General features: G+C 48.6%; 2 long non-coding RNA genes across 2 annotated transcripts; one reads left to right on the top strand and one right to left on the bottom strand.

Annotated features, from left to right (window-relative positions):
• Positions 1-30,316: 30,316 nt before the first annotated feature.
• On the bottom strand, positions 30,317-38,448 carry LOC141067780 (uncharacterized). The gene is made up of 2 exons (XR_012226482.1): positions 38,350-38,448; positions 30,317-31,045 (listed from the first exon to the last, which is right to left on the bottom strand). It is a non-coding gene; the product is annotated as an uncharacterized lncRNA (long non-coding RNA).
• On the top strand, positions 32,438-38,157 carry LOC141067744 (uncharacterized). The gene is made up of 2 exons (XR_012226471.1): positions 32,438-36,379; positions 36,988-38,157. It is a non-coding gene; the product is annotated as an uncharacterized lncRNA (long non-coding RNA).
• Positions 38,449-72,089: the final 33,641 nt, after the last annotated feature.

Raw genomic sequence — 72,089 nt, forward strand, 5'->3', positions numbered from 1 at the left:
CGCACTGTGTATCCACACACCGCACTGTGTCTCCACACACCGCACTGTGTCTCCACACACCGCACTGTGTATCCACACACCACACTGTGTATCCACACACCGCACACACCACACTGTGTATCCACACACCACACTGTGTCTCCACACACCGCACACACCACACTGTGTATCCACACACCACACTGTGTCTCCACACACCGCACACACCACACTGTGTATCCACACACCACACTGTGTATCCACACACCGCACACACCACACTGTGTATCCACACACCGCACACACCACACTGTGTATCCACACACACACACACACACCACACTGTGTATCCACACACCACACTGTGTATCCACACACCGCACACACCACACTGTGTATCCACACACACACACACACCACACTGTGTATCCACACACCGCACTGTGTATCCACACACCACACTGTGTATCCACACACCGCACACACCACACTGTGTATCCACACACACCACACTGTGTATCCACACACACACACACACACCGCACTGTGTATCCACACACCGCACTGTGTCTCCACACACCGCACTGTGTCTCCACACACCACACTGTGTCTCCACACACCGCACTGTGTATCCACACACCGCACTGTGTATCCACACACCGCACACACCACACTGTGTATCCACACACCGCACAGTGTATCCACACACCGCACACACCGCACTGTGTATCCACACACCGCACACACCACACTGTGTATCCACACACACACACACACACCACACTGTGTATCCACACACCGCACTGTGTATCCACACACACACACACCACACTGTGTATCCACACACCGCACAGTGTATCCACACACCGCACACACCACACTGTGTATCCACACACCGCACTGTGTATCCACACACCACACTGTGTATCCACACACACACACACCACACTGTGTATCCACACACCGCACTGTGTATCCACACACCACACTGTGTATCCACACACCACACTGTGTCTCCACACACCGCACAGTGTATCCACACACCGCACACACCACACTGTGTATCCACACACCGCACAGTGTATCCACACACCACACTGTGTCTCCACACACCGCACAGTGTATCCACACACCGCACACACCGCACTGTGTATCCACACACCGCACACACCACACTGTGTATCCACACACACACACACACACCACACTGTGTATCCACACACCGCACTGTGTATCCACACACACACACCACACTGTGTATCCACACACACACACACCACACTGTGTATCCACACACCGCACAGTGTATCCACACACCGCACACACCACACTGTGTATCCACACACCGCACTGTGTATCCACACACCACACTGTGTATCCACACACACACACACCACACTGTGTATCCACACACCGCACTGTGTATCCACACACCACACTGTGTATCCACACACCACACTGTGTCTCCACACACCGCACAGTGTATCCACACACCGCACACACCACACTGTGTATCCACACACCGCACAGTGTATCCACACACCACACTGTGTCTCCACACACCGCACAGTGTATCCACACACCGCACACACCGCACTGTGTATCCACACACCGCACACACCACACTGTGTATCCACACACACACACACACACCACACTGTGTATCCACACACCGCACTGTGTATCCACACACACACACACCACACTGTGTATCCACACACACACACACCACACTGTGTATCCACACACCGCACTGTGTATCCACACACCACACTGTGTATCCACACACCGCACAGTGTATCCACACACCGCACACACCACACTGTGTATCCACACACCACACTGTGTATCCACACACCGCACTGTGTATCCACACACCGCACACACCACACTGTGTATCCACACACCGCACTGTGTATCCACACACCGCACACACCACACTGTGTATCCACACACACCACACACACCACACTGTGTATCCACACACACACACACACACCACACTGTGTATCCACACACCGCACAGTGTATCCACACACCACACACACCACACTGTGTATCCACACACCGCACTGTGTATCCACACACCGCACTGTGTATCCACACACCGCACACACCACACTGTGTATCCACACACCGCACTGTGTATCCACACACCGCACTGTGTATCCACACACCGCACACACCACACTGTGTATCCACACACACCACACACACCACACTGTGTATCCACACACCGCACTGTGTATCCACACACCGCACACACCACACTGTGTATCCACACACACCACACACCACACTGTGTATCCACACACCGCACTGTGTATCCACACACCGCACACACCACACTGTGTATCCACACACCACACTGTGTATCCACACACCGCACTGTGTATCCACACACCGCACACACCGCACTGTGTATCCACACACCGCACTGTGTATCCACACACCGCACACACCACACTGTGTATCCACACACACCACACACACCACACTGTGTATCCACACACACACACACACCACACTGTGTATCCACACACCGCACAGTGTATCCACACACCACACACACCACACTGTGTATCCACACACCGCACTGTGTATCCACACACCGCACTGTGTATCCACACACCGCACACACCACACTGTGTATCCACACACCGCACTGTGTATCCACACACCGCACACACCACACACACCACACTGTGTATCCACACACCGCACTGTGTATCCACACACCGCACACACCACACTGTGTATCCACACACACCACACACACCACACTGTGTATCCACACACCGCACTGTGTATCCACACACCGCACACACCACACTGTGTATCCACACACCGCACAGTGTATCCACACACCACACACACCACACTGTGTATCCACACACCGCACTGTGTATCCACACACCGCACACACCACACTGTGTATCCACACACACACACACACACCACACTGTGTATCCACACACCGCACAGTGTATCCACACACCGCACACACCACACTGTGTCTCCACACACCACACTGTGTATCCACACACCGCACACACCACACTGTGTATCCACACACCGCACACACCACACTGTGTATCCACACACCGCACTGTGTATCCACACACCGCACTGTGTATCCACACACCGCACACACCACACTGTGTCTCCACACACCACACTGTGTCTCCACACACCGCACACACCACACTGTGTATCCACACACCGCACACACCACACTGTGTATCCACACACCGCACTGTGTATCCACACACCACACTGTGTATCCACACACCACACTGTGTCTCCACACACCGCACAGTGTATCCACACACCGCACACACCACACTGTGTATCCACACACCACACTGTGTATCCACACACCACACTGTGTATCCACACACCGCACACACCACACTGTGTCTCCACACACCGCACTGTGTCTCCACACACCGCACACACCACACTGTGTCTCCACACACCACACTGTGTATCCACACACCGCACACACCACACTGTGTATCCACACACCGCACACACCACACTGTGTATCCACACACCACACTGTGTATCCACACACCACACTGTGTCTCCACACACCGCACAGTGTATCCACACACCGCACACACCACACTGTGTATCCACACACCACACTGTGTATCCACACACCACACTGTGTATCCACACACCGCACACACCACACTGTGTCTCCACACACCGCACTGTGTATCCACACACCGCACACACCACACTGTGTCTCCACACACCGCACTGTGTATCCACACACCGCACACACCACACTGTGTCTCCACACACCGCACTGTGTATCCACACACCGCACACACCACACTGTGTATCCACACACACACACACCACACTGTGTATCCACACACCGCACTGTGTATCCACACACCACACTGTGTATCCACACACCGCACAGTGTATCCACACACCACACACACCACACTGTGTATCCACACACCACACTGTGTATCCACACACCGCACACACCACACTGTGTCTCCACACACCACACTGTGTATCCACACACACACACACACCACACTGTGTCTCCACACACCACACTGTGTCTCCACACACCACACTGTGTATCCACACACACCACACACACCACACTGTGTATCCACACACCACACTGTGTATCCACACACACCACACACACCACACTGTGTCTCCACACACCGCACACACCACACTGTGTATCCACACACCACACTGTGTATCCACACACACACACACACCACACTGTGTCTCCACACACCGCACTGTGTCTCCACACACCACACTGTGTATCCACACACACCACACACACCACACTGTGTATCCACACACCACACTGTGTATCCACACACACCACACACACCACACTGTGTCTCCACACACCGCACACACCACACTGTGTATCCACACACCACACTGTGTATCCACACACACCACACACACCACACTGTGTCTCCACACACCGCACACACCACACTGTGTATCCACACACCGCACACACCACACTGTGTATCCACACACCACACTGTGTATCCACACACACACACACACCACACTGTATATCCACACACCACACTGTGTCTCCACACACCGCACACACCACACTGTGTCTCCACACACCACACTGTGTATCCACACACACCACACTGTGTCTCCACACACCGCACACACCACACTGTGTATCCACACACCGCACACACCACACTGTGTATCCACACACCACACTGTGTATCCACACACACACACACACCACACTGTGTATCCACACACCGCACACACCACACTGTGTCTCCACACACCGCACACACCACACTGTGTATCCACACACCACACTGTGTCTCCACACACCGCACACACCACACTGTGTCTCCACACACCGCACACACCACACTGTGTCTCCACACACCACACACACCACACTGTGTATCCACACACCACATTGTGTATCCACACACCGCACACACCACACTGTGTCTCCACACACCACACTGTGTATCCACACACACACACACACACCACACTGTGTATCCACACACCACACTGTGTATCCACACACCACACTGTGTATCCACACACCGCACACACCACACTGTGTTTCCACACACCACACACACCACACTGTGTATCCACACACCACACTGTGTATCCACACACCGCACACACCACACTGTGTCTCCACACACCACACTGTGTCTCCACACACCGCACACACCACACTGTGTATCCACACACCGCACACACCACACTGTGTCTCCACACACCACACTGTGTATCCACACACACCACACACACCACACTGTGTCTCCACACACCGCACACACCACACTGTGTATCCACACACCGCACACACCACACTGTGTATCCACACACCACACTGTGTATCCACACACCGCACACACCACACTGTGTATCCACACACCGCACACACCACACTGTGTCTCCACACACCGCACACACCACACTGTGTATCCACACACCACACTGTGTATCCACACACCGCACACACCACACTGTGTCTCCACACACCACACTGTGTATCCACACACACACACACACACCACACTGTGTCTCCACACACCGCACACACCACACTGTGTCTCCACACACCGCACACACCACACTGTGTATCCACACACCGCACACACCACACTGTGTATCCACACACCACACTGTGTATCCACACACACACACACACACCACACTGTGTATCCACACACCGCACACACCACACTGTGTATCCACACACCGCCCACACCACACTGTGTATCCACACACACACACACACCACACTGTGTATCCACACACCGCACACACCACACTGTGTCTCCACACACCACACTGTGTCTCCACACACCGCACACACCACACTGTGTATCCACACACCGCACACACCACACTGTGTCTCCACACACCACACTGTGTATCCACACACACCACACACACCACACTGTGTCTCCACACACCGCACACACCACACTGTGTATCCACACACCGCACACACCACACTGTGTATCCACACACCACACTGTGTATCCACACACACACACACCACACTGTGTATCCACACACCGCACACACCACACTGTGTCTCCACACACCGCACACACCACACTGTGTATCCACACACCACACTGTGTATCCACACACCGCACACACCACACTGTGTATCCACACACCACACTGTGTATCCACACACACACACACACCACACTGTGTATCCACACACCACACACACCACACTGTGTCTCCACACACCGCACACACCACACTGTGTATCCACACACCGCACACACCACACTGTGTATCCACACACCACACTGTGTATCCACACACACCACACTGTGTATCCACACACCGCACACACCACACTGTGTCTCCACACACCGCACACACCACACTGTGTATCCACACACACACACACACCACACTGTGTATCCACACACCGCACACACCACACTGTGTCTCCACACACACCACACTGTGTATCCACACACCGCACACACCACACTGTGTATCCACACACCACACTGTGTATCCACACACACACACACACCACACTGTGTATCCACACACCGCACACACCACACTGTGTATCCACACACCACACTGTGTATCCACACACACACACACACCACACTGTGTATCTACACACCACACACACCACACTGTGTATCCACACACCACACTGTGTATCCACACACCGCACACACCACACTGTGTCTCCACACACACACACACACCACACTGTGTATCCACACACACACACACACCACACTGTGTATCCACACACACACACACACCACACTGTGTATCCACACACCGCACACACCACACTGTGTATCCACACACCGCACACACCACACTGTGTATCTACACACCACACTGTGTATCCACACACACCACACTGTGTATCTACACACACCGCACACACCACACTGTGTATCCACACACCACACACACACCACTGTGTATCTACACACCACACTGTGTATCTACACACCACACTGTGTATCCACACACCGCACACACCACACTGTGTATCTACACACCGCACACACCACACTGTGTATCCACACACCACACTGTGTATCTACACACCACACTGTGTATCCACACACCGCACACACCACACTGTGTATCTACACACCGCACACACCACACTGTGTATCTACACACCACACACACCACACTGTGTATCTACACACCACACACACACCACTGTGTATCCACACACCGCACACACCACACTGTGTATCTACACACCACACTGTGTATCCACACACCGCACACACCACACTGTGTATCTACACACCGCACACACCACACTGTGTATCTACACACCGCACACACCACACTGTGTATCTACACACCGCACACACCACACTGTGTATCCACACACCACACACTGTGTATCTACCCACCACACACACCACACTGTGTATTTACACACCACACACCACACTGTGTATCTACACACCACACACACACCACACTGTGTATCTGCACACCGCACACACCACACTGTGTATCCACACACCACACACACCACACTGTGTATCTACACACCGCACACACCACACTGTGTATCCACACACCACACTGTGTATCCACACACCACACACTGTATCTACCCACCACACACACACCACACTGTGTATCCACACACACCACACTGTGTATCTACACACCGCACACACCACACTGTGTATCTACACACCACACACACCACACTGTGTATCTACACACCGCACACACCACACTGTGTATCTACACACCACACTGTGTATCTACACACCGCACACACCACACTGTGTATCCACACACCACACACACCACACTGTGTATCTACCCACCACACACACACACACCACACTGTGTATCTACACACCACACACACCACACTGTGTATCCACACACACCACACTGTGTATCTAAACACCGCACACACCACACTGTGTATCTACACACCGCACACACCACACTGTGTATCTACACACCGCACACACCACACTGTGTATCCACACACCGCACACACCACACTGTGTATCCACACACCGCACACACCACACTGTGTATCCACACACCACACACACCACACTGTGTATCCACACACCACACACTGTGTATCTACCCACCACACACACACACACACATCACACTGTGTATCCACACACCACACACTGTGTATCTACACACCGCACACACCACACTGTGTATCTACACACCGCACACACCACACTGTGTATCTACACACCACACTGTGTATCCACACACCACACTGTGTATCCACACACCACACACACCACACTGTGTATCCACACACCACACGGTGTATCCACACACCACACACTGTGTATCTACCCACCACACACACACACACCACACTGTGTATCCACACACCACACACACCACACTGTGTATCCACACACCACACACTGTGTATCTACCCACCACACACACACCACACTGTGTATCCACACACACACACACACACACCACACTGTGTATCCACACACCGCACACACCAGTGTATCCACACATCGCACACACCACACTGTGTATCCACACACCACACTGTGTATCCACACACCGCACACACCACACTGTGTATCTACACACCGCACACACACCACACTGTGTATCTACACACCACACTGTGTATCTACACACCGCACACACACCACACTGTGTATCCACACACACCGCACACACCACACTGTGTATCCACACACCACACACACCACACTGTGTATCTACACACCGCACACACCACTGTGTATCTACACACCGCACACACCACTGTGTATCCACACACCACACTGTGTATCTACACACCGCACACACCACACTGTGTATCTACACACCGCACACACCACACTGTGTATCCACACACCACACACACCACACTGTGTATCTACCCACCACACACACACACACCACACTGTGTATCCACACACCACACACCACACACTGTGTATCTACACACCGCACACACACCACACTGTGTATCCACACACACCGCACACACCACACTGTGTATCCACACACCACACACACCACACTGTGTATCTACACACCGCACACACCACTGTGTATCTACACACCGCACACACCACTGTGTATCCACACACCACACTGTGTATCTACACACCGCACACACCACACTGTGTATCTACACACCGCACACACCACACTGTGTATCCACACACCACACACACCACACTGTGTATCTACCCACCACACACACACACACCACACTGTGTATCCACACACCACACACCACACACTGTGTATCTACACACCGCACACACCACACTGTGTATCCACACACCACACTGTGTATCTACCCACCACACACACACACACACACCACACTGTGTATCCACACACCACACACCACACACTGTGTATCTACCCACCACACACACACACACCACACTGTGTATCCACATACCACACACACCACACTGTGTATCCACACACCACACACTGTGTATCTACCCACCACACACCACACTGTGTATCCACACACACCACACTGTGTATCTTCCCACCACACACACCCCACACTGTGTATCCACACACACCACACTGTGTATCCACACACACCACACTGTGTATCTACACACCGCACACACCACACTGTGTATCCACACACACCGCACACACCACACTGTGTATCCACACACCACACAAACCACACTGTGTATCCACACACCACACACACCACACTGTGTATCTACACACCGCACACACCACACTGTGTATCCACACACACCGCACACACCACACTGTGTATCCACACACACCGCACACCCCACACTGTGTATCCACACACCACGCACACACCACTGTGTATCTACACACCGCACACACCACACTGTGTATCCACACACCACACACACACCACTGTGTATCTACACACCACACTGTGTATCTACACACCACACTGTGTATCCACACACCGCACACACCACACTGTGTATCTACACACCGCACACACCACACTGTGTATCCACACACCACACACACCACACTGTGTATCTACACACCACACTGTGTATCCACACACCGCACACACCACACTGTGTATCTACACACCGCACACACCACACTGTGTATCTACACACCACACACACACCACTGTGTATCCACACACCGCACACACCACACTGTATCTACACACCACACTGTGTATCTACACACCACACTGTGTATCTACACACCGCACACACCACACTGTGTATCTACACACCGCACACACCACACTGTGTATCTACACACCGCCCACACCACACTGTGTATCTACACACCGCACACACCACACTGTGTATCTACACACCGCACACACCACACTGTGTATCCACACACCGCACACTGTGTATCTACCCACCACACACACCACACTGTGTATTTACACACCACACACACCACACTGTGTATCTACACACCGCACACACCACACTGTGTATCTACACACCACACACACCACACTGTGTATCTACACACCACACACACACCACACTGTGTATCTACACACCGCACACACCACACTGTGTATCCACACACCACACACTGTATCTACCCACCACACACACACCACACTGTGTATCCACACACACCACACTGTGTATCTACACACCACACTGTGTATCTACACACCGCACACACCACACTGTGTATCTACACACCACACTGTGTATCTACACACCGCACACACCACACTGTGTATCCACACACCACACACACCACACTGTGTATCTACCCACCACACACACACACACACCACACTGTGTATCCACACACCACACACACCACACTGTGTATCCACACACACCACACTGTATCTACACACCGCACACACCACACTGTGTATCTACACACCGCACACACCACACTGTGTATCTACACACCGCACACACCACACTGTGTATCCACACACCGCACACACCACACTGTGTATCCACACACCACACTGTGTATCCACACACCACACACTGTGTATCCACACACCACACACTGTGTATCCACACACACCACACTGTGTATCCACACACCACACACTGTGTATCCACACACCACACACACCACACTGTGTATCCACACACCACACACACCACACTGTGTATCCACACACCACACGGTGTATCCACACACCACACACTGTGTATCTACCCACCACACACACACACACCACACTGTGTATCCACACACCACACACACCACACTGTGTATCCACACACCACACTCTGTGTATCTACCCACCACACACACACACCACACTGTGTATCCACACACACACACACACACCACACTGTGTATCCACACACACCACACTGTGTATCTACACACACCACACTGTGTATCCACACACACCACACTGTGTATCCACACACCACTGTATCCACACACCAAACTGTGTATCCACACACCACACACACCACACTGTGTATCTACCCACCACACACCACACTGTGTATCCACACACACCACACTGTGTATCCACACACACCACACTGTGTATCTACCCACCACACACACCCCACACTGTGTATCTACACACCACACTGTGTATCCACACACACCACACTGTGTATCCACACACACCACACTGTGTATCCACACACCACACTGTGTATCCACACACACCAAACTGTGTATCCACACACCAAACTGTGTATCCACACACCACACACACCACACTGTGTATCTACCCACCACACACCACACTGTGTATCCACACACCACACTGTGCATCCACACACACCAAACTGTGTATCTACCCACCACACACACCCCACACTGTGTATCCACACACACCACACTGTGTATCCACACACACCACACTGTGTATCCACACACACCAAACTGTGTATCCACACACACCACACTGTGTATCTACCCACCACACACCACACTGTGTATCCACACACCACACTGTGCATCCACACACACCACACTGTGCATCTACCCACCACACACACCACACTGTGTATCTACACACACCACACTGTGTATCCACACACACCACACTGTGTATCCACACACACCACACTGTGTTTCTACCCACCACACACACACCACACTGTGTATCTACCCACCACACACCACCCTGTGTATCTACCCAACACACACACACACCACACTGTGTATCTACACACACCACAATGTGTATCTACACACCACACTGTGTATCCACACACACCACACTGTGTATCTACCCACCACACACACACCACACTGTGTATCCACACACACCACACTGTGTATCTACCCACCACACACGCACACTACACTGTGTATCTACACACACCACACTGTGTATCTACACACCACACTGTGTATCTACCACACCGCACACCCCACACTGTGTATCTACCCACCACACACACACACCACACTGTGTATCTACACACCACAGTATCTATCTACACACCACACTGTATCCACACACCACAGACACCACACTTTGTATCTACCCACCACACACCATACTGTGTATCCACACACCACACTGTGTATCCACACACCACACTGTGTATCCACCCACCACACAAACCACACTGTGTATCTACACACCACACTGTGTATCTACCCACCACACACACACCACACTGTGTATCCACACACCACACACATCACACTGTGTATCTACCCACCACACACCACACTGTGTATCCACACACCACACTGTGCATCCACACACACCACACTGTGTATCTACCCACCACACACACCCCACACTGTGTATCTACATACCACACTGTGTATCTACCCACCACACACACACCACACTGTGTATCTACCACACCACGCACCCCACACTGTGTATCCACACACCACACTGTGTATCTACCCACCACACACACCACACTGTGTATCTACACACACTGTGTATCTATCGACACACCACACTGTATCCACACACCACAGACACCACACTGTGTATCTACCCACCACACACCATACTGTGTATCTACATACCATACTGTGTATCTACACACACTGTGTATCCACACACCACACTGTGTATCCACACACACCACACTGTGTATCTACCACACCGCACACACCACACTGTGTATCTACCCACCACACACACACCACACTGTGTATCTACACACCACACACACCACACTGTGTATCTACACACACCACACTGTGTATCCACACACACCACACTGTGTATCCACACACACCACACTGTGTTTCTACCCACCACACACACACCACACTGTGTATCTACCCACCACACACCACCCTGTGTATCTACCCAACACACACACACACCACACTGTGTATCTACACACACCACAATGTGTATCTACACACCACACTGTGTATCCACACACACCACACTGTGTATCTACCCACCACACACACACCACACTGTGTATCCACACACACCACACTGTGTATCTACCCACCACACACGCACACTACACTGTGTATCTACACACACCACACTGTGTATCTACACACCACACTGTGTATCTACCACACCGCACACCCCACACTGTGTATCTACCCACCACACACACACACCACACTGTGTATCTACACACCACAGTATCTATCTACACACCACACTGTATCCACACACCACAGACACCACACTTTGTATCTACCCACCACACACCATACTGTGTATCCACACACCACACTGTGTATCCACACACCACACTGTGTATCCACCCACCACACAAACCACACTGTGTATCTACACACCACACTGTGTATCTACCCACCACACACACACCACACTGTGTATCCACACACCACACACATCACACTGTGTATCTACCCACCACACACCACACTGTGTATCCACACACCACACTGTGCATCCACACACACCACACTGTGTATCTACCCACCACACACACCCCACACTGTGTATCTACATACCACACTGTGTATCTACCCACCACACACACACCACACTGTGTATCTACCACACCACGCACCCCACACTGTGTATCCACACACCACACTGTGTATCTACCCACCACACACACCACACTGTGTATCTACACACACTGTGTATCTATCGACACACCACACTGTATCCACACACCACAGACACCACACTGTGTATCTACCCACCACACACCATACTGTGTATCTACATACCATACTGTGTATCTACACACACTGTGTATCCACACACCACACTGTGTATCCACACACACCACACTGTGTATCTACCACACCGCACACACCACACTGTGTATCTACCCACCACACACACACCACACTGTGTATCTACACACCACACTGTGTATCTATCTACACACCACACTGTATCCACACACCACAGACACCACACTTTGTATCTACCCACCACACACCATACTGTGTATCTACACACCGCACACACCACACTGTGTATCCACACACCACACACTGTGTATCTACCCACCACACACACCACACTGTGTATTTACACACCACACACCACACTGTGTATCTACACACCACACACACACCACACTGTGTATCTGCACACCGCACACACCACACTGTGTATCCACACACCACACACACCACACTGTGTATCTACACACCGCACACACCACACTGTGTATCCACACACCACACTGTGTATCCACACACCACACACTGTATCTACCCACCACACACACACCACACTGTGTATCCACACACACCACACTGTGTATCTACACACCGCACACACCACACTGTGTATCTACACACCACACACACCACACTGTGTATCTACACACCGCACACACCACACTGTGTATCTACACACCACACTGTGTATCTACACACCGCACACACCACACTGTGTATCCACACACCACACACACCACACTGTGTATCCACACACACCACACTGTGTATCTAAACACCGCACACACCACACTGTGTATCTACACACCGCACACACCACACTGTGTATCTACACACCGCACACACCACACTGTGTATCCACACACCGCACACACCACACTGTGTATCCACACACCACACACACCACACTGTGTATCCACACACCACACACTGTGTATCTACCCACCACACACACACACACACATCACACTGTGTATCCACACACCACACACTGTGTATCTACACACCGCACACACCACACTGTGTATCTACACACCGCACACACCACACTGTGTATCTACACACCACACTGTGTATCCACACACCACACTGTGTATCCACACACCACACACACCACACTGTGTATCCACACACCACACGGTGTATCCACACACCACACACTGTGTATCTACCCACCACACACACACACACCACACTGTGTATCCACACACCACACACACCACACTGTGTATCCACACACCACACACTGTGTATCTACCCACCACACACACACACCACACTGTGTATCCACACACACACACACACACACACCACACTGTGTATCCACACACCGCACACACCAGTGTATCCACACATCGCACACACCACACTGTGTATCCACACACCACACTGTGTATCCACACACCGCACACACCACACTGTGTATCTACACACCGCACACACACCACACTGTGTATCCACACACACCACACACACCACACTGTGTATCTACACACCGCACACACCACTGTGTATCTACACACCGCACACACCACTGTGTATCCACACACCACACTGTGTATCTACACACCGCACACACCACACTGTGTATCTACACACCGCACACACCACACTGTGTATCCACACACCACACACACCACACTGTGTATCTACCCACCACACACACACACACCACACTGTGTATCCACACACCACACACCACACACTGTGTATCTACACACCGCACACACACCACACTGTGTATCCACACACACCGCACACACCACACTGTGTATCCACACACCACACACACCACACTGTGTATCTACACACCGCACACACCACTGTGTATCTACACACCGCACACACCACTGTGTATCCACACACCACACTGTGTATCTACACACCGCACACACCACACTGTGTATCTACACACCGCACACACCACACTGTGTATCCACACACCACACACACCACACTGTGTATCTACCCACCACACACACACACACCACACTGTGTATCCACACACCACACACCACACACTGTGTATCTACACACCGCACACACCACACTGTGTATCCACACACCACACTGTGTATCTACCCACCACACACACACACACACACCACACTGTGTATCCACACACCACACACCACACACTGTGTATCTACCCACCACACACACACACACCACACTGTGTATCCACATACCACACACACCACACTGTGTATCCACACACCACACACTGTGTATCTACCCACCACACACCACACTGTGTATCCACACACACCACACTGTGTATCTTCCCACCACACACACCCCACACTGTGTATCCACACACACCACACTGTGTATCCACACACACCACACTGTGTATCTACACACCGCACACACCACACTGTGTATCCACACACACCGCACACACCACACTGTGTATCCACACACCACACAAACCACACTGTGTATCCACACACCACACACACCACACTGTGTATCTACACACCGCACACACCACACTGTGTATCCACACACACCGCACACACCACACTGTGTATCCACACACACCGCACACCCCACACTGTGTATCCACACACCACGCACACACCACTGTGTATCTACACACCGCACACACCACACTGTGTATCCACACACCACACACACACCACTGTGTATCTACACACCACACTGTGTATCTACACACCACACTGTGTATCCACACACCGCACACACCACACTGTGTATCTACACACCGCACACACCACACTGTGTATCCACACACCACACACACCACACTGTGTATCTACACACCACACTGTGTATCCACACACCGCACACACCACACTGTGTATCTACACACCGCACACACCACACTGTGTATCTACACACCACACACACACCACTGTGTATCCACACACCGCACACACCACACTGTATCTACACACCACACTGTGTATCTACACACCACACTGTGTATCTACACACCGCACACACCACACTGTGTATCTACACACCGCACACACCACACTGTGTATCTACACACCGCCCACACCACACTGTGTATCTACACACCGCACACACCACACTGTGTATCTACACACCGCACACACCACACTGTGTATCCACACACCGCACACTGTGTATCTACCCACCACACACACCACACTGTGTATTTACACACCACACACACCACACTGTGTATCTACACACCGCACACACCACACTGTGTATCTACACACCACACACACCACACTGTGTATCTACACACCACACACACACCACACTGTGTATCTACACACCGCACACACCACACTGTGTATCCACACACCACACACTGTATCTACCCACCACACACACACCACACTGTGTATCCACACACACCACACTGTGTATCTACACACCACACTGTGTATCTACACACCGCACACACCACACTGTGTATCTACACACCACACTGTGTATCTACACACCGCACACACCACACTGTGTATCCACACACCACACACACCACACTGTGTATCTACCCACCACACACACACACACACCACACTGTGTATCCACACACCACACTGTGTATCCACACACACCACACTGTATCTACACACCGCACACACCACACTGTGTATCTACACACCGCACACACCACACTGTGTATCTACACACCGCACACACCACACTGTGTATCCACACACCGCACACACCACACTGTGTATCCACACACCACACTGTGTATCCACACACCACACACTGTGTATCCACACACACCACACTGTGTATCCACACACCACACACTGTGTATCCACACACCACACACACCACACTGTGTATCCACACACCACACACACCACACTGTGTATCCACACACCACACGGTGTATCCACACACCACACACTGTGTATCTACCCACCACACACACACACCACACTGTGTATCCACACACCACACACACCACACTGTGTATCCACACACCACACTCTGTGTATCTACCCACCACACACACACACCACACTGTGTATCCACACACACACACACACACCACACTGTGTATCCACACACACCACACTGTGTATCTACACACACCACACTGTGTATCCACACACACCACACTGTGTATCCACACACCACTGTATCCACACACCAAACTGTGTATCCACACACCACACACACCACACTGTGTATCTACCCACCACACACCACACTGTGTATCCACACACACCACACTGTGTATCCACACACACCACACTGTGTATCTACCCACCACACACACCACACACTGTGTATCTACACACCACACTGTGTATCCACACACACCACACTGTGTATCCACACACCACACTGTGTATCCACACACACCAAACTGTGTATCCACACACCAAACTGTGTATCCACACACCACACACACCACACTGTGTATCTACCCACCACACACCACACTGTGTATCCACACACCACACTGTGCATCCACACACACCAAACTGTGTATCTACCCACCACACACACCCCACACTGTGTATCCACACACACCACACTGTGTATCCACACACACCACACTGTGTATCCACACACACCAAACTGTGTATCCACACACACCACACTGTGTATCTACCCACCACACACCACACTGTGTATCCACACACCACACTGTGCATCCACACACACCACACTGTGCATCTACCCACCACACACACCACACTGTGTATCTACACACACCACACTGTGTATCCACACACACCACACTGTGTATCCACACACACCACACTGTGTTTCTACCCACCACACACACACCACACTGTGTATCTACCCACCACACACCACCCTGTGTATCTACCCAACACACACACACACCACACTGTGTATCTACACACACCACAATGTGTATCTACACACCACACTGTGTATCCACACACACCACACTGTGTATCTACCCACCACACACACACCACACTGTGTATCCACACACACCACACTGTGTATCTACCCACCACACACGCACACTACACTGTGTATCTACACACACCACACTGTGTATCTACACACCACACTGTGTATCTACCACACCGCACACCCCACACTGTGTATCTACCCACCACACACACACACCACACTGTGTATCTACACACCACAGTATCTATCTACACACCACACTGTATCCACACACCACAGACACCACACTTTGTATCTACCCACCACACACCATACTGTGTATCCACACACCACACTGTGTATCCACACACCACACTGTGTATCCACCCACCACAGAAACCACACTGTGTATCTACACACCACACTGTGTATCTACCCACCACACACACACCACACTGTGTATCCACACACCACACACATCACACTGTGTATCTACCCACCACACACCACACTGTGTATCCACACACCACACTGTGCATCCACACACACCACACTGTGTATCTACCCACCACACACACCCCACACTGTGTATCTACATACCACACTGTGTATCTACCCACCACACACACACCACACTGTGTATCTACCACACCACGCACCCCACACTGTGTATCCACACACCACACTGTGTATCTACCCACCACACACACCACACTGTGTATCTACACACACTGTGTATCTATCGACACACCACACTGTATCCACACACCACAGACACCACACTGTGTATCTACCCACCACACACCATACTGTGTATCTACATACCATACTGTGTATCTACACACACTGTGTATCCACACACCACACTGTGTATCCACACACACCACACTGTGTATCTACCACACCGCACACACCACACTGTGTATCTACCCACCACACACACACCACACTGTGTATCTACACACCACACACACCACACTGTGTATCCACACACACCACACTGTGTATCCACACACACCACACTGTGTATCCACACACACCACACTGTGTTTCTACCCACCACACACACACCACACTGTGTATCTACCCACCACACACCACCCTGTGTATCTACCCAACACACACACACACCACACTGTGTATCTACACACACCACAATGTGTATCTACACACCACACTGTGTATCCACACACACCACACTGTGTATCTACCCACCACACACACACCACACTGTGTATCCACACACACCACACTGTGTATCTACCCACCACACACGCACACTACACTGTGTATCTACACACACCACACTGTGTATCTACACACCACACTGTGTATCTACCACACCGCACACCCCACACTGTGTATCTACCCACCACACACACACACCACACTGTGTATCTACACACCACAGTATCTATCTACACACCACACTGTATCCACACACCACAGACACCACACTTTGTATCTACCCACCACACACCATACTGTGTATCCACACACCACACTGTGTATCCACACACCACACTGTGTATCCACCCACCACACAAACCACACTGTGTATCTACACACCACACTGTGTATCTACCCACCACACACACACCACACTGTGTATCCACACACCACACACATCACACTGTGTATCTACCCACCACACACCACACTGTGTATCCACACACCACACTGTGCATCCACACACACCACACTGTGTATCTACCCACCACACACACCCCACACTGTGTATCTACATACCACACTGTGTATCTACCCACCACACACACACCACACTGTGTATCTACCACACCACGCACCCCACACTGTGTATCCACACACCACACTGTGTATCTACCCACCACACACACCACACTGTGTATCTACACACACTGTGTATCTATCGACACACCACACTGTATCCACACACCACAGACACCACACTGTGTATCTACCCACCACACACCATACTGTGTATCTACATACCATACTGTGTATCTACACACACTGTGTATCCACACACCACACTGTGTATCCACACACACCACACTGTGTATCTACCACACCGCACACACCACACTGTGTATCTACCCACCACACACACACCACACTGTGTATCTACACACCACACTGTGTATCTATCTACACACCACACTGTATCCACACACCACAGACACCACACTTTGTATCTACCCACCACACACCACCCTGTGTATCTACCCAACACACACACACACCACACTGTGTATCTACACACACCACAATGTGTATCTACACACCACACTGTGTATCCACACACACCACACTGTGTATCTACCCACCACACACACACCACACTGTGTATCCACACACACCACACTGTGTATCTACCCACCACACACGCACACTACACTGTGTATCTACACACACCACACTGTGTATCTACACACCACACTGTGTATCTACCACACCGCACACCCCACACTGTGTATCTACCCACCACACACACACACCACACTGTGTATCTACACACCACAGTATCTATCTACACACCACACTGTATCCACACACCACAGACACCACACTTTGTATCTACCCACCACACACCATACTGTGTATCCACACACCACACTGTGTATCCACACACCACACTGTGTATCCACCCACCACACAAACCACACTGTGTATCTACACACCACACTGTGTATCTACCCACCACACACACACCACACTGTGTATCCACACACCACACACATCACACTGTGTATCTACCCACCACACACCACACTGTGTATCCACACACCACACTGTGCATCCACACACACCACACTGTGTATCTACCCACCACACACACCCCACACTGTGTATCTACATACCACACTGTGTATCTACCCACCACACACACACCACACTGTGTATCTACCACACCACGCACCCCACACTGTGTATCCACACACCACACTGTGTATCTACCCACCACACACACCACACTGTGTATCTACACACACTGTGTATCTATCGACACACCACACTGTATCCACACACCACAGACACCACACTGTGTATCTACCCACCACACACCATACTGTGTATCTACATACCATACTGTGTATCTACACACACTGTGTATCCACACACCACACTGTGTATCCACACACACCACACTGTGTATCTACCACACCGCACACACCACACTGTGTATCTACCCACCACACACACACCACACTGTGTATCTACACACCACACTGTGTATCTATCTACACACCACACTGTATCCACACACCACAGACACCACACTTTGTATCTACCCACCACACACCATACTGTGTATCTACACACCGCACACACCACACTGTGTATCCACACACCACACACTGTGTATCTACCCACCACACACACCACACTGTGTATTTACACACCACACACCACACTGTGTATCTACACACCACACACACACCACACTGTGTATCTGCACACCGCACACACCACACTGTGTATCCACACACCACACACACCACACTGTGTATCTACACACCGCACACACCACACTGTGTATCCACACACCACACTGTGTATCCACACACCACACACTGTATCTACCCACCACACACACACCACACTGTGTATCCACACACACCACACTGTGTATCTACACACCGCACACACCACACTGTGTATCTACACACCACACACACCACACTGTGTATCTACACACCGCACACACCACACTGTGTATCTACACACCACACTGTGTATCTACACACCGCACACACCACACTGTGTATCCACACACCACACACACCACACTGTGTATCCACACACACCACACTGTGTATCTAAACACCGCACACACCACACTGTGTATCTACACACCGCACACACCACACTGTGTATCTACACACCGCACACACCACACTGTGTATCCACACACCGCACACACCACACTGTGTATCCACACACCACACACACCACACTGTGTATCCACACACCACACACTGTGTATCTACCCACCACACACACACACACACATCACACTGTGTATCCACACACCACACACTGTGTATCTACACACCGCACACACCACACTGTGTATCTACACACCGCACACACCACACTGTGTATCTACACACCACACTGTGTATCCACACACCACACTGTGTATCCACACACCACACACACCACACTGTGTATCCACACACCACACGGTGTATCCACACACCACACACTGTGTATCTACCCACCACACACACACACACCACACTGTGTATCCACACACCACACACACCACACTGTGTATCCACACACCACACACTGTGTATCTACCCACCACACACACACACCACACTGTGTATCCACACACACACACACACACACACCACACTGTGTATCCACACACCGCACACACCAGTGTATCCACACATCGCACACACCACACTGTGTATCCACACACCACACTGTGTATCCACACACCGCACACACCACACTGTGTATCTACACACCGCACACACACCACACTGTGTATCCACACACACCACACACACCACACTGTGTATCTACACACCGCACACACCACTGTGTATCTACACACCGCACACACCACTGTGTATCCACACACCACACTGTGTATCTACACACCGCACACACCACACTGTGTATCTACACACCGCACACACCACACTGTGTATCCACACACCACACACACCACACTGTGTATCTACCCACCACACACACACACACCACACTGTGTATCCACACACCACACACCACACACTGTGTATCTACACACCGCACACACACCACACTGTGTATCCACACACACCGCACACACCACACTGTGTATCCACACACCACACACACCACACTGTGTATCTACACACCGCACACACCACTGTGTATCTACACACCGCACACACCACTGTGTATCCACACACCACACTGTGTATCTACACACCGCACACACCACACTGTGTATCTACACACCGCACACACCACACTGTGTATCCACACACCACACACACCACACTGTGTATCTACCCACCACACACACACACACCACACTGTGTATCCACACACCACACACCACACACTGTGTATCTACACACCGCACACACCACACTGTGTATCCACACACCACACTGTGTATCTACCCACCACACACACACACACACACCACACTGTGTATCCACACACCACACACCACACACTGTGTATCTACCCACCACACACACACACACCACACTGTGTATCCACATACCACACACACCACACTGTGTATCCACACACCACACACTGTGTATCTACCCACCACACACCACACTGTGTATCCACACACACCACACTGTGTATCTTCCCACCACACACACCCCACACTGTGTATCCACACACACCACACTGTGTATCCACACACACCACACTGTGTATCTACACACCGCACACACCACACTGTGTATCCACACACACCGCACACACCACACTGTGTATCCACACACCACACAAACCACACTGTGTATCCACACACCACACACACCACACTGTGTATCTACACACCGCACACACCACACTGTGTATCCACACACACCGCACACACCACACTGTGTATCCACACACACCGCACACCCCACACTGTGTATCCACACACCACGCACACACCACTGTGTATCTACACACCGCACACACCACACTGTGTATCCACACACCACACACACACCACTGTGTATCTACACACCACACTGTGTATCTACACACCACACTGTGTATCCACACACCGCACACACCACACTGTGTATCTACACACCGCACACACCACACTGTGTATCCACACACCACACACACCACACTGTGTATCTACACACCACACTGTGTATCCACACACCGCACACACCACACTGTGTATCTACACACCGCACACACCACACTGTGTATCTACACACCACACACACACCACTGTGTATCCACACACCGCACACACCACACTGTATCTACACACCACACTGTGTATCTACACACCACACTGTGTATCTACACACCGCACACACCACACTGTGTATCTACACACCGCACACACCACACTGTGTATCTACACACCGCCCACACCACACTGTGTATCTACACACCGCACACACCACACTGTGTATCTACACACCGCACACACCACACTGTGTATCCACACACCGCACACTGTGTATCTACCCACCACACACACCACACTGTGTATTTACACACCACACACACCACACTGTGTATCTACACACCGCACACACCACACTGTGTATCTACACACCACACACACCACACTGTGTATCTACACACCACACACACACCACACTGTGTATCTACACACCGCACACACCACACTGTGTATCCACACACCACACACTGTATCTACCCACCACACACACACCACACTGTGTATCCACACACACCACACTGTGTATCTACACACCACACTGTGTATCTACACACCGCACACACCACACTGTGTATCTACACACCACACTGTGTATCTACACACCGCACACACCACACTGTGTATCCACACACCACACACACCACACTGTGTATCTACCCACCACACACACACACACACCACACTGTGTATCCACACACCACACTGTGTATCCACACACACCACACTGTATCTACACACCGCACACACCACACTGTGTATCTACACACCGCACACACCACACTGTGTATCTACACACCGCACACACCACACTGTGTATCCACACACCGCACACACCACACTGTGTATCCACACACCACACTGTGTATCCACACACCACACACTGTGTATCCACACACACCACACTGTGTATCCACACACCACACACTGTGTATCCACACACCACACACACCACACTGTGTATCCACACACCACACACACCACACTGTGTATCCACACACCACACGGTGTATCCACACACCACACACTGTGTATCTACCCACCACACACACACACCACACTGTGTATCCACACACCACACACACCACACTGTGTATCCACACACCACACTCTGTGTATCTACCCACCACACACACACACCACACTGTGTATCCACACACACACACACACACCACACTGTGTATCCACACACACCACACTGTGTATCTACACACACCACACTGTGTATCCACACACACCACACTGTGTATCCACACACCACTGTATCCACACACCAAACTGTGTATCCACACACCACACACACCACACTGTGTATCTACCCACCACACACCACACTGTGTATCCACACACACCACACTGTGTATCCACACACACCACACTGTGTATCTACCCACCACACACACCACACACTGTGTATCTACACACCACACTGTGTATCCACACACACCACACTGTGTATCCACACACCACACTGTGTATCCACACACACCAAACTGTGTATCCACACACCAAACTGTGTATCCACACACCACACACACCACACTGTGTATCTACCCACCACACACCACACTGTGTATCCACACACCACACTGTGCATCCACACACACCAAACTGTGTATCTACCCACCACACACACCCCACACTGTGTATCCACACACACCACACTGTGTATCCACACACACCACACTGTGTATCCACACACACCAAACTGTGTATCCACACACACCACACTGTGTATCTACCCACCACACACCACACTGTGTATCCACACACCACACTGTGCATCCACACACACCACACTGTGCATCTACCCACCACACACACCACACTGTGTATCTACACACACCACACTGTGTATCCACACACACCACACTGTGTATCCACACACACCACACTGTGTTTCTACCCACCACACACACACCACACTGTGTATCTACCCACCACACACCACCCTGTGTATCTACCCAACACACACACACACCACACTGTGTATCTACACACACCACAATGTGTATCTACACACCACACTGTGTATCCACACACACCACACTGTGTATCTACCCACCACACACACACCACACTGTGTATCCACACACACCACACTGTGTATCTACCCACCACACACGCACACTACACTGTGTATCTACACACACCACACTGTGTATCTACACACCACACTGTGTATCTACCACACCGCACACCCCACACTGTGTATCTACCCACCACACACACACACCACACTGTGTATCTACACACCACAGTATCTATCTACACACCACACTGTATCCACACACCACAGACACCACACTTTGTATCTACCCACCACACACCATACTGTGTATCCACACACCACACTGTGTATCCACACACCACACTGTGTATCCACCCACCACAGAAACCACACTGTGTATCTACACACCACACTGTGTATCTACCCACCACACACACACCACACTGTGTATCCACACACCACACACATCACACTGTGTATCTACCCACCACACACCACACTGTGTATCCACACACCACACTGTGCATCCACACACACCACACTGTGTATCTACCCACCACACACACCCCACACTGTGTATCTACATACCACACTGTGTATCTACCCACCACACACACACCACACTGTGTATCTACCACACCACGCACCCCACACTGTGTATCCACACACCACACTGTGTATCTACCCACCACACACACCACACTGTGTATCTACACACACTGTGTATCTATCGACACACCACACTGTATCCACACACCACAGACACCACACTGTGTATCTACCCACCACACACCATACTGTGTATCTACATACCATACTGTGTATCTACACACACTGTGTATCCACACACCACACTGTGTATCCACACACACCACACTGTGTATCTACCACACCGCACACACCACACTGTGTATCTACCCACCACACACACACCACACTGTGTATCTACACACCACACACACCACACTGTGTATCCACACACACCACACTGTGTATCCACACACACCACACTGTGTATCCACACACACCACACTGTGTTTCTACCCACCACACACACACCACACTGTGTATCTACCCACCACACACCACCCTGTGTATCTACCCAACACACACACACACCACACTGTGTATCTACACACACCACAATGTGTATCTACACACCACACTGTGTATCCACACACACCACACTGTGTATCTACCCACCACACACACACCACACTGTGTATCCACACACACCACACTGTGTATCTACCCACCACACACGCACACTACACTGTGTATCTACACACACCACACTGTGTATCTACACACCACACTGTGTATCTACCACACCGCACACCCCACACTGTGTATCTACCCACCACACACACACACCACACTGTGTATCTACACACCACAGTATCTATCTACACACCACACTGTATCCACACACCACAGACACCACACTTTGTATCTACCCACCACACACCATACTGTGTATCCACACACCACACTGTGTATCCACACACCACACTGTGTATCCACCCACCACACAAACCACACTGTGTATCTACACACCACACTGTGTATCTACCCACCACACACACACCACACTGTGTATCCACACACCACACACATCACACTGTGTATCTACCCACCACACACCACACTGTGTATCCACACACCACACTGTGCATCCACACACACCACACTGTGTATCTACCCACCACACACACCCCACACTGTGTATCTACATACCACACTGTGTATCTACCCACCACACACACACCACACTGTGTATCTACCACACCACGCACCCCACACTGTGTATCCACACACCACACTGTGTATCTACCCACCACACACACCACACTGTGTATCTACACACACTGTGTATCTATCGACACACCACACTGTATCCACACACCACAGACACCACACTGTGTATCTACCCACCACACACCATACTGTGTATCTACATACCATACTGTGTATCTACACACACTGTGTATCCACACACCACACTGTGTATCCACACACACCACACTGTGTATCTACCACACCGCACACACCACACTGTGTATCTACCCACCACACACACACCACACTGTGTATCTACACACCACACTGTGTATCTATCTACACACCACACTGTATCCACACACCACAGACACCACACTTTGTATCTACCCACCACACACCATACTGTGTATCTACACACCACACTGTGTATCCACACACCACACTGTAGCTACACACCACACTGTGTATCTACACACCACACAAACCACACTGTGTATCTACACACCGCACTGTGTATCTACACACCACACACACACACCACTGTGTATCTACCCACCACACACACACCACACTGTGTATCCACACACCACACTGTGTATCTACCCACCACACACCACACTGTGTATCTACACACACCACACTGTGTATCTACCCACCACACACACACACCACACTGTGTATCTACCCACCACACTGTGTATCTACACACCACACTGTATCCACACACCACAGACACCACACTGTGTATCTACCCACCACACACCATACTGTGTATCTACACACCACACTGTGTATCTACACACCACACTGTAGCTACACACCACACTGTAGCTACACACCACACAAACCACACTGCGTATCTACACACCACACTGTGTATCTACCACACCGCGCACACCACACTGTGTATCTACCCACCACACACACCACACTGTGTATCTATCTACAGTACACACCCCACACTGTGTATCCACACACCACAGACACCACACTGTGTATCTACCCACCAAACACCACACTGTGTATCTACACACCACACTGTAGCTACACACCACACTGTGTATCTACACACCACACAAACCACACTGTATATCTACACACCACACACCATACTGTGTTTCTACACACCACACTGTGTATCCACAGACACCACACTGTGTATCTACCCACCACACACCATACTGTGTATCTACACACCACACTGTGTATCTACACACCACACTGTGTATCTACACACAACACACACCAACTGTGTATCTACACACCACACTGTGCATCTACACACCACACACACCACACTGTGTATCTACACACCACACTGTAGCTACACACCACACTGTGTATCTACACACCACACTGTAGCTACACACCACACACACCAACTGTGCATCTACACACCACACTGTGCATCTACACACCACACTGTAGCTACACACCACACTGTGTATCTACACACCACACTGTAGCTACACACCACACACACCAACTGTGCATCTACACACCACACTGTGCATCTACACACCACACTGTGCATCTATCTACACACATACCACACTGTGTATCTACATACTCCATACACTGTGTATCTACACACCACACACACCACTCTGTGTATCTACACACACACACCACACTGTGTAGCTATAAACACCACACACCGTGTATCTATCTACACACAACGCACACTGTGTATCTACATACATACCAAACTGTGTATGTACTCACCACACAGACCAAACTGTGTATCTACACACATCACACATTTTGTATCTACATACCACACACACCACATTGTGTAGGTGTAAGAGGATGAGCCGAGGCAGAGTCAGCAGTGTCCAGTGCCCTTTAAGGCTGGAACTATCAGGACTGTCACCACTGTTGGCAGGGTAGGATTCTTCTGGGAGGGAAGGACCTTCACGCTGGACATCAGAGGGCACGGGGAGAATAAAGTGGACTTAGCTAGGGAACGGGAGGGACTTGGCAGGAAAGCGACAGGAGAAGGTTGACTCCCTCTCCGTTCCTCAAGCTGACAACTCCACACCACCTGTCACACAGAGTGCTCACCCCACAGTTGACTTTGACGCTATTGAGTTACCATCTGACCCCGTTCTTGCGGACAGCCCCTCCCACCTGTGATGTTTGATAAGCTGACTTGCTGCATTCCTAAAGACTATTGCAGAGGACTGCCATCTACCGCGGTCTGTGAGTAGGCACATGGCTTGTGTTCGGCACCATCACTGAGGGATCCACAAAAGGGACTGTTTATACAACCCAGCATAGTCAAGCCAGCCAGGACCAGATCCATCAGCATCTTTGGAAGACAGTGCTTCTCGTTCCTCCGTAATAGAGCCTTTGTTCACGATTTGCGACGCCGTCGGTTGATTTTCCAGCTGTTCCCCTGCAAGGACTGTAGGTACACCAAAACGCAAAAGAAGGAGTACAAAGACCTGTTTAAAATATCATAAAAATACCAAATTTTATTACATATCGTAGAAATTAATTATTTGTACAACACATTGTTCAAAATATAAAGGACATGAACAGTGACAAAGTAAGTGGTATAAATAATTCATGTAAGGACTGGGTATAGAAACACCCCAAGTATAGAAATACATATATATTGCACAAAAGTGTCCCTGTAAATATATGGCCACTTAAAATTGGAGGAAAATTAAATAACTTACATAAAGTTATTCATTATCAGTGATGATAGGAACTGAAGGAGTTAAATTGAGTTCTGTCTATGTTGCATTCTCTTGTTTAAAACCTTATCTTTTCTTCGAGGAGATGTCTCAGACATCTCCCTTGTGAACCAAGGTCAAATACCTCTGCTTTTTCGCCTAAATGACTTTCTTTGTCTAAAACAAGTTGTAAAATCATTTGTACTGCGCATGTCTGTAAAATGTTTAAATTCTTTACTATAAAAGACGGAAGCCTAACTGATAAGCCAGAGGCGTCTTGGAGGCATCCTGAGTTGTACCATACAGCTGGTGTCTGTGTAGTTCTTCTCCATGGAGCTGATTTAATTAGAGACATATGATGCTTCACACCCAAGAACATCGGTCCTTCAGATGAAAGAGTAATCTGAGGGATCCCGACAGTTTCCTGGCGCCCGAAACAGGGACCTGATATAGGCACCTCTCCAAGACTACCCGATCTACAGACCACTCCAGTTACTGATGAAATTGTGAACAGCAGACCTAAACACCTGGCCAGGTAAGAGATCAATTTTTCTCTTCTCTGCTCTTCATAATCTATCATTATAACTAAGGTCCGTATAAAGGGGAATCTAGTAGAGGAGGGGGCCGTAAAATCAGGTCCATATAAGAACTCTGAGGAAATCGGGTGTGACACGCATATGTAATTTCTGCTCGAATGAGAGGTTACTGTAGGTTCTGTGTGTGCACAGCTATTTTTAGAAAAAGAGCTGATGCAAATCAAAATGGGAGAGGTCTGACATTATGGAATATAAGGCTGGGTGAACAGTTCATACTGCGCAGCCCGGACGGACAAGTTTTTCACAATAGACGGTTCCGCACTAGGAATAGAGGAGGTTGTTGAATGGCTACTTTGATTTGAAAGGTTGTGGAAAGTAGACAAATAAGCTGCACAGTAGGTATTCGTTCAAAGAGTGGTGATATTGCCTAACTGGGCCATGTGACAGCGTCCTTTCGGGGAGGTCACCGCCTAAGCTGAAATCAACACCCTTTACGAATAAACCTTGTGACAGATAAGAGTGTGACCGAATGAGCACAGGACCGTGAAATGAGCCTGTGACAGGATATGACTGAAGAACCCCAGTAGATGGACACTTTATTTACAATCCTGTGTGTTGTGGGAGTATTTCTGTTCGGATGCTACATAGCATATAAGTACACGAAACACGTAGTACACCGAGGAACAGACACTCCATTTAGCCTGTTAGCACCTTAGGAAGAAGGTAACGAGGTATAGTAGAGCCTAGTCTTGAGCTTACCCAATACACCACCTAAGGCAGGGGACTAACAGGAAGACAACAAGAGAGACAGGATAAGAATAAAAGATAAGATGGGGAACAGTCAGGGAAAGATACCTGAAGAAGGAAATCGGTTATGTGATATAATTGAGGATAGATATGGAAGTAGTGCAGCAAAGAACCTGGAAAAAGTATTAATCAAATCCAAAGTGCAAGATAGGCAGGCTGTGTGAATCCTTGTATATATGTCTATGAGAACCTCTGAATAAGATGAAAGATGAGTAATTGAGTAAAAAAAAATCAGTGAATGAGCACGTATGAATGAATCATCACACATCATTTTTGTGTCAAGAGATTTGTGACCTTTCTAGTTGTGGTGGAATCCCGGACAGATGCGTTATAGATATTTCAAATCTACATCTGAGACTGAATGAATTGAGTAATGATATAGTTCGTGTTATATGTGGCATTACATTGTAAAGTTTCCTGAATGCATTTGGCCAGAAAAAGGGCAAGGCATGGTTAATCTCATTATACAGTTATCTGCTCTTACAGTGAAATCCCGTGATTTTGAGTTTCTTTGTAGAAATTGATTTTGATAAGTCTAAAGAACTACAGAATTCTGTGAAGGACGACGCTGCATTCTGATGGGAGGGGGGAATGATACCGCTGCGTAGTTTTTCTTCTCCCTTCGCTCTTATCTCTGCTGAGTGTGAGCTGTGCTCAAAATTCTCTGTAATTCTATCCGTAAGGTACACGCTGAAAGATTTGTGCGTTTTAAAGCAACAGTACTTAATTGAAGATTGGAAGTTAAAAGTAAGATTTGGTGCCTAATTTAGAAGGGAATTGTAAGTGATTGCTTGGTCATTAATGTGTTTGAACCTGCTTCTAGTTGTGTGATTGATTTGTATAGCAAATTGTGTCAAATTACAAGAGACAGAGAAGGAAGGAAGCAGTAAAACAAGTGGGACAAACATTGAAAAAGGCAAAAATACCAGAGTGTGAATGTTTGGATGTACAAAAAGGCACAGACAAGGGAAGAAAATAGCAAGTGAATAAATGATGCTTGAGAATGTGCAGCAGTGTGGAAGGTGTATTATGAATGTTTGATTGACAAAGTGTAACCAGAGACCCAGACAAAACAGATGGACTTGTAAACACTGTGGTCAGACTCAGACAAATCCAGACTGAATAGCTACTTGTGTGACCTGTGCTACTGACCTAAGAGAATTGCACTAAATCCTATCCAGACAAGATCATAAGAAGCTGACATAATAGTGTGGATAGTGGGTAGTGGGGACATTGGCCCTTGAGGAGTAAGCTGACAGTAGACATCAGACGGCCAACCCCATCAGGACCTAGAAGTGTGACTAGAATAAGAAAGATACAGGTGTATTATCCCTGGAGCCCCTCTGACCAGCTAGCTTTGCTGAAGCAGCTGCCTGCCCCTGAAGACCAACCATTCCCGTTTTACAGACACATAAAGGAAGTACAGCAGACATATAAGTGTACCTGGGCAGACCTAGAGAGGTTGGTGAGTTTAAAGGCAGGTGACGCACTAGATCATATAATTAAGACACATACAGATGTGACAAAGAATCAGGCTTGGGGCATGGATGATAAATCTGCACAATCTGGGGAGACGTACTGTGAGTCACTAAGACAATGGGCTGCAGTGGAACAATCAGAGCAGTCTGTACTCCTGACTAATGTGACACAGCAAAGAGGAGAGAGTGTAGAGATGTACTTTGGACGGTTACAGCTGAAATGGGCAGACATGGGGTACATTTGCATAAACCCACTTGATGTTAGAATACTGGTGAATGCATTCATTGACGGTATGAACAAAGACTTACGAGACGCAGTACAGACAGCCAGACCTGAATGGAGACATGTAGATCCGAAAGACCTCCTTAAGGTAGCTAAAGAAATTGAGCAAACAAGGACAATAAAACGACCTGTCATGTATGCTGGAGCACAAGGAAAAAAGTGGAGACGTAATAGGGAAGGCATGTGAGATGACACTGACGATCCATGCCATACTCCTACAAGTTCAACCAAAACATCTGTCTATGGCCAGACAGCTCCGACTTGAGTGTGCTCTACTAATTCCTGAGTATGTCACTCCTCAAAAGATGTAACGTTCTGAATCCAGCCACCCTCCTGCCTGTGGATTCAGAAAAGGGGGAATTGGTGACCGTATTGGCAAGTGAGGAAGGATACTTTGACATGACGCATGAACATGTCTGCATAGAACTGATGAGTCAGGAGACAGTTGGGTTTGCACACATTCATGAAAAACCTGTTCCTAATGCAGACTTTGAGTTTCTTTTTTGTAGATGGCCCCAGATACCACCAGGATGGACGATTCTACACTGGGTATGCAGTAGTATCCTCACATGTCGGCGCAGGAGGCAGAGTTGAAGGCACTCACTGAGGCGTGTAGAGCCGCTGCAGGTAAAGTCGCTAATATTTTCACAGATTCGAAGCCCATTAAAAATGCAGAGCTGGTGAAACAATTGATGGAGGCATTGATGTTACCAGTCCAGGTTGGCATTGTCAAGGTAAAAGCACACACAAAGGTGACTCCGTGGAGGTAGAGGGCAATAGAAGGGCGAACGAGGCTGCTAAAATAGCACAAGGCGGCCTAGAGAGAGCAGTGGACGTGGCGGGGAGTCAGCGTATTCCAGCCACATTGGGTCTAGATGTCCTGAAATCCCTCCAGCAAAAGGCTGCCCAAACAGAGAAGGTACACCGGGGGAGACTGGGAGCTGAGCTGAACTCAAATGGAGTATGGGAGAATAAGGATAAGATGTGCCCACCAAAGTCCCTGTTCCCAATCATGGCGCAAGCAGCACATGGCCCCAATCACACCTCAAAAAGTCACATGTGTGCCATGGTAGATGCCTTCTGGATCGCTCCTGGTTTCAGTTACGCAGCCGCGAAACTTGTACAATCATGCCTCATCTGTGCACAGCACAACCCAGGTAAAACAGTAAAAGTCCCTAAGAAAGCGACACCTAGGCCTCTCTACCCGTTTCAGAGACGGCAGATTGACGACATACAGCTACCAAGGTAGGAGTGTATGCAAATATCCTAGTATGTGTAGATCTCTTCTCTGGATGGCCAGAGGCCTACCCGGTGAAAACGGCTACAGCTCGAGCCACTGCAAAGAAACTGGTGATGGAACTAATACCACGATTCGGTGTCCCTGAAACAATTGAATCAGACAGAGGTACACACTTTACTGCTGAGGTAATGCAAAATGTCATGCAAATGATAGGTGTAGAACAGGCATTTCATACACCCTACCACCCACAGAGTTCAGGGAAGGTAGAAAGAATGAAAGGGACACTGAAATTGAAAATACAGAAAACCATGGAGCAGACCCATAGACCATGGCCAGAGTGTCTCCCATTAGCATTATTCTCAGTAAGGTACACACCCACGGGGAAAACTAAACTGTCACCCTTCGAGATACTGTTTGGAAGACCACCAAACACAGGGTTGTACTACCCACAGGTCTTAACACTCAATGTGGATAATTTGACAAGTTATGTAATCCAGTTGCAAAAGCATTTAACTCAAATGCATTCTCTAGTTTTCTCTTCCACTCCAGATCCAGATAGTGTGGAAGGAATCACTGTCTACAACCTGGTGATTACGTATATGTCAAGAAACACTCCAGAAAGACCCTTGAACCCCGATATCAAGGACCTTACCAAGTACTCCTAACAACGCCTACTTCTGTTAAGTTGGAAGGAAGACCAACCTGGATCCACGCATCGCATTGCAAACTAGCCACAGGAATTAACAAAGCATAAGAGTGCATAATGTTTTGGTTTGGTTTTGTTGCATTATCTGTAATAATGGTAACTGCGTGGGACAATCTAAATTCTCCAATGTCCTTGAATAATAAGTTTATACAACATCATGAAAAAATACTAAATGATTGGTCAAAAGACACTCAGTCTCCAGCAGATTGCTGGATCTGCACACATTCACCAGTATCGGCCACTAGTATTCCGTTCCTTGTTATTCCTATGCCACCCGAGGAATTATTTGCCTGGACCAGTTGTTCTGATACACTTGCTAATAATGCCACAAATAATGTGAAGTTATGGAACACAACTGTTGGTATACCTATTGTGGGATGGGTAGGATACCCTTGGTGGCAGGGTAATCTTTCAGGAAGTAATACATACCTTCAATATCTGGCATATAAAGGGGGGGCTTGGGTACCCAGGAATAGAACTCGATTAACCTACCTGGGGCAAATTCCAATGTATGGCCTACAAGTTAGTTTTAATGTAACTTCCCACTCTACTGATGCCTTCAAACCAATACTGCTAGAAAGAAGGTTGCATAACACGTCCTGGGAGTATTCCAATTTATTTCCCCAGGGCAATAATGAAACTTGTTTTAATATTTCAGGTAATATACCTTGCAACGAGTCATCTGGATATGAGAAAGGAACTCCCACCTGTGGAAATCCCGATGTAGGGTAGTGTAGCCCTTTAGGACAACTTCCAAATTGGTGTATGGTTCAGAATGTATCTGTGTTCATAGATTTAGTTCATAGACTGGTATTACAACATTCAGCCCTATGGGACCTACCTAGTGACATGTTCTGGGTATGTGGAGACAATGCATATAAATGGTTGCCAGTAGGGGTAAAAGGTGCTTGTACTCTGGGTCGTTTGACTCCAGCTACCTTTGTTATTCCGAATGACCAGTTGAATACTCAGAGCATACCTAAACACACGTTGTACAAAAGAGCTGCTGACAATACACCTCGCCTCTCTGGGAGACCACATATAGTGCAGATGAGTGTGGCTAATAAAATTGTCAGCTCTATTTTTATTTATCCTATGATTACTCAAATGTGGGATAAATTAGTCAGGGCTACAGATTACTTAGATGACCAAATATGGGATATATTGGATATATTGAACACCACCGTTGCTGTCCAAAATCATTGTTGTTTGTATCTTCGTAATATATGTGCTATTGAAACTTGTTTTTTGGTGTATCTCTGTATGCAAGAAAAGATGTAGAAATAGATAAGGAAGTTTGACTGTAAACAACAAGAATTTAACTATTATTCCTTTGAGTCCTAGATTGACATCTCATTTCTGGCATGAAGGAGCGTACTCTTGCAATGATGGACGTGGCTTCAGTATCTGGGGGATGGAGAAGGTAGAAGACCTGTCTCCCTCAGGCAACCCGTCGGCCTGGGATAGTACCTGGTGAACGAGCCACTATCCGCTGTTGTTGCAGGATCCAGTGTTCCAGATTGTGGAAAATGAAGATGTCAAAGGGGGGAATGATAGGAACTGAAGGAGTTAAATTGAGTTCTGTCTATGTTGCATTCTCTTGTTTAAAACCTTATCTTTTCTTCGAGGAGATGTCTCAGACATCTCCCTTGTGAACCAAGGTCAAATACCTCTGCTTTTTCGCCTAAATGACTTTCTTTGTCTAAAACAAGTTGTAAAATCATTTGTACTGCGCATGTCTGTAAAATGTTTAAATTCTTTACTATAAAAGACGGAAGCCTAACTGATAAGCCAGAGGCGTCTTGGAGGCATCCTGAGTTGTACCATACAGCTGGTGTCTGTGTAGTTCTTCTCCATGGAGCTGATTTAATTAGAGACATATGATGCTTCACACCCAAGAACATCGGTCCTTCAGATGAAAGAGTAATCTGAGGGATCCCGACAGTGATCACCTATAAATAACATTATTAACTCCAAATTATTAAGGTGCCATAATACGATCACAAATGGGAATTCTTACCCAAAAAAGTCCAGATATACCACACGCAAAGCAGCCCCAACGCGCGTTTTGCATGGGCTTCCTCAGGGGGCTGTGCTCATACTGTGTGTTCAACTATACATATATACCCCTACAGCTGTTCCCAGTTTACATCTGATAACGGCGCATGTCAGAAACAGCGCCTGGACATCGTTCCCAGGATTCAGTGCGGCGCACATCGTCGCAGAGTCATTACCATGGCAACAATGATCAGCACACATCTAACATGGGCGTACATTAAAAGCTGCGCCCGAGCCGGAAGTGACGTCACTCCCAGCATTCCAAGCGGCGCACATAATCACAGGGCCACTACCATGGCAACAGTAATCAGCTCATATCAGAGGGAGTGCCTAAACCGGAAGTGACATCACTCCCTGCATATAGCGTGGTATGCGTAATCACAAACAATCGCCATGGCAGCAGTGACCCACACGCTAAACAACAAAGACGTAACAGCGCTATAGCTCTTATGCGTTGCCGACATGCGCACTAAGGTATCAGTAAGTACTCCAGGATATCAATACGGCACATGCCCCTGTGACATGTGTGCCGGAAATAACATCGCCCCCAGGCCTCCGCCATGACACATCAGGTAAATATGTCATCTAGGTAACAAACAACCCGATGTGCCAAAAAGGACGCCAGCAGCAATGCTCCAGATCACACAAGGCACAGTCATGCGCACCTATCCATGGAGACAAAATACTGGACATCAATATCGATCCAACATTGGATTATATACCGGCTCAGATCAACTTAATATTAAATATAACATATTCAATAAGTGATAAATAAGGTGACAGTGCACAAAACAAACATAAATCACGTGAAAAGCTTAATATATGATAATAAACACAAATATGAATAAAAATTACAATCAATACACAATATAATGTGCAACAATCAATATAAAGTGGCTAATATAGTGCAAATCCAATTACATTAAAGTGAATCCAGTTATAGCGAATATATTAAAGTGAATCCAATTTCATCCATATGAGCCGATTTGAGTCCACTTTAATCAATATGTTTCAGAAGGATCTAGACAGACATCTGATGTTCATATATGTCCATATATCAGGGTATCAGCAGCAGGGCATATCACAAATACAAAACTAGAAAGATAAAAAATAAAAGATTAATAAAAAAATAAGATTAAAAACACACAAAATTAAAACCAAGACTAAGGAATGACACTTAGAGATATGAAACAAAGCTTAATTGCTCGTTTAGGCCATTTGGGACCATTGTCCCTAAAGTTGCTATCCATTTACATTCCCTCTGGGTTAGGGAATGCTTATAATCACCTCCTCTTATCCCCAACCGGATCTTATCGATCCCACATATTTTCAATTCTCCAGGGTTACACTTAAGCTTTTCCCGAAAATGTCTAGGGAGAATCTTCAAAGTTGTTATATCTTCCACATCATGAGCTGCCATAATTAGAGTTGAGCGAAACGGGTCGAGAAATTTCAAAAGTCGCCGACTTTTAGCAAAGTCGGGTTTCATGAAACGAAACCCGACCCTAGGATGAGGTCGGCCACGAGGTCGGCGACTTACGCGACAAAGTCGCGTTTCAAAAGTTTGTTTTGCGCTCTTTTTCAGCCAATCAGGATCCACGGACACTGTGGGCAACGTGATGACATAGGCAGGGGTCACCACCATCTTTCAGAAGGGCATGCAAGTGATTGGCTTGCTTTGGTGGGCGTCACAGGGGGTATAAAAGGGCGTGCACGCCGACCGCCATCTTACTTCTGCCGATCTCAGTATAGGGAGAGGTTGCTGCTGATTCTGTAGGGAGAGCGTTAGGCAGGGAAGAAGACAACAAAAACTGCTTCTGCTGCTAGCGATTTGGCCTGCACAACACACCAGTCACTGTGTGTGCAGTGCAAGGGGAGGCTATATAGTGGTGTATCAGTGGTGTTGGTTGTTGGGCTGCCTTCTAAGGCTTCCTGACATTCCTGCATTGCTGTTTACCCACTGCTCCGCAAACTGCTTTTTTAAAAGCAATCCCAATTTTTTTTTTTGTCCTGCTGAGAAGAAAAAAAAACTGCTTCTGCTGCTAGCAATTTGGCCTGCACAACACACCAGTCACTGTGTGTGCAGTGCAAGGGGAGGCTATATTGTGGTGTATCAGTGGTGTTGGTTGTTGGGCTGCCTTTTAAGGCTTCCTGACAGGCTGGCATTGCTGTTTACCCACTGCTCTGCAAACTGCTTTTTTAAAAGCAATCCAATCTCCCTTATCCTCTAGTCACTTTTGTCACAGCTGTGCCATCGAGCCTGTGACATAGCGCTCAGATATCAGTGGGCCTCACACAATCCAAAAGTGTCCAGTGTCCAAAAGTGTGTGCAGAGATTCAAAATCTCCCTTATCCTCTAGTCACTTTGGTCACAGCTGTGCCATCGAGCCTGTCACATAGCGCTCAGATATTCATTGGGCCTCACACAATCCAAAAGTGTCCAGTGTCCAAAAGTGTGTGCAAAGATTCAAAATCTCCCTTATCCTCTAGTCACTTTGGTCACAGCTGTGCCATCGAGCCTGTCACATAGCGCTCAGATATTCATTGGGCCTCACACAATCCAAAAGTGTCCAGTGTCCAAAAGTGTGTGCAGAGATTCAAAATCTCCCTTATCCTCTAGTCACTTTGGTCACAGCTGTGCCATCGAGCCTGTCACATAGCGCTCAGATATTCATTGGGCCTCACACAATCCAAAAGTGTCCAGTGTCCAAAAGTGTGTGCAGAGATTCAAAATCTCCCTTATCCTCTAGTCACTTTGGTCACAGCTGTGCCATCGAGCCTGTCACATAGCGCTCAGATATTCATTGGGCCTCACACAATCCAAAAGTGTCCAGTGTCCAAAAGTGTGTGCAGAGATTCAAAATCTCCCTTATCCTCTAGTCACTTTGGTCACAGCTGTGCCATCGAGCCTGTCACATAGCGCTCAGATATTCATTGGGCCTCACACAATCCAAAAGTGTCCAGTGTCCAAAAGTGTGTGCAGAGATTCAAAATCTCCCTTATCCTCTAGTCACTTTGGTCACAGCTGTGCCATCGAGCCTGTCACATAGCGCTCAGATATTCATTGGGCCTCACACAATCCAAAAGTGTCCAGTGTCCAAAAGTGTGTGCAGAGATTCAAAATCTCCCTTATCCTCTAGTCACTTTGGTCACAGCTGTGCCATCGAGCCTGTCACATAGCGCTCAGATATTCATTGGGCCTCACACAATCCAAAAGTGTCCAGTGTCCAAAAGTGTGTGCAGAGATTCAAAATCTCCCTTATCCTCTAGTCACTTTGGTCACAGCTGTGCCATCGAGCCTGTCACATAGCGCTCAGATATCAGTGGGCCTCACACAATCCAAAAGTGTCCAGTGTCCACAAGTGTCTGCAGAAATTCAAAATCTCCCCTGTCCTATAGACACCTTGTACCTTGTTTTACATTACTATATAGTTTGTTGGATTTTGTCTACATTTCTACCAAAAATGAGGAAGGCTGGTGGAAGAGGCCGTGGAATTGGGCGGGGGTTGGCAGCTGGTAATGATGGTGTTGGTGGTGGATCTGATGGTAGTGGCAAGAGCAAAATAGGACCGAATGCAGGAGGTGTTGAGCCTGCGTCATCGTCTGGCTACATAAGGCCTCGGACGCTTAGTTTTCTGGGAGTTGGCAAACCGCTTTTAAAGCCAGAGCATCAGGAAAAAGTTTTGTCTTACATTGCTGACTCAGCCTCCAGCTCTATCGCCTCCTCTTCTTCAGTTGTAAAAAGTAAAAGCACTGAGTCGTCATTGGAGGCTCATGTTCATGAACCACACCTTTCCTTGTGTCCTTCACCCCAACCAAGATTGAAGGATGACGCAGGCCATACTACTGATTACTCCATGGAGCTGTTTTCACATACCATGCCTGGATTATCAAGTGAAATGGTGAATTACCCAGGCCAAGATGAATCTGACATGGAGTGCACTGATGCACAGCCGCTGATGGATGATTCTGCTGGTACATTCACGCAGAGCACTACATTGTCCTCGCAGTGTACAGAGCCAGATTCTGACCCTGATGAGACTCAGGTGCCCCTTCCCGCACACTATACCACCATACACGGTGACACAGAGGAAGGTGCACATGACATAGAAGAGGAGGTGATGGATGACCCAGTTGTTGACCCAGATTGGCATCCATTGGGGGAAGAGGGTGCTGCTTCCAATAGCTCAGATGAGGAGCATCCACAGCAGACATCGACATCGCAACAGCTGTTATCTGGCAGGCCCGGAGCACTCCAAAGACAGGTTCCAAACATCAAAAGAGTTGCTGGACAGCTTGTCCAGAGGGTCAAAAGATCACAGCGTGCTAGGCCGCAAAATGTCTGCCAAAGTAGGAAGAGTGCAGTGTGGCACTTTTTTGAACAAAATCCTCATGATCAGGCCAAGGTTATCTGTAAGAAGTGCGCAAAGACCTTTAGCCGAGGGAAAAATCTGAAAAATTTGAATACCAGTTGCATGCTTAGACATTTAACCAGCATGCACTTGCAAGCGTGGACACAACACCAAACCTCAAGTGCCACATGTGCAACTGATCACAACGAAGGTAGTCAGCAACGCTACATTGTTTCCCCCACTGTAAGCCCACCGGTTAGCACAGCAGCAAATGTTGAGGTGTCGTTGCAAGGCCACAGCAGTCAGGGAATCCCACTGTTATATCAACGAAAGACTGATTCTAGGCCATCAGAAAGAACACCAACTCCATCACCAGCATCAACCCTCTCTCAGTCCGCCCTGTCCACCGCTACTTCCACCATATGCAGCTCTCAAGTCCAGCTCACCCTCCCAGACACTATGAGTAGGTCAAGAAAGTACTCAGTCTCTCATCCGCGTACACTGGGTTTGAATGCCCACATTGTCAAACTAATCTCGTTTGAGATGATGCCCTTTCGGTTGGTGGAAAGCACAGCTTTCCGCGAACTCATGGCCTATGCAGTACCACGCTATGACCTACCCAGTCGCCACTTCTTCTCTCGCAAAGCCATTCCAGCCCTCCACCATCATGTGAAAGACCGCATTGTCCATGCACTCAAGCAGTCAGTGAGCGGAAAGGTGCACCTCACAACTGATGCATGGTCCAGTCGGCGTGGCCAGGGCCGTTACGTGTCCATCACTGTGCACTGGGTTAATGTGGTGGATGCAGGGTGCACAGGGGACAGCGGTGGTGGGACAGTGCTGCCTAGCCCACGGTATAGGAAACAGTTGGCTGTAGGCGTTCGACCCTCCTCCTCCTCCTCCAGAAGCGAAAGCTCGTCCACAGAGCGCAGTCGTACGAGCACTCCATCTGCAGCTGCCACTGTTGCACACGATGTGTCCCCCTATCGAGCAGCTAGTGGAAAGCGTCAGCAGGCTGTGTTGCAGATGATGTGTTTGGGCAACAGACACACCGCCGAGGTGCTGGCCGAGTACTTGAAGCGACAAACTGAGTCATGGCTGGGCAGTGTACATCTTGAGGCAGGCAAGGTAGTTAGTGATAACGGCCGTAATTTTGTGGCAGCCATAGCCCTTTCAAAACTCAGCCACATACCTTGCTTGGCTCACACCTTGAACCTGGTGGTGCAGTGCTTCCTCAAAAATTATCCGGAGTTAACAGCCCTGCTCCAGAAGGTGCGAAGACTGTGCGCGCACATCCGCCGGTCGCCTGTACACTCCGTTCGTATGCAGAAGCTGCAGCGATTGCTCCACCTTCCCAACCACCGCCTCATTATCGACATTGCAACAAGGTGCAACTCCACCCTGCACATGGTGGAGCGGCTGTGCGAGCAGAGGCAGGCCATAATGCATTTGTGGGAGGATACACGGCCAGGCACTTTGAGAGCAGACATGGAGCTGACAGGTGTGCAGTGGTCGAAGCTGAAAGACATCTGTAAAGTCCTTCAGTGTTTTGAGGAATGCACACGGCTGGTAAGCGCAGACGACGCCATCCTAAGCATGAGCATCCCACTTATGCGTCTGCTCATGCAAACTTTGACGCACCTTAAGGAACAGGCGTCTGCAGCCAATGTTGATGAGGAGGAAGAGGAGGAGGGAATCCTTGATGACATTCAGCCATTGTCTGCTCAGGGACCTCTCCTGGACGAGGTGGAGGAAGAAGAGGAGGAGGAGGAGGATGATGGGGATGATTACTTAGGGGAGGAGGATGCATCTCGTGGGGCAAGTGAAAACGTTGGCGTGGCAAGGTCTGGTACAGGGTTTGTGCGTGACTGGAGGGATGTGGATTTGCCAGAAAGTGCTCCTCCAACCAGCACTCGCAGTGCATCATTGACACCGGGAACATTGACCCACATGTCAGATTATGCCTAGCAGATCCTAAAAAGGGACCCACGCATTGCCAAAATGATGAACGATGACGACTACTGGTTGGCCAGCATCCTGGATCCACGCTATAAAGGCAAATTACAAAACATCATGCCACAGGAGAACCTTGACCTAATATTGGCTAATAAACAAGCAACTCTGGTAAATCGGTTGCTTGAGGCATTCCCAGCACACAGCAGCGGTGATGGTTCTCACACGAGCCGTACGGGCCGGGGGCAGCTTGGCAGAGGTGTTCGTGGTGCACACAGCAGAAGTGGAGTTGGAGACAGGGGTTTCATGACAATGCTGTGGACTGATTTTTCAAGTACCGCTCACACAACTGGTAATACTGCATCGATGGAAAGTGACAGGAGACAGCAGTTGTCAACTATGGTTACAAACTACTTTTCCTCCCATATCGATGTTCTCCCACACAGGTCATTCCCCTTTGACTATTGGGCTGCTAAACTGGACACCTGGCCTGAATTGGCACAATATGCCTTACAGGAGCTCGCTTGCCCAGCTGTAAGTGTGCTATCGGAAAGAGTCTTCAGTGCAGCTGGATCAATCCTGACAGAAAAAAGGACCCGTCTGTCAACCCAAAATGTGGATGATCTAACCTTCATTAAAATGAACCACGCATGGGTTTCCAAGGATTTTGTCCCACCTTCCTCTGATGACAAATAGGGTGACAGAAAAATGGCTTGCTTTGGTCCACCTCTTCCTGGGACTTGACCTATTTCACCTTTTGCATCAGCTGAATGTCCAACATCAACATATGCCACTTTCTAAAACTCCCTAACTGTGCTGCCTCCCCCCCATGGCCGGGGTCACCACCTAGCGCACGACACCGTGCGAGTGCCGTTGCCCTGGACAGGTGGGTAGGCCGACTCTTGGGCGCGGGCACTGGTACAGGGTCCTTCATAGTGCAATCAAGTGTCTCTGACGGTGGTGGTGCACACCCGCCGTCAGACACACCGCCGTACTATGAGGGGCCCAGTGCCAGTACCGACGCCCACGAGTGGGCCCCCCTTGCTTGGGCAGGGCCCCAGCATTTGCAATCTTTACCTCTCCCTGCTCCTCCGCTGTGTAGTCTGGGCCGTCAAATCCATACTGTGCCTGACACCGTCTGAGCCTGCCTCCTGATGTATAGACATATATTTTGAATGTGTACGCTATCCATACATGTTATCCGGGGATACGGTACCTTTCTAACCTTTGTGCAATCACGTGCAATCCATACTGGGCCTAACACCGTCTGAGCCTGCCTCCTGAGACATATATTTTGAATGTGTACGCTATCCATACATGTTATCCGGGGAAACGGTACCCTTTCTAACCTTTGTGCAATCACGTGCAATCCATACTGGGCCTAACACCGTCTGAGCCTGCCTCCTGAGACATATATTTTGAATGTGTACGCTATCCATACATGTTATCCGGGGATACGGTACCCTTTCTAACCTTTGTGCAATCACGTGCAATCCATACTGGGCCTAACACCGTCTGAGCCTGCCTCCTGAGACATATATTTTGAATGTGTACGCTATCCATACATGTTATCCGGGGATACAGTACCCTTTCTAACCTTTGTGCAATCACATGCAATCCATACTGGGCCTAACACCGTCTGAGCCTGCCTCCTGAGACATATATTTTGAATGTGTACGCTATCCATACATGTTATCCGGGGAAACGGTACCCTTTCTAACCTTTGTGCAATCACGTGCAATCCATACTGGGCCTAACACCGTCTGAGCCTGCCTCCTGAGACATATATTTTGAATGTGTACACTATCCATACATGTTATCCGGGGAAACGGTACCCTTTCTAACCTTTGTGCAATCACGTGCAATCCATACTGGGCCTAACACCGTCTGAGCCTGCCTCCTGAGACATATATTTTGAATGTGTACACTATCCATACATGTTATCCGGGGAAACGGTACCCTTTCTAACCTTTGTGCAATCACGTGCAATCCATACTGGGCCTAACACCGTCTGAGCCTGCCTCCTGAGACATATATTTTGAATGTGTACGCTATCCATACATGTTATCCGGGGATACGGTACCCTTTCTAACCTTTGTGCAATCACGTGCAATCCATACTGGGCCTAACACCGTCTGAGCCTGCCTCCTGAGACATATATTTTGAATGTGTACGCTATCCATACATGTTATCCGGGGAAACGGTACCCTTTCTAACCTTTGTGCAATCACGTGCAATCCATACTGGGCCTAACACCGTCTGAGCCTGCTTCCTGATGTATAGACATATATTTTGAATGTGTACGCTATCCATACATGTTATCTGGGGATACGGTACCCTTTCTCACCTTTGTGCAATCACGTGTAATCCATACTGGGCGTGAGAACGGCTGGCGAGCTGTTAAGCAAGCTACAGCACCTGTGGTTTGCACACGTAAGTTTTTCATTTTTTCAGGAATGACGGTTAGGCCTAATTCCGGAACTGCGGTTGACCTGCACTTACTGGGAAATCATTGTTCGCGGGTAATAATTGTAATCAGTGATCCCCATCACTAACGTTGTTCAGCGGGTTATCTGCACCTGTAAGCGACAAACGCTGGCCTTTTCAGTGTAGCGCACATGCAGCCACGGACATGTAAGGGCATGACACACCAGTTATTGGCCAATCTCATGTGCCAGAGCCTCACGTGTCCCTCTAGTAAGCCGGACTCGGACCGCGGGGCATGACGGAGTCTCGTTCGTTAACGGAATTAAGCTTGCAATGTGTACATCTGTTCTGTAGCTGGCATGGTTGAGGTTTCCCAGGTGGAGTCGAATTTAACCGTAGGCTCCACTCCTGGTGGTGCCCTTCTGGACATTCCTTTAAGGTTCAGCTTTGCAACCATACTGCCCACATAAAACAAACACTTTGCCTTCATGAACGCTGTTTGGAGGGTCATGACTCTTGGGAATAACGCCGCCCAATCAGTTAACCTACTAGAGAGATCCTTCGTTGCTCCCAAGCATGACATCACACTCCCTAGGAAGAAGGTAATGCCACTCTGACGACCGTACTCCTGGGGGCGACACAAGTGCACTGATGCCCAGCCACTGCTCGATGAATCTGCTGGTACATTGACCCAGACCACTACATTCCCCTCGCACGCTACATTACCTGAATCTGACCCTGATGAAACTCAGGTTACCCTTCCCATATACAGTTCCATCTTACACGGTGACAAAGACGAAGCTGCAGATGAAAGTGCAGGTTCGGCCCACCCGCCATCAGACACACCACCGTACTATCAGGGGCCCTGTGCCAGTGCCGTCGCCAACGAGTGGGCCCCCCCTGCTTGCCCAGGATCACAGCACTTGCAAAGTTGAAATACTGTGCAGTGAGATGGAAGATGGGGACGACGAGGAATCCAGACAAGTACAGGGATTCCCTAGCGAGGAGACTTATTTGATTGTTTTCAATGTTGGGACAGCAATTTTTGGGGAGCACTATACTCTGGAGAATGATAGATGGGGCCCACCATACACTGGAACATTCCAAAGGTGGACATCAGACACTGGAGCAGCATTTACAGGGCCCATTATACACTAGAGCATTAGAAATGGGGCCCATTATGTTTGGAGCATTATTTGGGCCCATAAGACAGTGGAGCTTCATCCATGGGGACCAACATATACTGTAGCATTATGTGGAGCTCATCATATACTGTTTCAAACATTATATGGGACCAATGATTCTGTATGGAGAAATAGATGGGCCTCGTCATGAGATGTAAAAAGTGAGGTATTTTTCATTGTACTATACCGCTATTTCTCTGCCGTATCGGAGCATGATGAGTTGTGGTATGTGTTAAAGGGGCGCTCTTTCACCCAGGGCACATGAAAACCTGCAGCCAGCCCTCCCCCCCACAACTTTAGCCAAATAACCCCCATTTTTCAGTGCGTAACTTGTATTATGAAGTTAATTAAGGTTGACAAGCTTAAGTAAGAAGAATTGATGCTTTTGGCATTCAAATGGGCACTGTAGGTGTGTTTCCTGTCCTCCTCTCACTGCCGACTTTTATTCCCCATTGACTTACATTGGGTTTCGTGTTTCGGGACGACCCCGACTTTTCCCTATAATCGGACGATCTTGCTCGACCCGACTTTTGGAAAAGTCGGGTTTCACGAAACGAAACGCGACCCTAAAAAACCAAAAGTCGCTCAACTCTAGCCATAATCTCTCTTACATGCTCACGTGTTCTCACACGCAATTCTCGTGTCGTTAATCCGGCGAAAATCAGGGAGCAAGTACATTTAGCATAGTACACCACAAGAGTTGAACTCAGGGGTGGATTAAGGGTAGCCAGCGCCCCGGGCTGTTAAGACTCTGTGGGCCCCCCGGTCATGTGACGGGGTCGGGAAGTCACTAGTTTTCATGACGCATACGGTGCCTCAAGGGGCAGGAAGGGGTTAAATACTGAGGTAAAAAAACTCTAAATACGCAACGTGTGCACGAGGCCTCACAAATACTGAGGTAAAAAACACCAAATGCTCAGTGTGTCCATGAGGCCTTACAAATACTGAGTGAAAAACTCACCAAATACTCAGCGTGTGCACGAGGCCTTATAAACACTGAGGTAAAAACTCACCAAATACTCAGCGTGTGCACGAGGCCTTATAAATACTGAGGTAGAAACTCACCAATTACTCAGCATGTGCACAAGGCCTTACAAATACTGGAAAGCTTCCACCCAACATCTAGTCCTGACTCACCTGTACCTAACATCGAAATCAGCTAATAGTCTGCAATCACCTGCTGACCTGGACCCATGACCTGTCAGACAAGTTACTTCACATGATAAGGAAGAGGAACAGCATCCGGTCTGGGTGAAAAATTGTATCAAAAATTTATTCTGCCAGTATAAAATACAACGTTTCGGCCATATTGTGGCCTTTTTCAAGTATAACATAACAGTACATATGGTGGCCTTTTATAGTGTGGCACAGCCAATCACCATCAAGGTAACACCCATCACAAAGAATCTATACATAAAATACATATAAATACATCCATCAGTTACGTGTATATTCAATAACACAGCTTATCCAATCGTTAACAATGATAATCATAATCATATTAAAGATATTACAAAAACGTCTCATATATAAACATCAATCCCCAAATCTGCCCACCAATGGTCGTAATGCATCAAAGGTATCCATAGAAATAACACACCAATCCCTTGCAGTAATACATATCCATATATGAACCGCCAATCCCTAATCACATAATAGTGGCGCCAACCCCAATGGACCAATCCTGAGTGGACTCACAAATCCCTATATCGGCAGAGTTCCCTCTCCCCACATGACAACATCAGCTAGAGCCAGGTCACATCCGGAGCGCAGCCTGATGATGCGCGCTACACGGCCACAGCGAGCGCGCCGCCCATCCCCACCCAGGCCCGGTCACGTGAAGACTCCATCACCGAACACCGCGCATGCGCGGTGCTGTGTGAGGAATCAGCCACGCGACCCGCCCACCGGGGAGGACCGCGCACGTGCCGAGGCCCAGAGCGCGCAATCACACGCAACACTCCTCCGTAAAACCCGCACATGCGCTGGTAGCTAAGAGCAAATGTAAAGCCACATTTAAATAATGAGTCCACACGGATAGACCAAAGATGCTCCCAAAAAAAGACATTTAGAATCAAAAAACCACATCCATGGTAAATTTAATAATATTCCGTACTTTATGGGATTCATAAATGTTGTATATTATATAAGGAGCAAAACTGGGATATTTACAAAAAAGAAAAAAAGAAAAAGAAAAAAAGGAAAAAAAGAGAAAAGAGGGCACGGGGAAAGGCAGGCAAGAAACAACGACAAAATTCAAAAAGGACAACATCCTCTTCATGATTTCAGGACTGTTCAGTCCCCGTGTCCTCCACTCTTTCAAATGTATCACCTATAAACACTAAAAATAAAAAAATATATAATTAAAAAACATAATAGCCACATAAATAAATATATATCCTAACAAAGAATAATGGCACAAGATAAGGGATTAGGTGACACAAGTATGCAAATTGTAATCCAAGTTCAAACCCCTTGGTTGCAACGTATCAAGAATAGATATCCATCTCAACTCCTTTTTTTTCAGCATCTTAACTCTATCACCCCCACGTCTTAATACAGGAACCCCATCTATCACTCTAAATCGTAACTGATTCACTGAATGTCTGCATTCTAAAAAATGCTTCGGATTCGGCAACTCCACTAGTTTAGTCCTAATCGTACTCTTATGCTTACTAATGCGAGCCCTAATCTCCATAGTAGTTTCTCCTATATACATAAGCCCACATGGGCACAAAATTAGGTAAATCACAAAACTTGACGAACACGTATACCTCTCCTTGATAGAAAACTTTTCCAGTTCGAGGATGATTAAAACTGTCACCTTTTAACATATTACCACAACAGGCACATCCCAAACATGGAAAATTGCCCATCTTCGGAGGACATATTGTCCTTTGTATGTTAACTTTTGATGAACCAATATCTGACCTTACCAATCTATCTTTAAGATTATGTCCACGTCTATATGAAAGTAATGGCCTATCCACAAATTCTGATATCTGGGGTAGACCCTTCTGTAAGAGGCTCCAATGTTTGTTCAAGATACCTCCAATCCTGCCACTAACTGGACAATATGTTGAGACTAAAGGAACTCGTCTCTTAGGCCCTTTAATTTGCTTACGGTTAGAATCCTCTACCGATATATTTTGAGCTTTAACTTTATAAGAATTAACTCGGTCCATCGGGTAACCCCTATTAATAAATTTTGTACACATCTGATCCAATCTTAGGTCCAACTTATCATCCTCTTTAACAATCCTCCGTACACGTAGCATTTGACTCCATGGTAGTGACTCCACCATCCGTCTTGGGTGATTACTATCAAATACCAACAAACTATTCCTATCTGTCAAATTGGACCTGATCATAAGAGTAGGTCAGTGTAAACTTCAACTCAGAGAATACATTGTTCAATTCATTTTGAAAATCAAGAAGATCTTCCAGACTACCATCCCAGATACAAAAAATATCGTCGATGTAGCGCCACCAGGCCCGGACATGGCACCAGTGGGTGGAATTGTACACATACCGGTCCTCGAATACCGCCATATAGATGTTTGCATAAGTTGGGGCCACATTGGACCCCATGGCGGTACCGCGCAACTGTAGGTAATAATCATCCCCAAAGAGAAAATAATTTCTCCTGAGGATGAAACCCAACAGTGCTAGGACCAGCTGTGCACACTCTGATGCCATGTCCGAGCCTGTCAGCACCACATCGACGGCCTCCAAACCCCTATCATGCTCAATAGATGTATATAGAGAAACCACATCAAAGGATGCAAGTATCATGTGAGGAGTAACCTTAACATCACTGATTTTTTGTAGAAAATCATTTGTGTCCACAATATAAGACCGTGCTGAGGTAGCAAAACGTCGTAATACTTTATCAAGAAAAATCGAAACCTTATTACATAGTGACCCCCTCCCAGACACTATGGGACGCCCAGGTGGATTCTCCAAACTCTTATGTATTTTCGGTAGCGTATATAATATTGGTGTCAGGGGAGCATCCACTACCAAATATTCAGACAGCTTCTGATCAATGAGTCCATTAAGCAAGGACTCATCCACCAAAAGCCGTAATTCGCTCAAAAAGTGAGGGGTGGGGTCACTCATCAATTTAACATACACCGCAGTATCAGAAAGTTGGCCAAGAATCTCCATCTTATATTTGTCCGTATCCATAACAACTACCGCACCACCTTTATCTGCAGCTTTTATCGTAATAGCAGTATTCTTTGAAAGATTATCCAATGCCTGTTTTTCAGAGTATGTAAGATTCCCCCTATGTTGACCCCGAAACTCCCCTTTCAATTGTGCAATATCTCTTTCAACCAACTGAATATATGATTCAACAAAGTTATTCCTAACAGGTGGTTGAAAATTACTCTTACTATATAATCCAACACCCTGGAGCGTGAAACCTCTAGATTTATCATCATCATTAATTATACATGATCTTTCTTCCTTGTCAGAAAAAAAGGACGCCAGTCGTAGTCTCCTAAAAAAAGAGAACAAGTCACACTCGATTTCAAACCAATCAGGAAAATTTGTGGGACAAAATGACAGTCCCTTAGATAATACTCCATAGTCCACTTCAGATAACACACACGACGAGATATTTACCACCAAGTCCCTCTGTGTTGCTAGGTTCTCTTTTTCACCTCCATATTCCTCGTTCGCATTGGTGCTTTGCGTGACATTCCTCTTTCTCCTATGCTTTCTACCTCCTCGACGGGTCCTCCTTTTCTTGTCATATTGTCCAACTTGTCTCTTCCTAAAAAAGTAGAAGATGAAGATGCTGCACCCATATTAGAGTCATCCGTTGAATCAGACTCAGCGGTAGTGAACCCAAATCTTTGATCCTTAACTGGTGGTCTCCTCCTTCTACGCATTGGCAAAGGTCGATCTCTCCTAGAGTATGGAGTATTGTGCTGACCCATCTGCCATGAAAACACACGACCAGATCTGTAATCATCAGCATCACGAAACCATTTTGTACGTTTCGTTTTTTCTATATCACCTCGATATTTCATCAACTTATCCTCCATCTGGGATTTAAATAAGTCCACCTCCTGTGTTGTCAATTCAGCTGCTAATTGCTGTTGCAAATCAACAATGTTTCTCTTCACAGACTCCACCTCTATATGAAGAAACTCAACATTCAGAAGCATTAGATCAAATGCAAATTTGTTTGTAATAGACTCAAACCTGCTGCAAAATTGTGAATTATCTGCAAGCAATGTAGGACGCAAATGTGGTCTTAAACCACGTGGAATCCTACGGACTTTATAATATTCACATAATGTAGTAGCATGCAATTCATACGATATGCATTTCCTTCTTTCTGTTTCATATTTCTTTTTAAGCATATCAGCAGTAGGTTTATTTAAAAAGGACATATCTGTCCGGGCTCCAGATAAAATTCTTATCGCATCATCCTCTGTATAGGAAAAAATCATAGCAGTATCCAGTTCACCCACCTCTGGATTTGTAGTTTCCATATTCAATCCGGTGCAAGCCCGCCAGAGTCCAAACAGTAAACAGCAAAAAGCAGCCGACAGCACAACGGAGGATTGGATGCCAGTTCAAAGGTTCATGGACCCAAATGAACAATAGTCCAAAATAAGGAAGAGGAACAGCATCCGGTCTGGGTGAAAAATTGTATCAAAAATTTATTCTGCCAGTATAAAATACAACGTTTCGGCCATATTGTGGCCTTTTTCAAGTATAACATAACAGTACATATGGTGGCCTTTTATAGTGTGGCACAGCCAATCACCATCAAGGTAACACCCATCACAAAGAATCTATACATAAAATACATATAAATACATCCATCAGTTACGTGTATATTCAATAACACAGCTTATCCAATCGTTAACAATGATAATCATAATCATATTAAAGATATTACAAAAACGTCTCATATATAAACATCAATCCCCAAATCTGCCCACCAATGGTCGTAATGCATCAAAGGTATCTATAGAAATAACACACCAATCCCTTGCAGTAATACATATCCATATATGAACCGCCAATCCCTAATCACATAATAGTGGCGCCAACCCCAATGGACCAATCCTGAGTGGACTCACAAATCCCTATATCGGCAGAGTTCCCTCTCCCCACATGACAACATCAGCTAGAGCCAGGTCACTTTTTTTTTTTTTTTTCTTTTTTTCTTTTTTGTAAATATCCCAGTTTTGCTCCTTATATAATATACAACATTTATGAATCCCATAAAGTACGGAATATTATTAAATTTACCATGGATGTGGTTTTTTGATTCTAAATGTCTTTTTTTGGGAGCATTTTTGGTCTATCCGTGTGGACTCATTATTTAAATGTGGCTTTACATTTGCTCTTAGCTACCAGCGCATGTGCGGGTTTTACGGAGGAGTGTTGCGTGTGATTGCACGCTCTGGGCCTCGGCGCGCGCGTGGTCCTCCCTGGTGGGCGGGTCGCGTGGCTGATTCCTCACAGCACCGCGCATGCGCGGTGTTCGGTGATGGAGTCTTCACGCGACCGGGCCTGGGTGGGGATGGGCGGCGCGCTCGCTGTGGCCTTGTAGCGCGCATCATCAGGCTGCGCTCCGGATGTGTCTTGGCTCTAGCTGATGTTGTCATGTGGGGAGAGGGAACTCTGCCGATATAGGGATTTGTGAGTCCACTCAGGATTGGTCCATTGGGGTTGGCGCCACTATTATGTGATTAGGGATTGGTGGTTCATATATGGATATGTATTACTGCAAGGGATTGGTGTGTTATTTCTATGGATACCTTTGATGCATTACGACCATTGGTGGGCAGATTTGGGGATTGATGTTTATATATGAGACGTTTTTGTAATATCTTTAATATGATTATGATTATCATTGTTAACGATTGGATAAGCTGTGTTATTGAATATACACGTAACTGATGGATGTATTTATATGTATTTTATGTATAGATTCTTTGTGATGAGTGTTACCTTGATGGTGATTGGCTGTGCCACACTATAAAAGGCCACCATATGTACTGTTATGTTATACTTGAAAAAGGCCACAATATGGCCGAAACGTATTTTATACTGGCAGAATAAATTTTTGATACAATTTTTCACCCAGACCGGATGCTGTTCCTCTTCCTTATTTTGGACTATTGTTCATTTGGGTCCATGAACCTTTGAACTGGCATCCAATCCTCCGTTGTGCTGTCGGCTGCTTTTTGCTGTTTACTGTTTGGACTCTGGCGGGCTTGCACCGGATTGAATATGGAAACTACAAATCCATAGGTGGGTGAACTGGATACTGCTATGATTTTTTCCTATACAGAGGATGATGCGATAAGAATTTTATCTGGAGCCCGGACAGATAAGTCCTTTTTAAATAAACCTACTGCTGATATGCTTAAAAAGAAATATGAAACAGAAAGAAGGAAATGCATATCGTATGAATTGCATGCTACTACATTATGTGAATATTATAAAGTCCGTAGGATTCCACGTGGTTTAAGACCGCATTTGCGTCCTACATTGCTTGCAGATAATTCACAATTTTGCAGCAGGTTTGAGTCTATTACAAACAAATTTGCATTTGATCTAATGCTTCTGAATGTTGAGTTTCTTCATATAGAGGTGGAGTCTGTGAAGAGAAACATTGTTGATTTGGAACAGCAATTAGCAGCTGAATTGACAACACAGGAGGTGGACTTATTTAAATCCCAGTTGGAGGATAAGTTGATGAAATATCGAGGTGATATAGAAAAAACGAAACGTACGAAATGGTTTCGTGATGCTGATGATTACAGATCTGGTCGTGTGTTTTCATGGCAGATGGGTCAGCACAATACTCCATACTCTAGGAGAGATCGACCTTTGCCAATGCGTAGAAGGAGGAGACCACCAGTTAAGGATCAAAGATTTGGGTTCACTACCGCTGAGTCTGATTCAACGGATGACTCTAATATGGGTGCAGCATCTTCATCTTCTACTTTTTTAGGAAGAGACAAGTTGGACAATATGACAAGAAAAGGAGGACCCGTCGAGGAGGTAGAAAGCATAGGAGAAAGAGGAATGTCACGCAAAGCACCAATGCGAACGAGGAATATGGAGGTGAAAAAGAGAACCTAGCAACACAGAGGGACTTGGTGGTAAATATCTCGTCGTGTGTGTTATCTGAAGTGGACTATGGAGTATTATCTAAGGGACTGTCATTTTGTCCCACAAATTTTCCTGATTGGTTTGAAATCGAGTGTGACTTGTTCTCTTTTTTTAGGAGACTACGACTGGCGTCCTTTTTTTCTGACAAGGAAGAAAAATCATGTATAATTAATGATGATGATAAATCTAGAGGTTTCACGCTCCAGGGTGTTGGATTATATAGTAAGAGTAATTTTCAACCACCTGTTAGGAATAACTTTGTTGAATCATATATTCAGTTGGTTGAAAGAGATATTGCACAATTGAAAGGGGAGTTTCGGGGTCAACATAGGGGGAATCTTACATACTCTGAAAAACAGGCATTGGATAATCTTTCAAAGAATACTGCTATTACGATAAAAGCTGCAGATAAAGGTGGTGCGGTAGTTGTTATGGATACGGACAAATATAAGATGGAGATTCTTGGCCAACTTTCTGATACTGCGGTGTATGTTAAATTGATGAGTGACCCCACCCCTCGCTTTTTGAGCGAATTACGGCTTTTGGTGGATGAGTCCTTGCTTAATGGACTCATTGATCAGAAGCTGTCTGAATATTTGGTAGTGGATGCTCCCCTGACACCAATATTATATACGCTACTGAAAATACATAAGAGTTTGGAGAATCCACCTGGGCGTCCCATAGTGTCTGGGAGGGGGTCACTATGTAATAAGGTTTCGATTTTTCTTGATAAAGTATTACGACGTTTTGCTACCTCAGCACGGTCTTATATTGTGGACACAAATGATTTTCTACAAAAAATCAGTGATGTTAAGGTTACTCCTCACATGATACTTGCATCCTTTGATGTGGTTTCTCTATATACATCTATTGAGCATGATAGGGGTTTGGAGGCCGTCGATGTGGTGCTGACAGGCTCGGACATGGCATCAGAGTGTGCACAGCTGGTCCTAGCACTGTTGGGTTTCATCCTCAGGAGAAATTATTTTCTCTTTGGGGATGATTATTACCTACAGTTGCGCGGTACCGCCATGGGGTCCAATGTGGCCCCAACTTATGCAAACATCTATATGGCGGTATTCGAGGACCGGTATGTGTACAATTCCACCCACTGGTGCCATGTCCGGGCCTGGTGGCGCTACATCGACGATATTTTTTGTATCTGGGATGGTAGTCTGGAAGATCTTCTTGATTTTCAAAATGAATTGAACAATGTATTCTCTGAGTTGAAGTTTACACTGACCTACTCTTATGATCAGGTCCAATTTTTGGATACGTTGGTTTATAAAAAAGATGAGTTTTTGTATACCGATCTTTTTGTAAAAGAGACAGATAGGAATAGTTTGTTGGTATTTGATAGTAATCACCCAAGACGGATGGTGGAGTCACTACCATGGAGTCAAATGCTACGTGTACGGAGGATTGTTAAAGAGGATGATAAGTTGGACCTAAGATTGGATCAGATGTGTACAAAATTTATTAATAGGGGTTACCCGATGGACCGAGTTAATTCTTATAAAGTTAAAGCTCAAAATATATCGGTAGAGGATTCTAACCGTAAGCAAATTAAAGGGCCTAAGAGACGAGTTCCTTTTGTCTCAACATATTGTCCAGTTAGTGGCAGGATTGGAGGTATCTTGAACAAACATTGGAGCCTCTTACAGAAGGGTCTACCCCAGATATCAGAATTTGTGGATAGGCCATTACTTTCATATAGACGTGGACATAATCTTAAAGATAGATTGGTAAGGTCAGATATTGGTTCATCAAAAGTTAACATACAAAGGACAATATGTCCTCTGAAGATGGGCAATTTTCCATGTTTGGGATGTGCCTGTTGTGGTAATATGTTAAAAGGTGACAGTTTTAATCATCCTCGAACTGGAAAAAAGTTTTCTATCAAGGAGAGGTATACGTGTTCGTCAAGTTTTGTGATTTACCTAATTTTGTGCCCATGTGGGCTTATGTATATAGGAGAAACTACTATGGAGATTAGGGCTCGCATTAGTAAGCATAAGAGTACGATTAGGACTAAACTAGTGGAGTTGCCGATTCCGAAGCATTTTTTAGAATGCAGACATTCAGTGAATCAGTTACGATTTAGAGTGATAGATGGGGTTCCTGTATTAAGACGTGGGGGTGATAGGGTTAAGATGCTGAAAAAAAAGGAGTTGAGATGGATATCTATTCTTGATACGTTGCAACCAAGGGGTTTGAACTTGGATTACAATTTGCATACTTGTGTCACCTAATCCCTTATCTTGTGCCATTATTCTTTGTTAGGATATATATTTATTTATGTGGCTATTATGTTTTTTAATTAAATATTTTTTTATTTTTAGTGTTTATAGGTGATGCATTTGAAAGAGTGGAGGACACGGGGACTGAACAGTCCTGAAATCATGAAGAGGATGTTGTCCTTTTTGAATTTTGTCGTTGTTTCTTGCCTGCCTTTCCCCGTGCCCTCTTTTCTCTTTTTCTCTTTTTTTCCTTTTTTTCTTTTTCTTTTTTTCTTTTTTGTAAATATCCTAGATTTGCTCCTTATATAATATACAACATTTATGAATCCCATAAAGTACGGAATATTATTAAATTTACCATGGATGTGGTTTTTTGATTCTAAATGTCTTTTTTTGGGAGCATTTTTGGTCTATCCGTGTGGACTCATTATTTAAATGTGGCTTTACATTTGCTCTTAGCTACCAGCGCATGTGCGGGTTTTACGGAGGAGTGTTGCGTGTGATTGCGCGCTCTGGGCCTCGGCGCGTGCGCGGTCCTCCCCGGTGGGCGGGTCGCGTGGCTGATTCCTCACACAGCACCGCGCATGCGCGGTGTTCGGTGATGGAGTCTTCACGTGACCGGGCCTGGGTGGGGATGGGCGGCGCGCTCGCTGTGGCCGTGTAGCGCGCATCATCAGGCTGCGCTCCGGATGTGACCTGGCTCTAGCTGATGTTGTCATGTGGGGAGAGGGAACTCTGCCGATATAGGGATTTGTGAGTCCACTCAGGATTGGTCCATTGGGGTTGGCGCCACTATTATGTGATTAGGGATTGGCGGTTCATATATGGATATGTATTACTGCAAGGGATTGGTGTGTTATTTCTATGGATACCTTTGATGCATTACGACCATTGTTGGGCAGATTTGGGGATTGATGTTTATATATGAGACGTTTTTGTAATATCTTTAATATGATTATGATTATCATTGTTAACGATTGGATAAGCTGTGTTATTGAATATACACGTAACTGATGGATGTATTTATATGTATTTTATGTATAGATTCTTTGTGATGGGTGTTACCTTGATGGTGATTGGCTGTGCCACACTATAAAAGGCCACCATATGTACTGTTATGTTATACTTGAAAAAGGCCACAATATGGCCGAAACGTTGTATTTTATACTGGCAGAATAAATTTTTGATACAATTTTTCACCCAGACCGGATGCTGTTCCTCTTCCTTATTTTGGACTGTTGTTCATTTGGGTCCATGAACCTTTGAACTGGCATCCAATCCTCCGTTGTGCTGTCGGCTGCTTTTTGCAAGTTACTTCACATGAGTCACACAGAGGCTTCTGCTTCATGAACTTCCCCAGATAGAAGAAGCAGCCTCCGATGTGCATCCTGTGGCCGGATACACAGGAAGAGACTCTACTCGTCACAGGCTGTGCCCAACATGGCAGCAGAGGGGTTAACACCACAGACAAGTAGCCGTCTCCTCACACACTGGACATGACGCTGCATCTGGCGATGAACAAGTGCACATTGCGCAATATTAGTCATGTCCCAGATATTCAGCATGTGGAGGACCAAGGGGGGACCAAAAGAGACCCCAGGATTGGAACAGGAGCATGGGAAAGTGGACGGCGGTCGGAGGGGCAGGGTTTATATAGGGGTCGGAGTAAGTAAATATATATATATACACACACATACACATATTACTACATGTGGGCAGTGCACACATGCACAATCGTCAGGTTGTATAACTTTCAACTGGTCAAAACATTTCTCTCAGTAGGCCAAGAAAGAAATGTGGCAGGAATAAAGTACACCTCATAGTAACTTATGTGTGAGGCAGAGGTGACAAGACCTGTCATCTCGTGCCCACCTTGCTAGAGGTGCCCACTGCCCACAAATAACAAAGTTGATGGAAACAGATGACTTCCACTATGATGATTGGTTACCGGCTGCCCGACCACAACCATTTTAAAACTAGTCACACCCATGTCCATGCCCCAACCACACCCATTTAGAACTGCTGATCACACTGACTGGTACTGAGGGCACAGTGGCTGGCATTATGGGCACAGTGGCTGGTACTGTGGGCACATTGACTGGTACTGAGGAAAAGAAAGAAAGGAGAGAGAAAAAAGAGAGAGAAAGAAAGATGAAAGAAAAAACAAAGAGAGAAAAAAAGAAAGGGGAAAGAAAGAACAGCGAGGGAGAGAGAAAGAAAGAGGGGAAAGAAAGAACAGAAAGTGAAAGAAAGAAAGAACAGAGAGAGAAATAAAGAAAGACAAGGAAAGAGGTGAAAGAAAGACTCTATAAAGATACTAAACCAGCCCAGCTCACATTGTAGTGCCCACCTGAGCCTCCTGGTGCAGGACATATCATGATCCACTCACATGGCCGACATCCCTGAGTCCAAGGCGATCCCGCTGTGCGTGCTGTCGGAGGAGGGCATGGTGATGATCTGAAGCATTCCTTGAAGTGCCTCCATGGTTCCGTCACAATCTCCTCCGGTCAGCTTCCAGTACGTCACTTCCGATGGAATGTCACGTGGAAGTTTTCAAGTGCTCCTTGGGGCTCCGCCGTATACTCCTGTGTCCACGGGAAAAGTAAGCTTCCGGTCGGGGAAGTGAGGCAGACTCTCAAAATCTGGGATGGTTGGGAGGTATGAATGCTCCCCATCATACACCTTGTACACGCATGGCTCCGCACACCTCATTCACACACTGTTCCGCTTTGTATGCCTCGTACACATGGCTTTGCTCCATACACCTCGCACACACACGGATCCACTCAGTACACACATGGCTCCGCTCCGTAAACCTCGTACACATGCGGATCTGCTCCGTACACCTTATACACACGCGGCCACGCTCTGTACAACTTGTACACACATGGCTCTGCTCTGTAAACCTTGTACACATGCGGCTTTGCTCCATACACCTCGTACACTTTGTACACACAGGGCTCCGTTCCGTACACCTCGTACACACGTTGCTCCGCTCTGTACACACACGTGGCTTCACTCCGTACACCTCGTAAACACTCGACTTTGCTTTGTACACCTCGTACACACACGTGGCTCCGCTCCGTACATCTCGTACACACACGGCTCTGCTCCATACACGCATGGCTTCGCTCCGTACACCTCGCACATGCGCAGCCCCGCTCCATACACCTCGCACACATGCAGCTCAGCTCTGTACACACAGGGCTCCGTTACGTACACCTCATACACACACACGGCTTCGCTCCGTACACCTCATACACACACGCGGCTTCGCTCTGTACACACACGTGGCTCTGCTCCATACACCTCGCACACGCGCAGCTCAGCTCTGTATACACAGGGCACCTCGTACACATGCGGCTCCGCTCTGTACACCTCTCGCGCGTGGCTAAGCTCCGTACACCTCGCGTGCGCGTCTCCGCTCCGTACACCTATCGCGCGGCTCCACTCTGTACACCTTGCGCGCGCGGCTCCGCTCCGTACACCTCGCACGCGGCTCCGCTCTGTACACCTCTCGCGCGCGGCTCCGCTTCGTACACCTCTTACACAAACGGCTCGGCTCCACTCCATACACCTCGTACACACACGGCTCCGCTCTGTACACCTCGCACATTCACGGCTCCGCTCCATGCACCTCGCACATTCGCAGCTCCGCTCCGTACACCTCGTACACACATAGCTCCGCTACATACACCTCGCACATTCGCGGCTCTGCTCCGTACACCTCGCACACGCGCAGCTCTGCTCTGTACACCTCGCACACACACGCAGCTACATCCACCCTGTAAACCCCTCCTTACCTCACACATACTTCCCTCATCCAGCACCATGACAACCAGCACAGCAGAGTCCCCCATACAATACATTGATGGCTGTGTGCACAGGACCTGTGATGAGGTTTCAGTTGAGGCCCCTGATCATGTGACCCCTGACTCCTCCCCTCCTGTGACCTCATCACAGGTCCTGTGCACACAAAGCAGTGATTTATCAGTGAGGGGCTGGCGCTGCGGTGGCCGGTGGGTCTGGGAGGGGGAGGAAAGAGTCGGTACATGGGGGCTACTGCCCAGATTGACCTCATTATAATCCGCCAGTGGTGGAACTACATGTGATGTACTCTCTGATTTTAAATTCACGTGAACCATCACTTGTGGTAAATGTAGTGGCCCTAACAAAATTCTTACAGGCCAAACATTCACCACACGGAAAAAAGCCTTGCCTACCCTTCCCATCTCAAAAATGTTCAATGGATCTAGCAACATAATGGCTATCAACCATTATATCTCGCAAATTTTTAGACCAGACACATACCTTGCCTGGCTCACACTTTCAACCTGGTGGTGCAGTGCTTCCTTAATAATTCTCCGGAGTAAACATCCCTGCTCCATAAGGTGCGAAGACTGTGCTCGCACATCCGTCGCTCGGCCGTACACTCCAGTCGTATGCTGAAGCTGCAGCGATTGCTCCACCTCCCCAAGCACCACCTAATTATAGACATTGCAACAAGGTGGAACTCCACCCTGCACATGGTTGAGAGGCTGTGCGAACAGAGGCAGGCTGTAACACATTTGAGGGACGATACACGGCCAGGCAGTTTGAGGGAACACATGGAATTGTCGGGTGTGCATTGGTCAAAGTTGAAAGACCTCTGTAAAGTCCTTCAGTGTTTTGACGAATGCACACGGCTGGTAAGCGCAGATGATGCCATCATTAGCATCCCACTTATGCGTCTGCTCATGCAAAGTTTGACGCACATTAAGGAACAGGCGTCTGCAGCGGAGGAGGAACAGAAGAAGGAGGAGGGAAGCCTTGCTGACAGTCAGCCATTGTCTGGTCAGGGAACTGTCCTGGACGAGGTGGAGGAAGAAGAGGAAGAGGAGGAGGATGAGGGGGATGATTATTTTGGGCAGGAGGATGCTTCTCAGGGAGCAAGAGAAAATGTTGGCGTTCCAAGGTCAGGTACAGTGTTTGTGCGTGACTGTAGGGATTTGGATTTTCCAGAAAGTGCTCCTCCACCCAGCACTGGCAGTGTATTACTGACACCTGGAACATTGGCCCACATGTGCGATTATACCTTGCGGATCATAAAAAGGGACCCCTGCATTGCCAAAATGATGAAGGATGACGACTACTGGCTGGCCAGCATCCTCAATCCATGCTACAAAGGCAAATTACACAACATCATGCCACAGGAGAACCTCGAGATAATATTGGCTAACAAACAAGCAACTCTGGTAAACCGTTTGAGGCTTTCCCAGCACACAGCAGCGGTGCTTTTTCTCCCACGAGCCGCAGTGGGCACAATGGAAGAGGTGTTCGTGGTGCACACAGCCGAAGTAGCGTTGGAGACGGGTTTCATGACCATGTTGTGGACTGATTTCTCAAGTACCGCTTACACGACTCCTAATACTACATCGATTAAAAGTGACAGGAGACAGCAGTTGTCAACTATAGTGACAAACTACTTATCCTCCCATATCGATGTTCTCCCTCACAGGTCATTCCCCTTTGACTATTGGGCTTCTAAACTGGACACTTGGCCTGAATTGGCACAATATGCCTTACAGGAGCTCGCTTGCCCTGCTGCTAGTGTGTTATCTGAAAGAGTCTTCAGTGCTGCTGGATCAATCCTGACAGAAAAAGGACCCGTCTGGTGACCCAAAATGTTGATGATCTAACCTTCATTAAAATGAACCATGCATGGGTTTCAAAGGATTTTGTACCACCTTCCCCTGATGACAAATAGGTTGCCAGAAAACTGCCTCGCTTTTGTTCTCGTCTTCGTCTGACTTGCCCAATTCCGCCATTTACAGCTGCTGAATGTCCAGCCTACACATCAACATATGCCATTTTTTAAACATCCCTAACTGGGCTGACCAACACCCCCCAAGGGCTGGGGTCAAGATCTGGCGCACCCGGGCAAGTGCCGTTGCTCTGAACAGGTGGATGGGCCCCCTGATGACCGACTGCACTGGCACAGGGCCCCTCATAGTACAACCCAGTGTCTCTGATGGTGGGGGGCCCACTCGCCGTCAGACACAGCAGCATACTATGAGGGGCCCTGTGCCAGTACCATCGTCCACGTGTGTGCACCCCCTGCTTGGCCACAGCACTTGCAAGTTGCAATACTTAACTCTCCCTGCTCCACCGCTGTGTAGTCTGGGCAGTTAATTCCTTCACAGGGACGGCCAATAGAAATTTGGTGTATTGATCGATGATGGTTAAGATGTAGCTATGGCCTGTCCTGCTGGCCTCTAACTTCAGATGATCAATGGCTACCATTTGTAATGGACGTCAACTTACAAGCGGATGCAGTGATGCTTTATGATCACCTTTCACAGTTGTGATAGTCACAGACGTGTGACATTTCTGCCACCATTTTTCAATGTCTCCTCTCATGCCAATCCAATAGAATCGCCTACGGCCTGTGGCTTCTGTCTTTTGCCCTCCAGAATGCCCAGACACATCATGATAGGCACCATGTCTACATCTCTCCCTGTGATCACAATTTGATGGAGACGAGTAACGGTGATGTGATCCACGCTACTGCGATAAAGCTATCCTTTCTTCACAAAGAACTGTTTTTGCTGTCTCCACAGACACAGTAAGTGAGGGTCTGCATCGTCTCTGCAACATCTACCGTCATGTTTTCCCGCGATGAGTAATTCCCACATTTCTGCAAACACTCGACTTTCCGTCTGTACTTTTAGCAATGTAGTTTGCAGTAGCGGAGAGTCTGGACTGGCTTACTCAGACTGAAATATATACGAAGATTTAAAAGTACCACAAAACTGTAGACTGGTGTACGCCTCGAATACCTTTCCCTTTTTCTACTTTTTAAGTTCTGGTGTAATACATACTGAGCCGGTGAGTGTCAGTGTCTGACTCCGGAAGAGTAGACGGAAATTTACAATTACCCCTAGACTGGATACACCTGGTATGTGCTGATACAGTACCTTTGCTCAAAATTTTTTATTAAGGTATCATCCATAATGAGTGAGCGTGTGTGGTTTCCGCCTTCTATATAGACGTTGAATCGGAGATACCAATTATTACCCTATATTCAATCCAGCTTGTATCTTGTTATACAGTACCTTTGGTACCCATTTAGTGTTACGGTCACATCCATACTGATTAAGCATCTGAGAGTGACTACGGGACTATTTAAAGGGAGATTTTAATTGTACACTATAATATACTTGCTATCTTGTTATCCAGTACCTTTTTAACAACATTTTTTATTATGGTCAAAACCAGACTGAGTGAGCGTCTGAGGGTGACTCCGGAAATATATACCGAGATTTCAAATGTGACCAACACTGTATAGAGCAGTATGCTTCTGATTGTTACTCACTGTTACTCGGGACACCGTACTAGGCAGAGCGAAGTTCTCCGGAGTGGACCCTCTGGACCGTGGCACCGAGGGACCCCGAACGAGCGACCAGGTGTGGCCGACCCCTATACAGGGACCGTTAGGCGCAGGTCCGGGGGTTCGAATGCCACGGTAGCCGGAACCAAGAGGGGCGGCTCGGAATAAATCCGGTAGACTGGACTGGAGCTGGACCGCGAGCTGGAACCCGGGTTGGTGCGGCTTGTGATGGACAGCAGGTACGGAGTCGGGTAGGCAGTGCTGGAGCAGGTATGGAGACTGGGCCGGAACAGGTACAGACCCAGGACTGGAGCTGGTACGGACCCAGGACTAGGACAGGTACGATCCCGGAACTGGAGCAGGTGTGGACTTAGGACTGGAACCGGTACGACCACAGGACTGGAGCAGGTGCGGACACAGGGCTGGAACAGGAACGGACACAGGACTGGAACAGGTGCGGACACAGGACTAGAACAGGAACGGAGACAGGACTGGAACTGGAACGGACACAGGACTGGAACAGGAACGGACAAAGGACTGGAACAGGAACAGACACAGGACTGGAACAGGAACAGACGCAGGACTGGAACTGGAACGGACACAGGACTGGAACTGGAACGGACACAGGACTGGAACAGGAACGGACAAGATAGATTAGCACAAGGAGCCTGATGACAGGCGAGCGTGCGGACCCAAAGGTGCTGAATGAACAACAGCGGTAAGGCACCTCCATTAAGGGAGGACGACCTGATATAGCAGCTGCTGTGCTCCCATTGGCCCGGCGGCGCCATCAGGGCAGGGCACCGCCGGAGGCCGGGTCAGATGGGGAGAGCTGACCGCGGCCTACGGCGCATGCGCGAGACCCACGGTGACGTCACCAGCTGCGGCCGCACAGAGAAGGAAGCCGGCGTTGGGGCTGGGAGGAGCGCGGCTGCCGGACGCGGTAAGTATGGCTGCGGGCGCTGGGAGACCTGACGGGGAGCGTGGCAGGGGGCCCGGGGGCCGAAACGGCAGGGCCAGGGGCCGTGACAGTACCCTCCCCCTCACGCCGCCCCCTACTGCGGTTGGCAAAAAATCTCCTGAGAATGCGGGGAGCGTTGATGTTCTCCCGGGGTTCCCAGGATCTCTCCTCAGGACCAAAACCCTCCCAGTCAACAAGGAAAAAGGTTCTCCCTCTAACTCTCCTCATGGCGAGAATATCCCTTACCTCGAAGGTGTCATCCGAACCCACCGGGAGAGGAGATGGAGCAGGAGCCGGATGAAACCGATTTAGGACCACAGGTTTCAGGAGAGAGACGTGGAAGGTGTTCGGGATGCGGAGCGAAGCAGGCAACCTCAACCTGTAGGCGACTTCGTTGACTCGTTCCAGGATCTCAAAAGGACCAATGTACCGGGGGCCCAGCTTGTAAGAGGGTAGTTTCAGTCGGATGTACTTGGACGATAGCCAGACCTTATCCCCAATGTGAAACGGTGGGGGGTCCAGCCTTCTCTTGTCTGCGTGTTTCTTCATTCGCTCGCTGGCTCTCTTGAGGGCTGCGTTGGTCTCGGACCAGATCTCAGAATTCCTGGAACTGGGAATTGGCTGCCGGTACCTCGGAGGCTGGGGTGACAGGAAGAGGTATGTTAGGATGTTTTCCAAATACTACGAAAAAAGGTGATTTGGTAGAGGATTCGCCAGCATGATTATTATAGGCGAGCTCCGCCCATGGAAGCAACTCAACCCAGTCATCTTGATGGGCGTTGGAGAAATGCCGAAGGTATGTAGTCAGCGTCTGGTTAGTTCGTTCCACTTGCCCATTGGTCTGCGGATGATAGGCAGATGAGAAATCCAAGGATATGTCCAGAAGCTTGCAAAGCGCCCTCCAAAATTTAGCCGTAAACTGTACTCCACGATCTGACACAATTCGTTGAGGAAGGCCATGTAACCTAAAAATCTGATGAACGAAGATCTTGGCTAAAGCAGGTGCGGAAGGAAGGCCACTTAACGGAAGGAAATGCGCCATCTTAGAAAAGCGGTCCACGACCACAAGGATCACCGTACAGCCAGACGAGCGGCGCAGATCCATGATAAAATCCATGGCGATACTTTCCCAAGGAGACTTCGGTATCGGTAACGGAAGCAGCAGGCCAAAAGGAGAACGACGAGGTGTCTTATTCCTTGCACAAGAAGAACAGGAGGCGACGAAGTCCGCCACATCCTGACGAAGAGTGGACCACCAGTAATACCGTGTTATGAGGGCCAGGGTTTTCCTGATTCCGGCATGGCCAGCCACCTTGGAGGAATGACCCCATAGAAGAACTCTCCTCCTGACGTTCTCTGGCACAAGAGTTTTGCCCGGGGGTGGAGACAGCAGCGTCAGCGGAGCCACTGTGATTATCTTCGAGGGCTCGATAACATGGGAAGGTTCCTCCCCAGATTCACACGGCTGAAAGACCCTGGATAGGGCATCGGCTTTAGTGTTCCTGTCTCCGGGGCGAAAGTGCAGCTCGAAATCAAATCGAGCAAAAAACAGGGACCATCTAGCCTGTCGAGGATTGAGTCTCTGGGCGGACTGGAGGTAGGCTAGATTCTTGTGGTCAGAATAAACAACAAATGGGTGGACAGCTCCTTCCAGAAGGTGACGCCACTCCTCCAATGCCAGTTTGATGGCCAATAACTCGCGGCCGCCAATCGAGTAATTACACTCAGCTGGGGAGAAGGCTCTGGAGAAGAAACCACAGGGACGTAGGCGGCCCGAATCAGTTCTCTGGGATAAGACAGCCCCGGCGCCAGTCGAGGACGCGTCCACTTCCAGCACAAAAGGTTTGTCGCTCTCTGGACGGATCAAAACGGGAGCCGTGGAAAACGCTTGTTTTAGCAACTGGAAGGCCTCTTCGGCTTCGGGTGTCCAAGAATTAGTAGGGGTCCCCTTACGGGTAAGGGCAGAGATCGGCTTGGAGAGTGAGGAAAAATGCGGAATGAATTGCCGATAGTAGTTGGCGAACCCCAAAAAACGTTGGATGGCTCTTAAGCCAACTGGACGAGGCCACTTGAGAATGGCGGAGAGTTTTTCGGATCCATCTGCAGTCCGGCATCAGAGACGATGTAACCCAGAAAAGGTAGTGAGGTCTGCTCGAACAGGTACTTCTCCATTTTGGCATATAAATGATTCTCCCGAAGACGCTGAAGAACAAGGCGGACGGTCCTCCTGTGAGACGGAAGATCTGGGGAGAAGACCAGGATGTCATCCAGGTATACTATGACACAGGAGTACAGGAGGTCCCGAAAGATTTCATTGACGAACTCCTGGAACACCGCCGGGGCATTGCACAGACCGAAGGGCATCACCAAGTACTCGTAATGGCCGTCACGGGTGTTAAAGGCGGTCTTCCATTCATCGCCGGCACGGATGCGGATGAGGTTGTACGCCCCCCTGAGGTCCAATTTGGAGAAGATGCGGGCCCCTCTGAGACGGTCAAACAACTCCGGGATAAGAGGGAGCGGGTACCGGTTCTTGATAGTAATGCTGTTCAATCCTCTATAGTCGATACAAGGGCGCAGAGAACCGTCCTTCTTTTTGACAAAGAAGAACCCGGCGCCCGCAGGAGACGAAGACTTCCGAATGAATCCCTTGGCGAGGTTCTCCGCGACGTATTCAGACATGGCTGCGGATTCCGCAGGAGACAGGGGATATATCCTGCCCCTAGGAGGAGTAGAACCAGGGATTAACTCGATCGGGCAATCGAAGGACCGATGTGGTGGGAGAACCTCCGACTCCTTCTTGTCGAACATGTCGGCATAAGCCCAATAGGCTGACGGGAGTCCCGAGAGCTCCTGAGGTGGGCGGGGGGGAACGACCGGATGAATGAGGTTCAGACAGCGACCATGACAAGGATCTCCCCAGCGTAAGACCTCCCCGGTCGACCAGTTGAGTACCGGCTGGTGTGTCCGTAGCCACGGGAGGCCAAGAAGGATGGCATGAGACAGGTCGGGCAACACGTAGAATGCCACTTTTTCTCGGTGGAGAGCGCCGACTTGTAAGACAACTTCCTCCGTGACCGCGGTGATGGATTCCTGTAGCGGTCTGCCGTCAACGGAAGCGAGCAGCCGGGGGTTCTTCAGAGTGACCACGGGAATGCGATACTTATCCACCACTTCACGCCGGATGAAGTTGCCTGCTGAGCCCGAATCCACATAGGCCACCTCGGACCCACGCCTCTCCCCTGAAAGTAAAAGAACAGAAAGTGTAAGGGGCTGAGAGGCTTCATAATCACCTAGGACGACCTCTCTTACCTGGCCTAGGTGGAGGAGTTTCCCGGTCTCACAGGACAAGAGCGGATGAAGTGGGAAGCGTTTCCGCAATATAGACAGAGACCCTGCTCCCGTCTATCCCTCTGACGTCTCTCAGTTATCCGGACCCGATCTACCTGCATAGGCTCGGGAGGCGGAGTATGTACAGGACCGGGCGAGCGTGGGCTAAAGGGCCGACTAGTGGTCGGAGCAGGCCGAATGGGTCTCCTGTCCCTCGCTGATTCCCGGGCGCGCTCCTGAAACCGGAGGTCAATTCGAGTGGCCAGGGAGATGAGGTCCTCGAGGGTGGTAGGAGTATCCCGCCCCGCTAACTCATCCTTAATTCTGCCTGACAACCCCTGCCAAAAGGCCCCGACCAATGCCACGTTATTCCATCCTAACTCTGAGGACATGGTGCGGAACCAAATGGCGTACTGACCGACAGTAAGGGAACCCTGGTGGAGGTTGAAGAGTGATTCCGTAAGTGAGGCTATTCGTCCAGGCTCATCGAACACCTTATGAAAGGTGTCCAGAAAAATCGGAATACTAGAGACTATGGGATCGTCCTTCTCCCAGAGCGGATTTAGCCAGGACAAGGCCTCTCCCTCCAGATGGGACATGATAAAGGCCACCTTGGCTCTATCGGAGGGATACTGGTGAGGCTGGAGCTCGAAATGCAAGCCACACTGGTTTAGGAACCCCCTACACTGTTTGGGGTCCCCACTGTACCAGGGTGGTTTAGCCAAGCGAGGAGAGGGAAACGGAGCGGGATTAGGGAGGGCGGCTGAGGCTGCGGCGGCGGACTGGAGATCTCCCAGGCGACTGTCTACCGAGGCCATATAGGACAAAATATGGGACTGAGCATCCCGCTGCTGGCTCAACTCCTGCTGGAGACTAGCCAGCTGAGCGGCATTCCCGGGATCGGCTGCCTGAAGGGCGGACAGACGGGACTCCATGGACTTCATGACTGACATGATGCGCCCTTGGTTCTCCCGTAAAAAGAGCAACTCCTTTTGACCGGGAGCAGAAATTCCGGCGGGATCCATGGCCTGACCGCACTGTTACTCACTGTTACTCGGGACACCGTACTAGGCAGAGTGAAGTTCTCCGGAGTGGACCCTCTGGACCATGGCACCGAGGGACCCCGAACGAGCGACCAGGTGTGGCCGACCCCTATACAGGGACCGTTAGGCGCAGGTCCGGGGGTTCGAATGCCACGGTAGCCGGAACCAAGAGGGGCGGCTCGGAATAGATCCGGTAGACTGGACTGGAGCTGGACCGCGAGCTGGAACCCGGGTTGGTGCGGCTTGTGATGGACAGCAGGTACGGAGTCGGGTAGGCAGTGCTGGAGCAGGTACGGAGACTGGGCCGGAACAGGTACAGACCCAGGACTGGAGCTGGTACGGACCCAGGACTAGGACAGGTACGATCCCGGAACTGGAGCAGGTGTGGACTTAGGACTGGAACCGGTACGACCACAGGACTGGAGCAGGTGCGGACACAGGGCTGGAACAGGAATGGACACAGGACTGGAACAGGAACGGACGCAGGACTGGAACTGGAACGGACACAGGACTGGAACTGGAACGGACACAGGACTGGAACTGGAACGGACAAGATAGATTAGCACAAGGAGCCTGATGACAGGCGAGCGTGTGGACCCAAAGGTGCTGAATGAACAACAGCGGTCAGGCGCCTCCATTAAGGGAGGACGACCTGATATAGCAGCCGCTGTGCTCCCATTGGCCCGGCG

Source organism: Dendrobates tinctorius, unplaced genomic scaffold (genome assembly GCF_039654945.1).
Source record: "Dendrobates tinctorius isolate UK_male_01 unplaced genomic scaffold, ASM3965494v1 ptg000254l, whole genome shotgun sequence".
Classification (NCBI taxonomy): domain Eukaryota; kingdom Metazoa; phylum Chordata; class Amphibia; order Anura; family Dendrobatidae; genus Dendrobates; species Dendrobates tinctorius.